The sequence below is a fragment of the Quercus suber genome, unplaced genomic scaffold (assembly GCF_002906115.3).
Source record: "Quercus suber isolate HL8 unplaced genomic scaffold, Cork oak 2.0 scaffold_415, whole genome shotgun sequence".
NCBI lineage: Eukaryota > Viridiplantae > Streptophyta > Magnoliopsida > Fagales > Fagaceae > Quercus > Quercus suber.
The window spans coordinates 223,203-295,291 of NW_027069866.1; the positions used below are offsets into that span (position 1 = coordinate 223,203).

A 72,089-nucleotide genomic window follows, 5' to 3' on the forward strand; every position below is an offset into this window, starting at 1 on the left:
TCTGTGTGCTAGCATTGTGCATAATGCATGTATATATATACCTGCTCGCCCCTCTCTGGTGTGATTGTCACAGTCCATGTCACCTAAGGCAGGTGATGCCTAGTTTCCATCGCGAAAGTAAAGGGACATGTCACCAAATTTTCATTGCGAAAATTTGGTACTCGGCTCAAATGCCATAGGAAAGCATAAACTGGGACCACACCCTTTCAACAGCCAAACCTCAAAGCCCCCCCCCCCCCCCCCCCCCCCCCCCACCCCCAAAACAAATGCATGCAAAGCCAATGTCAAAATCATGTTTTTACTGCCAATCTCCAAAAATTAAGGTTTTATCGAAACAGAGGACTATCCTTGGATAGGTGAAGGCATGGCGGAGGCGGTTTTTCTACTTAGCCAATCAAGGCCGGGCGTCGACAGACTGGTGACTCCCTTGGGGATCGATGAGAGTTTAGCCTTTAGAGCTTTTGATAAAACCGTAATCTTTGGACATTGGCTTTCAAAAACACAGAAATTGGCATTGGCCTCTTGGCTTTCCTTTTGAAAAGGACTTCTACTATATCCTAGTAGACCACTTTCAAAAGAGTGAAAAAATATTTTTTCCATAAAAGAAAATCATTTTCCAAAAGGGAGGCTTCAAGGTATTTTAAAAGGGGCCTTTATTGCTTTCCTCACATGCTATACCGCTTTCCTCACATCCTTAACCGCTTTCCTCACATGCTTTACAGCTTTCCTTCACATGCAAACATAGGGTAGCAAAATTTAATTTCTGCTACACCTTTATCCGCTTTCCATATATATATATATATATATATCTGCTGTGCTTTGAAAAAGTCTTTCCCCTTCATTAAGGATTGCATGACATATACACCCTTTTGAGCCAAACCCAGGCTCCGCACTACTGGCGTAGTCTTATCTCTTTTGGGGATTTCATTACCCCATCTATAGATGTATGGACCAAAACATCGACAGTGTTACCCATAGTTAGATTCGGGGCTGATGTTGTAGGCATTTCTAGGTCCATAGGTGGACAGGAGTTGTTGAAAAGGCCCCTTCGATCCATTCTGCCCCATAACTTTCATAAAGGGAGAGGTATGGTGATTGAGTACCCTAAGACAGGAACCACCTACCAGTTAAGCCTTTACATACAATTAGCCTAGTTATGTCAAACCTGTGAGGAATAGATCAAGCCCAAAGCCCATCAGGACTAGGTGAAACCTAAAGAGCGAACATCCAAGCCTAGGAAAGGATACCCTTATAGGGCTAGAGGTCAAGGAAAAGTGTCTTGTAACAGGTGCGCCTTGTTTGGTTATGCCAAAGAAATTGTGCTCTACTCCAGGTTCCTTCTATCCTACTTGCACAACATCCATAATTAAACCCCCTAGGAAAAGCAACCCCGTTGCTTGTACATGCTAGACCATACCTTATCCTTAAGGGTTTACAACCCTACAAGGGCACTCATGCATACACTGATTAATTCCATCACCTAATTGTGCAAAGATAAAATTTGTTGTAAATAACCGAAACTCCATTTAAAGGGGAGGTGCTGCTGAAAAACTGTCAGAGATCCAAAGGTCCAAGAGGTCCAAGTTGCCTAGATTGTCAAGGTGTCAAAATTGCCAAGAAGGCCTAAATGTCAAGAATCCAAGGGCTCCTCCAAGAGATCCAAATTACCAAGAGGCCCATGATGTCCAAATTGCCAAGGGATTTGAATTGCCAAGATGTTGAAATAGCCAAAAGTTCCTAGACGTCAAGAATCCAAAGGCTCCCCCAAGAGATCCAAAGGTCCAAGAGATTTATACTGTCCAAGTTACCAAGAGATCTAAATGTCCAAGAGCTCCCTCGAGAAGTCAGCATCATCAAAAGTCGAGCTTTTCCACTTAGTCGCATTTCTTGTATTGTAAAACGCCCACAATTGGAGCCGATGAACCTAACATTGTAAAAGCAAATATTGTACAAGCATGTAATCAAAAGAGGTTCTGTTGCCAAGCATATCATGAAAGTTTTGGTTACTTGACAATCTTGTGCATTAATTTTGCATCATAGTAGAAACTAACCATGATAAATACCCGATCAAGGGTGCAAGGCCAATTTTTGAAAATGGTAGGAGCATATCCTTAAGCATTTTGTTTGTAGGGTAGCAATTCTCTGATAAAGGTATGATCTTTACCTGCTTGCATAACATTGAGAAACCCTAGGAAAGACAATTACAAAACCGCCTGTGCATTAGAACCCACCTAAGTCCTAAGGGTCCCTGACCCTACAAGGGCATGCATGTATTTTCTGATATCTTCCACCTAATTGTATAGATAATAAATTGGGTGGCAAGCAACAAAATTTTTCCATAGAGATGTACAAGAGGCTAAGTTTTCTTCAAAATTGTCAAAAAGATCAGACTTTGTTTTCCTTATATCCAATGCCTTTGCATCAAAATTGGTTTCTTTGTCTAAGGACCTTTGTGAATAACATTACAAAAACTGTTGCCATATGAAGTGTGCCAAATTTTTCCTAAAAGGACAAGGTGTTGCACCTTAAAATTTTCATTTTGAAAAAGTGTCCAATCCAAGACTTTTCAAAACCTATGCTAATGCTCAGTTGCTTGCCACAATTCAGTCATGTTAAGATTTGCATCACTTTAGAAACTCATTCAATGACAAGAATTCCAAATCATGAAACATCTCCCTCATAATTGCAAATGAAACAGGGGCATGCTTAAAGCATTTGGACATAAGACTAACATGTGCTTTGATTTTTTTTTTCCCGCCATGAAAATATCCCAATCCACCTCGAGGTGTGAGAAGAAATGTGGGAAGTTCAAGATTCTTGTATCTCCCAGCTTATACAAAAGGACATGTGCAAGAACCAAGATTGCAAACCGAAGTCTCGGTTCATGTTAGCTAAGAATCTTCAAGAGGCTATTTAAATGGTCAAAGGACCAGAAAAATGCCATACTTGGGCAGAATTTTTCTCAATCCTTCTCCCATGAAAAAAGAGATGAAGCCAATCGCAGTAAAAGCATCATGAATCCCAGTGCAATTTTCATAGGGTTGTCTCCAACAGATCGGAGGGTCATCTATGTTCTTCCAATTCACCTCAGTCGAGGTCATGACAGAAGCTTGTGGAACAATTTCTAAATACACAAGCCCTGAATAGCTCATTCAAGAACTCACTCCAAGGAGTCAAAGATTGCAATAAACTGACTTCGGGTTATCTTATGGATGCAACATCTCCATCAATCAGTATGAGGCATCTATGTTGGGCATGAGAATAGACAATTAAAAGGATGCATAAGGCCATTCTATTGGAGGAGGGCCTGGGTATTGCCAATTTTTTCGGATCTTCTTAGGACCAAGATTCCCTACTAACTTTAGTCTTCTGAATTTCCTTTTTAGGAATTGGCTTCGGCCTATCAAGTATCCAGAGAGGCATAACCTGAGTTGCCAACTCCAATGAATTCTGACCAATTTCTTTCAAGGAAGCCACCAAGGGCCCTAAATTCCCTATCTCAAACATGAGCAACAACCAATTCTAGTGAAACATTAACAGCATGATTGGTGAGGTCAATGACCCACAAGACGTCCATATGGACCAGAAGAAGGCCAAGCCTTTAGGAGCTCTCAATATGATACTTGGGCAGATTTTTAGAGGTCTCATTACCATAAAACCACTAAAAATCCATCTTGTTCAACCTCTACATTATCAATGAAGACTGGCTACTGCAAGCTTAAGAGTAGAATTTTGCCAAAAATCAAAGTTGATCCGTACAATTTGCAAGCTCCTTTGTCAAGGCATCTCAAAAGGGTGAAAAGAACCCAACATCTCTCAAGCAAGGTTAAACAGCTCAAGTTTCATTAGCAATAGCTTGCCTCAATAGGCTTTTCCTTTAAGTCTTCCACAGAAAAATCTTTTTTTAGTCTTCCATAGAAAAATCTTCTTTTACCTTCGGGTGGTCTATGTGTTTCCTTCAAGTATTTCCCAAGAAAAATTTTCTCCCCTTTGGGTAGATTAGGGTGTCTCCCTCCAGTTCCCCTTAAGAAAAATATCTTCTTTTACCTTCTGATAGTCTAGGTGGTTCCCTCAGGTCTCCCTAAAAAAAAAGCTTTCTCTCACCTTCGAGTCTTCCTAAAAGAATCCCCTCTTTCTCCAAGTATTCTGGGATGTCTTTGGGTATCTTGATATGTGAATCCTCACACCCTTCAGTTGAAAATCTGCCCAAGTTGTGAAAGTGATCGAGAGACCATGGAAAATGCCACACTGGTGTAGCTTTTTTTCGCACGGTCTATCCCCTCTGAATGGACTTCTTTTCAATAGCCTCGACAACATCTTGTACATTAGCAAGGACCACAGTCACAATTTCTTTGCAAGGCCATCAGAAGATATTTTAGCTTCCTCGAAGCATTCCTTGGAAGCCTGACTTCCGCGTTGACAGTGAAAAATGGCAAAACAAGCCTACATTCAAGGAGAATCATGAACTATCTCCAATTTTATCGGATCTTGCCATGAGCAAAGCACTCATTTAACTTGGACCATTTCCTTCTTAGTAACATTCAAATAGTATTGAGACCACCTTAGTCATGGGGATTCATTTGAAAAATCTCAAATCCATGAGAAATTAGCTATGGCTATTTCAGCAATACAATGTCAAAATTTGCTTGTAATGAGTGCCCACATGTGAACGATGGAGGAAGAGTAAAGGGATTAAATTTGGTCGAATAAGAGCCAAAATGCTTCCAATTTTATCGGGTTTGTCATAGCCCGAACATGTCACTAACTCCCTTCAATCAATTTCCTTTTCAGGGACATGCGGAATTGCATTAACATCCCTTCTTGTTGTACTTATATTGCCTTTATTAGGTCTCTAATGTGGCACATTGCCTTGACAAGTCATTTCAACGTTTGACATGAAAATGAAGTCGCTACTTGTGCTTCACAAGAACCCTCACCACAGATTAGAAAATCTTCATCCCAAGAAGTATGCCAAGCGTGGAATCAATCACCTAAGGCTTCTTTACAAAGGGAAGACCTTCATCCCTTAAATGGATCTTTGTAAAAGCTTCTAGATATTGGGAATGCCATCCATTGGAAACATTGGAACCCAAGTTTAACACTGTCACTCATCCCGACATTATCTCAACAAAACCTTCTCCCATCTCGGTTGGCTTAGGTTTGTTGCAATCTTGTACACATTTTTCAAAAAAAAAAAGAAGAAGAGTTTTTACAAAATAAGAACAAAGAATAGATGTTCAAATCAAAACATCAAATCATGAAAACCTGTGTTTTAAAGCACATGCATCTTCTAAGAGCAGCAAGTCAATGCCAAAACCCCTTTTATGGGAAAAGAGTTATTTGAGTAAAGTGGTTGTCCCTTACCAGGGATAAGGGGCATGTGATCCCTAAACACTCACCTCATGATATCCCATCTCAACAACTCCATATTCCTGAAACATTCATCACTTTTGCAAAATGCATATTCTTTTCTTGACAATCACCCCCTCCCCCCGAGGAAGGTCCTACCCAAGATTGGTGTGGACCTTAAATCAGTGAATGACCACATGTTCAAGTTTCATTGATCAACTGATCGAATTTGAAATGATGGGGGCATTTGTTTCAACTATCCAAACAATTATATCCCTTGATAGCCCTTTGAAGACAAAAAGAAAATGTTTTTCAAAAATCACCCAAATTTATAATTTGGCCTAAGGCTAAGAAGTAAGCGTTCAAGATGATGGAGAGAGGCATTCATGTCACTACCGTCCCGCTTGCAAAGAAATATCCCTTGTTAGCCCAATTAAGCCTATTGAATTCTTTTCTTGTTTAACTCAGTCAAGGATTACCCCCCACACTGGGGCGAGTTAGATGGTTACAAGGACCTCATGCTAGGTGATTTCTAATATTTGAGTCCATCAAATGAGTCTCTAATTGAAAAAAAATGAGAAAAAAGCCCAAATCAAATGATAAAATTCATGGGCCAATCAAGTCTAAGGAAGCCCCAAGCAAAGAAAGGGTAAAAGAAAAATTTAGCCCAAAATAATCATGAAACACAGGCCAAAGAAAATTAAAATGAAGGCCCTAAAAATGAAATGGGCAAAATTCGAGAGATTTACTCAAATTGAGGATATAGTCAAGCATGAGAGGCAACCAAAATGCTTTTGATGAAGTGTAATCCTTGACTTTAGGAAACCCTTCAAAGAATTTCACTGCCAAAATATCCTCCCGTAAGCCTAGGAAACTCATATCTTTACATTACGATCCTGAGAAAGTCCTTCCTGATTGAGGTTGACTACTTAGTCTATAGAGCTTATGCCAAATAATCACCCACATATGAAAGTTTTGAGCCTAATATCCTTCATTTCAAGCACCCAATTAACCCCAAGGCCACGTTACAACCTAATGAAAGACCTCACTGATCACCAAGGATTGGTTGGTTGTGGCACATTGGACATTTGGTCAATCATTGATGACAGAATCATCTGCTTATGCCAAGGTGTCAGGCCTTAACAAGGGTAAGGTCCTCTCCCAACTCACTCGATGAGTTCAAAAGGCCAAACACATCATTCTTGTCTTCCCTACATAGCTTAAAAAGGGAAACCCATGCACTTGGTAAACGCAAGCACTTTGCTAAAAATCCTTGCTTGCAAGCATGTTCCCTATTCAGGGTAAATGATAGCCATTGAGCACATACACTCTTAAGCCACATAGGAAACATGGCCTTAGCAAGCCCTTCTTGTGGTATATGCATTTAAATAGATTTTCATGATCATGAATGAATTTCCAAAATTTTTGAACCAAGTTTTGAAAACCAATTGAAATAGAAGGGAAAAATAATAACCCTCACAGATTTCAAATCCTCCAAACTTTTCAAGTCCAAAGACAAATCCTTGAGGGTTATTCGTTTCTTCCCAAGGAATTTCTAGAAAAATGAAGTTTAAGATTGCAACAACTTATGCAAGCCTCTCTCAGTCATTACATGGAATCTCTAAAAAGACCTGAACCCCAAAAGATTCAAATGCTCAACCCCAGGTTTTAAATACCATCTGAGCATTGTTGCCCTAAACAATTTTTGAGCCTCTCGAACTCATCCCAACAAAGGATGCTTAAGACATTGTTCAGACATGACCCCCAATGCCCAAAGGTTGGCCCCAATCTCAATCCTGATACTAGGGCAGTTTTATTTTTGACATTTTCAAACCATAGATGGTATTCCCTTTATCCAGTGCAATTCAAGATATCCACTAGGAGAAGGAGGAATCTCTTCCCGTGAGAGCCTAAATAGGTGCCCAACATGCACAATACATCAAAATCGCACAGAACTCAGCATCAAGGCAGTTCTTGTCTAGCTATGACCAAGAGTGTCAGCATCTCCAAGAAGGGACTTTCCCCAAAATTCAAATCCAGAATTCAGCAAATCAAGGAACCCATTGTGGTATAATCATCCAATACGAGCTCAAACTTATGTCAAGTCGATCCGCCGACCTAGAACCCCACAAAATTCTACACTAAGGAAGTTTATTTTGTGCAGCTCCTTTCACTTTGCGCTAATCAGTATGCAAGAACATGCTCATCTCGGCAAGGACTTTTCATGTCATGTCAAGAACCGCCAAAACCTACACTAAGGCAGCTTTATTTTGTGCGGTCTTTCCCTTTTTCATCTCCCTCAGTGGATTGAACACTATCAAATTGAATTGGTAAACTCGTGAGGATATGGTGCGATGCAGGTGCTACCAATATCGCACGTCAACAACCCTTTTAAAGGTGATATCCAAAATTATACATGTAAGTCCTACTCAGAGACATTGTTTCTTGCACATATTAGCATCCCTTTTAAAGGCAACATCTAGAACTGTACATGTAAGTCCTACCTAGAGGCATTGTTTCTTACATATATCAGCAACCCTTGCAATGTTTCTTGCATATATCAGTAGCTCTTTTAAAGGCGATATCCAAAATTATACATGTAAGTCCTACCCAGAGGCATTATTTCTTACACATATCAACAACCCTTTTAAAGGCGACATCCAAAATTGTACATGTAAGTCCTACCTAGAGGCATTGTTTCTTGCATACATCAGCTGCCCTTTTAAAGGTGATTTCCATAATTGTACATGTAAGTCCTACCTAGAGGCATTGTTTCTTACATACATTAGCAGCCTTTTAAAGGCGATTTCCAGAATTGTAAATGTAAGTCCTACCTAAAGGCATTGTTTCTTGCACACATACAGTAGCAGACCTTTGAAAGGCGATTTCCAGAATTATACAACCCTTTCAAAGGCAGGTTCTAGAATCACACATCAGCAGCCCTCTCAAAGGCAGTTTCTAGAATTATATATCAACAACCCTCTTAAAGGTAACATCTCCACACTTCCATGGTGTAGGAACTTCTCCATGCTATCACGGTGTAGGAATCTCAGCAGCCCTCTCAAAGGCAACATCTCCACACTTCCATGGTGTAGGAATCATTATGGTGCTCAATACCCAACAACGGATCAACACAATCATCCATGCTACCACGGTGTAGGACCCTTTATGCACTTCCTCGATGTAGGAACTTCTCCACACTTCCACAGTGCAAGAATCATTATGGTGTGTGATATCCAACAACGGATCAACACAAACGTCCATACTTCCACGGTATAGGACCCTTTCTAGACTTCCACGGTGTAGGAACTTCTCCTCTCTTGCTCTAGGAGTCATTATGGTGCTTAATACCCAACAACAGATCAGCATAATCTTCTATGCTTCCACGGTATAACCCTTTCTGTACTTCCACAGTGTAGGAACTTCTTCACGCTTCCACGGTACAGGACTCATTATGGTGCACAATACCCAACAACGAATCAACACAATCATCCATGCTTCCACAATATAGGATCCTTTTATGCACTCCCATGGTGTAGGAACTTCTCCACACTTCCACGGTGCAAGAATCATTATGGGGCATGATACCCAACAACGAATCAGCACAATCATCCATGCTTCCACAGTATAGGACCCTTTCCACACTTCCACGATGTAAGAACTTCTCCTCTCTTGTTCCAAATGTCTATTATGGTGCTTGATACCTAACAACGGATTAGCACAATCTTCCATGCTTCCACGATATAGGACCCTTTCCACACCTCTACAGTGTAGGAACTTCTCCACGCTACCACGGCGTAGGAATCATTCATCAAGTGTGCTATTTAGATATCCTCTGTCCTCAACTAATCTTATTTTGTGGCTAACGAGCAGCGGTGTTGTATGTCTCATCACCCTACAATCAACAAGTTCCTAAAGAATCCTAAGTTTCCAATCACTAGGTAAGCCCCCTTACTTTGCCTAGCATTTTATTTTCTGCATCCAGCATTTGCATGTGTTTCCACCTACCCCCCCCCCAAAAAAATCTAGCACGCTTTCCTAGTTGCATTGCTACTAACATTTTGTAGAAAAAAGAAGAGAAGAAGAAAAATAGACACTGACCTCAAGTCCAGAAAGTGTTTCAGAGGCAACTGTAGTAGCCCGATTGCATCAAAAAAAAAAAAAAAAAAAGGCCTCAATCCATGAATAGCCTCTGCATGCAATTTAGGGGCAACAAAATACGAAATCATGTTCTTTATTCGACACCTCTCATTGCACTCAAGGAATCAGATAAAAAAGAGGCAGCTGTTGATACCGTATTTTGACCGCCCTCGATTTGCGTGCCAAACCCCAAAGAATCCAAAAATATCATTTTCTCTACATGGGGCCACGAGAACATATATAATGGCATGGGACAACCCGTTTGGACACCAGGGCGCTCAAAGTGCCTTTTTCGGCCAAATGACCAAAATGCCCCTAGTCAACCATGGGTTGGCCAAAGGTCAAACAAGGTCAAAATCCTCACAAAATAAAATTTTTCATGGTTTTATATCAAACCTGAGCTCCTCAAAGATTTTTAGCAACTTCAACCAAGGTTGATCAGGAGTTGACTCTCAATGGGCCCTAGAAATCCTAATTTTGATCCGGCCATCAGAACAAGATGAAACTAATGCCATTGCAAATATTATCAAATTCTTGTTCCGATGACTATTCATGGGTCAAAATCAGAGTTAAAACGGTTGATATATCAAAAACTGTGAAAACCACGTCTACGAACTTCATGGAGCCATAACTTTTAATTCGACTATTGGATCTTTTAGTTAAATACCTTTTTAGAAACTGAAAATGAAGATCTATCCAAGGGTTTTAAGATCAGACCGATGAAAGGTGGTTTGAGGCAAGCGAAAAATGCGCCCTGGGCTATAAATAGCCCCAGGCACCCATTAGACAGGAGGACAAACATTTTTTCTGAAATTTTCTCTCTGCCCAGTTCCTCTCTACGTTTTTCTCTCTTCCAAACACCAAAAAAACACCAAAAACACTCCAAAATACACATCAAAGTCTCTTGATTCTTCCCTTTTCACCAAGAACACAAGATATTGCTTTTGCACCCAATCTTCTTTTCCTTGGTTCTATTCTTAGGATTTGGGGTTTAGTGGTGTGGATGTAGCTTTTTTAGCTATCATCCACACCCCTAACCTTCTAGATCTCTTTTCTAGCATTTATCTTTCTTTTTACTAGAATAATATGTTTATTACTTTCTTTGACATGTTTCTTGCTTTATCTTGTTTCTAGCATGTTTTTAGCTTAGATCCGTGTTCTTTTATGCTTGTTCACATGTTTATTGTCCCGATATACATGCTTATGGTTTTTATGCCATGTTTTATGCTTAGATCTACATCCATTCATCTTTGCTTTGCGCTGATGTTAGGATTATGTGCGCACATGCTTGATATCATGTCTATGGTTAGGCTTTGCTTAGATCTATGTGTTTGTATGCTTTTTGCCACGTTTTATGCTTAGATCTGCATCCATACATGCTTATATGTTTGGATTCATGTTCTTCCATGTCTATGTGCTAGTTTTCACATTCCCACAAATGTGTTGCCATGCCTATGTCTAGATCAATGTTTATATGATTAGATCTATGTTTTCATATGCTTGTGTGCTAGGGTCTATGCTCTGCTTGTTTTATGCCATCTTCCATGTGCTTGTGCGCCCCATGCCATGTTTGTGTGCTTAGACCTAGGCTATGTTTGTCTTGCCATGTGCTATTGTAGCCTTTTTGTCACTTTACCTTTTTTTCTTGCATTTTGTCCTATTAGTTCGAACCCGATCTAGACCCTATGGCCTTTGTCATCATCCATACATCTTGGCCTATATCAAAGGGTTTGGATCACCCTTATTTTCCTGCTTGTGCTTGCTTGCTTCTATGGTTCATGCTTGTGTTAGCCTCTCTTGTTCTAAGCTTTGCCACATTTGACGCCCTTAGCAGGTATGTGGTTGTGTGGTTGCATCCGACGCATAGGAGGCCATGTCTAGATGTAACCACTTAGGAGGCATCTCCGGATGTCAAGTTTCTCCATGTGCACCCTTTCCTTTTCCGCTCCGCGTGATGATATGCTAGCTATGCTTGTTTGCGCCACCCGTTGGCTTTCTATGCATCTTTACACGCTTGCTTACATGTCCATGCATGAGTCTTTCTTGCTAGTGTGTCATCCATGCTTCAACACAATGAAGCTATGGACATCTGATTCAAACCTACATTTGTCCCTCGCAGACACACCTTTGTTTGTTTGCTATCTTGCTTTGTTTCCCTTTTTGCTCACATCTTGGTTTCTATGTTTGCCATGTCTATCATATTTATCTACATTATGCCTCTTTATTGTGCTCTTTGCATCTTTTCCTTCCATGGCTTGTTTATTGGTTTCTTGTCTTTGCCTTTGCATGTACGCACATTGAGTAAGGACACATGGAGCTAGGGCACGGTCTCCTAGGTGCAAGCAAAAAGGGCAAGGATGTGAGCATGCGGATATGAGCCAAGTGGCTGCATTCAGTAGGTTTAGGAGTTTAGCTTTTCTCTTCAGTTATGTACTCTTTTAAACCCCTCCTTCCTCCTCCATTTCTCCCTTAGATGATTTGTATTAGGTATATCATGTCTTGTACCATTCGACCTCATCTCTAGATTATGATGATCCTTGTTTACTTTTCTACACCTATATTTTGGGCCATGCTTTAGGGATGTAGGCATTTACTTTCATGCTTTGTGTGCTAGCATTATGCATAATGCATGTATATATATATACCTGCTCGCCCCCCTCTGGTGTGATTGTCACAGTCCGTGTCACCTAAGGCAAGTGATGCCTAGTTCCCACCGCAAAATTAAGGGGACGTGTCGCTGGATTTTCGCTGTGGAAATCTGGTACTCGGCTTGAATGCCATAGGAAAGCATAGACTAGGACCACACCCTTTCAAAAGCCAAACCTCAAAGCCCACCCTCCCCCTCAAGCATGGAAAGCCCCGAAAGCCAATGCCAAAATCATGTTTTTACTACCAATCTTCAAAAATTAAGGTTTTACCAAAACAAAATATTGTCCTTGGACACGCGTTGTGGGGTGCCTAACATCTTCTTCACACGTAACCAAACTTCCGGACATAAGAATCAAGATTTTTTTGCCATCCATATTAGATTAGGAAAAATGACCTTTTTGCTTAGCCTAGGATTGGTAATAAAATCAACAAGAAATAGGTGACCAATCACACCATAGAAAAACCCAATGATTGGTGGCGACTCTACTTACCTTTGGTAACCCCTTAAACGCCAAAGGTAGACCTACTTTCCTCCACTGAGAAAGAGAGCGTCCGAAGCTCCACGCGAAACACACACGCATACACATCGAGAGGGGCCCTCCAACGGGGCCCCACGCGAGCGGGTGTTGCCATGATGGGTGATCAAACAAAGGCACGGCAGCGGCAATTTTTATGCTTAGCTAATTGAGGCCGGGCGTCGATAGCTACAAGCATACTTTTTTTATTCAACCACTTCAATGTCATATTTTTGTTGAAGTGGGTCCTGAATTTGCTTAGCAAAAAAATAAATTTGATCATAGTAGTCGTTAAAAAGATTCAACTAGACAAATTTGTATAAAATCTAAAAGCTAAAGCATATCAAGTATTGTTGTTATGCTCCTATTGAACTACATCAGTGTAGTATTTCGGTCTATTTTGAATCATTTGGTCTATTTAATTAAACTGCTTTATTGACAATTATGTCACTTTCCTAGTATAACATTGATAGTTTATATATATATATATAACTACATTTTTTTATATTATTAAAATCTTGTATTTTTTTTTTCCTAATATTAGTTATGGATTTACTTATATTTGCTTACTCTTTAGGTCTTTCAAGACATATAGAGGATTCAACATTTGTAAGGAACATTAGAAACAAATTACAACTATACATTACATTATTTACAAAATATCTCATCTTATATAATTAATAATTGAATGTAAAATGCATTGTGTTTCCTTAAAATTTAAGACACTTACAAAAGTTATGACACTTTCAATAACAAATATAGAATACTCAATTTTGGGAATATAATATATTGGATCAACTATACTTTATTAAAGTAATCTCATCATTTTAAGAAGAATTTAGAACTAACCCTTACAAGTCTCATCTACTATTTCTATTTATTACTTAACAAGAAAATTTTCAAATTTTTCTTTGCATTGCATGAGTTTGTGTCTAGTGAGTACATAATTTATGTAATACTTGATTTTTTTTTCCCCACTTTTTTACCATATTTTCATGCTCTAATTTGTCTTCATCAATCATTCTTTCTATCCCTTTCTATGTTGGATCTCTTCAACTAAGATATAGGAAACATGGGTCTGGCTAACTTCCAGTACGTTTTTAACTGAACATGTCCTTTTGTTTTAAATATACAATGACAAGTGGTAATGAGTTTTAATGCCCACCTTTTATATTATTAGTAGATGATGTGGTAGTCATTCATTAAAACTATTAGGTTCTAAAGATTTAGGATTAAATATTTAGAATCATATTTAAAATGTGTTGGCAAACCAAGAACCAAACATGTCTAGTCTATGTGTTAGGCAATACTTAAAGGTGTTGGTTTCAAGCTTCAAGTTCGAGTTGATTGCAGTAAAAGGGAGTAACTTTCTGCCTTGCTCAACCGATCGAGAAATTAGACTCGACTGATCGAGAATTACAAAAATCTGATTCTGTAGAAGTTTTAAACAAAGCCCAAGCCCACGAAAACGTTTAGGGTTTCACTCTAGCTTCTCCATGTATAAAAGGGAAACCCTAGCTATGTTTTCCAGATTTTTTTTGGAAGACTTGTGTGTTACTCTTTGTGAGATTTGAGAGGTTTTGTACTTTCTAACTACACAAGAATCTATCAGAGCAAGATCTACAATCAAGCGTTGGTAGAACCTAGTTGCTGCAATAAGATCATTACTGAAGGTGATCTGAAACCTTTGAGTGGGATCTCAAAGTCACAAGCAAAGGGGCTTATGTTGGTGTAAATCTAAGGAGAGAAGAAGTCCATAGATTCAGAGCTTACACATAGTTGTGTCAGTAAGTTACTACATGAGGTAGAAATAGATTTAGGGTTAAATCTGATTGTAAAAATTTCAATTCTCTTATAGTGGATTTACTTTACCTTGAGGATAGCTAGGTCAAATCATCCCCAGGTTTTTACCTTGAAACGATTTGTTTCATCGGTTTTCTTGGGTCATCATATTGTGATGTTATTTACTTTTCTACTTTTGTACATGACATGATTTATTATAGTTTAACCTAGATCTAAATAATAAACCTAATAATCAACTTGGTTAATTAAGTAGGTTAAACAATTTGGTTTAAGGGGCCCAAACGAACAAACAAGTGGTATCAGAGCAGGTTAGCTCTTATTTATAGGTTTCTTAACCTAGAGATGATCCTTGACCCCTGCTATCATGGAACACGGTCACCCTCTTGTGATCCCCCCACACTTTGATGGGAATAACTATGCTTATTGGAAGGTTAGAATGAAAGTCTCCTTGAAATCTTTTAATGAGAGAGTATGGCTATCTGTTGAAAACAATTGGGAAAGACCAACCACTGCTATTGGTGAACGAACTATGGCCCAAAAGGAAGCAACAAGCTTTAATAGTAATAATATGAATACGATATTCAATGCTATTTCTATGGAAGAATTCAAGAGGATCTCAAATGTGGAGATTGCCCACACTGCTTGGAACATCTTACAAACAGTGCATGAAAGCACAAAGGTAGTAAAAATTAATAAACTGCAGCAGTTGACCTCTAAATTTGAAAGTATTAGAATGTCTAATGATGAGTCTTTTAATGAATTCTATGCTAAGTTGAATGATATTGTCAATTCTGCTTTTAATATGGGTGAAGTTTATGACAAAAATTGTTAGGAAAATTCTTAGATCATTAACTGAGAACTTTAGACCAAAAATGACTGTCATAACTGAAAGTAAAGATGTTAATTCTATTCCTGTAGATGAACTTGTAGGATCTCTTCAGTCCTATGAATCTGACTTACCAAAGACTAACAAATCCAAATCTAGGGCTTTGAAATCTGTTGATGATGTTGATGATTATGGATTTGATAATGAACTCTCATCTACTGAAATTGCTTATCTTACCAAGAACTTTAGAAATTTTCTGAGAAATAATAATAGAAGGGCAAGAAACAGAAACAATGTTGACCTTAAGAATGTGAAGAAGAATAAAACTACCAAAAATAACAATTAATAAAAATCAAAAGAAAAAGTAGGCCAGTCTCTTTAGGACAATAGTGTTATGGTTGTCAGGGTTACGGTCATCTAAACTCTGAGTGTCCAACATTTTTTAGATTTAAAGGTAAAGCTATGGCTGTTACTCTGAATGACGATAAAGTTTCTGACCATGAGTTTGAAAGTAATCAAGAAGGAAACTTTATGGCTTTCACTGCTACTGTTGTAGTAAGTGAAATTGAGACTGCTGATGAGAACTCTTTTGATGGGGAACTCTCTAAGAATGCTGACTTGCAAAAGGCTTATGACAAGCTGTGCAATATTGCAATCAAAGATGCTATAAGTGTAGAGTTAGGGATGATTATCACTAGAGATGACTCAGATTGCATCCTGGATTTCAAATAGTTTCTCAGTTAGAAATTCAAGATGAAGGATCTCGACGCTTGGTTATTTTCTTGGACTTAAGATCTCTTCTTCTCTAGTCTCTAGTTTGTAATTATTAGACACCAACCTAATATGCCTCATATCTTTTCTCTCATGTTGGACATGTTAAAAGCAAAATTTCTAACACTCTAATAGAGTCCAATGCTCATCTCATAACTTAAGATGGCGAGTCCCTTTATGACACCACTATCTACAGACTATAACATGCAGTTAGTTGGGAGCCATGTCTACTCTTTTTTTTTTTTAGAGTTTCAACCTATTAGAAATACTAAATAAATATATTGTATTTCTCAAGTAATAGAATATACATAAGTGCCTTTATATAGGAGGCAGAATGTGCAGTACAAGTAAGTATGATATACAAGTAAACAAGGTGGGCCTAAAGCCCACATACCCTAATATACATTAACAGTCCTCCTCAAACTCAAAGTGGATGTAAGACCAACTTGAGGTTTTCAACCAAAGTACGAAGACGTCCCTTAGGATGTGACTTGGTGAAGATATCTGCAAGTTGATCTTTAGAGGAGACTGAGATCAGCTTAAAAGCACCATGGACAAGATGATAACAGATAAAATGACAATCAATCTCGATGTGTTTAGTCTGTTCATGGAAGACATCATTGTGAGCAATATGAATGACACTTTGGTTGTCATAATAAAAAGGAGTAGCAGAGAATATGGACACACCTAAATCTCTAAGAAACCATCATAGTCAAAGGAGCTCAAATGTGGTATAAACAAGGATGTGATATTCTGCTTCAATACTAGAGCGGGCCATATGAGTTTATTTCTTACTTCGCCAAGAAATCAGAGAAGACCTAAGAAGAAAGCAATAAGTAGTGGTGGACCTGGGATTAATGGGATCTCCTGCCTAATCAGCATCAAAAAATGCATGGAGAATAAGAAGAGACTGAGTAAAGTAGAAAAGACCATGGAGAGAGTGCCCTTTAGGTATCGAAAAATGCGCAGAACAGCAGCATAGTGAGTCGATCGTGGAGCAAACAGATGCTGGCTCACCTGGTGAACATCATAGGAAATGTCTGGACAAGTGAGAGTGAGATAAACTAGGCTGCCAACCAAACGTCTCTAAAGAAAGGGATTAGATAATGGTTTCCCCCCTAACAGAGTCAGATGCGCATTAAGCTCAATTGGAGTGTCAACAGTTTTACTATCAGTGAATCTAGCTCGAGACAAGAGTTTAAAGGCATACTTGGCTTAAGTAATATAAAGTCCATCTGTAGAATGAGTGATTTCAAGATGCAAGAAGTAGCTGAGATGTCCAAGATCTTTCATCTCAAACTGCTAACTGAGAAAATACTTGAGTTCTTGAATGCCACTGAGGTTATCACCAGTTATAATCATATCATTTACATATAGGAGAAGTAAAATAGTGCCTTTGTCAATGTGACGAAGAAATAAGGCAGAATCATAATGACTGGCCATGTAACCTAAGCGAGAGATGGCAGAGCTGAATTTGAAAAACCAAGCTCGTGGAGCTTGTTTAAGGCCATAAAGTGCACATTGAAGGTGACAAACCTTATTTGATTCAACAGAGAGACCAGGAGGAGGTTTCATATAAACTTCTTCACTTAAATCCCTATTAAGGGATGCATTTTTGATATCCTTCTGAAAAATGTCCCATTTACTAGCCGCAGCAACAGCTAAGAAGGCATGAACAGATGAGATACGAGAAATCGGAGCAAAGGTTTCTTCATAATCAATCCCATACTCCTGTGTAAAACCTTTTGCAACAAGACGAGTTTTGTGGCGCTCAATAGACCCATCAGAGCGAGTTTTAATCTTGTAGATCCACTTACAACCAACCACAAATTTCTTGGGGGGGGGGGGAGAGTCACCAAATCCCAAGTATGGTTTTTAGATAATTCATCAAGTTCCTCTTTCACTACAATTTGCCATAAAGAGTCAGTGAAAGCCTCACAATAGGTGTAAGGCTCGTGCAGTGTAGCAAGGGCAGTCTAACAATGATAATAAAGTAAATGTGTTGGAATGGATCTTACCCAAGTTAAGTGACGAGGTGGAATGTCTTGTACAAGATTTTTAGGCAGAGCAGAAGCAGGGGACCTAAGCTCAGGGTTGGGTGGCTCGTCTTCAACCTGTGCATCTTCCACCTGTTCATTAAAGGGTGAATTAGGAAAGGGATTAAAGGTATCTGGTGGTTGGACAGAGAAGTTTATAGGAGAATCAGGAGCAACTATAGGAGGATCAGGAGCAGCTACAGAAGAAATATGTGCCTCATCTTGAAAAAGATCTAAAATAAAAGAGGAAGATAGGGAGGCACGAAAGTGAGAGAGCTCGACAAAGAAGCGATATTCCCAAAAGACAACATTGCGAAAGATACGAAGATGATGAGAGACAGGATCATAATACCGATACCCCTTTTGAGTTTCGCTATAGCCAAGAAAACAATAAAGCCTTGACCAAGGCTTAAGTTTGTTATGCTTATGTGGTTGAAGAAGATCGAAAGCAGAAAGGAGCGAAGGTGGTGATAGTCTGGAGGTGACCTAAAAAGGCGCTCATATGGAGTTTGATTTTGGATAATAGGACTTGGAATGTGATTAATAGCATGAACAGCATAAATAGCATGAAGAGCAGTTTCACCCCAAAAAGGAGCATGAACTTTGGCAGAGAGAAGGAGAGCATGAGCAGTTTCAAGAATATGCAGAAGTTTTCGTTCGACTCTACCATTTTGCTGAGAGGTACCTGGACAAGTTAGTTGATGAATAGTGCCATAGGAATGCAAAACAGCTTGGAAAGCATATTGAGTGTACTCAAGAGCATTATCAGATGAAAAAATTTTGTTATGTTTGGAAAATTGAGTTTCAACCATTTTTACAAAGTTAGAATATACTTGCAATAACTCAGAACAATGTTTCATATTAAAAATCCAGCTATAGCAAGAGTAATCATCAACAAAGGTAACAAAATATCGAGACCCACCAATACTAGAGACAAAGGAAGGCCCCCAAACATCAAAATGAATAAGGTCAAAGATATCAGTAGATATTGATTCACTAATATTGAAAGGCAAAGCTGATTATTTTCCTAACTGACATGAAATACAATCAAAATTTTATGTAGACACTAAATCTAACAAACCTTTAGAAGCCAATTGTAATACCCGAGAGGAAGATGCATGACTAAGTCGAGTATGCCAAAGTGCAAGGGAAGGAGTAGAAGAACTGCAACAACAGAAACAGGAGCAACAAGTGGAAAACGAAGGATATAGTGCAAGTTTAAGTTCAGAAAATAATGACGAGTGAGGAGTCATGTGATTGCAACAAGCAGAATCTATAAGCCAAGAGGAAGGAGACATACCAGATAAAGCTGAGAGAGAAGAGGAATAAGATGCATCACCAACCATACAAAAGCGAAAGCATAAAGTATAGAACATAATAACACATGAGAATTACGTGGTTCAGCCTAACGACCTACATCTACGGAGGAAACCCTAAAAGGCTACATCAAAAATATATTAGAGTGTAGTACAAATCCTGTATTACAATGAATCATAACATGTGTATATATAGTAGATTAAACCCTAAACTAATAGACTTCTAGTACAAGTAGGAAACTTGGCTTATACACAAAGTAAAATTAGGCTTGGCCCTATGCTAATGAGTTAATATATCTCTAACACCCACCTCTCAAACTCAAGATGGAAGCTTGATAAAATCTTGAGATTTGATAAGGTTAAGAAGATCCCTGAATGAAGTTTGGCTCTGTGTCGATAGTTTGAGGAAGGCAGTGGTCTTATAGTGTTGATGCGACTTCTAACGGTGGTATGACTATATCGAAGAGTTTTGAAGATACTAGTGGGAAGCCAAAGAAGATGAACATAGCAAAAAAACACCGAGGAAGATAAAGATTGCTCTTAAATATACCGTAAGGACAGAAAAGCATAGCTACAGGAAGGTGGCTCTGATACTATGTTAGAAATACTGAATAAGTGTATTATATTTCTCAAGTAATAGAATATACATGAGTGCCTTTATATAGGAAGCAGAGTGTGCAGTACAAGTAAGTGTGCTATACAAGTAAACAAGGTAGGCCTAAAGCCCACATACCCTAATACACGTTAACACAACCTATGACGTCCACTCTTGATGATAACTCTTTATCATCAGACCAAGACACCAATTAGTTTCTGGTATAGGCGGAGATTGAACCCTAGATCTCTTATTCAACTATCAAATACTTTAACAGTTGAGCTAACTGAAACCCACAAGAGCCATGTCTACTTAACAGTCGTTGATCATGATAATTCATACAATGCTCATCGAGTAAGTAAATTCATGGAAGCTCTGCGATGCACTGACTTTGCAGAAAGTTCTTCACATTTTTCATCATATTAGTATCACCATGCACCAAGATCTCCATTTTTGTTTAGAATCTTCCCTTTAGCTTTGAGCCTACTCTGCTCCTAAGTCTGACTAAGTAGGAATCCTTACGGATTATCACTCCACCATTGATTTTTACTTCTTACTTGGTGATTCCTTTATCACATGGGGCAACAAGAAATAAATTGGGGTTGCTCATTCTATTTATATATAGAGGCAAAGTATCAAGCCTTGGCTAATGGTTGTTGCAAGATATGGGGTCACTCTTTCTTCTGTTTCTCCAAACAATTGCGACAATCGCATGGTGATTTACATTGCACATTATGACTTTTTATGAGCGGACTAAACAAGCCGAAGTTGGCTGTCATTTTGTTTGTGATCATGTTCTTCGGGATTCTCTGCAACTTAAGTTAGTGTCAGCTTATCAAAAAAAAAAAAAAAAAAACGTTATGTCATCTACTCCACCATTGATTTTTACTTCTTACTTGGTGATTCCTTTATCACATGGGGCAACAAGAAATAAATTGGGGTTGCTCATTCTATTTATATATAGAGGCAAAGTATCAAGCCTTGGCTAATGGTTGTTGCAAGATATGGGGTCACTCTTTCTTCTGTTTCTCCAAACAATTGCGACAATCGCATGGTGATTTACATTGCACATTATGACTTTTTATGAGCGGACTAAACAAGCCGAAGTTGGCTGTCATTTTGTTTGTGATCATGTTCTTCGGGATTCTCTGCAACTTAAGTTAGTGTCAGCTTATCAAAAAAAAAAAAAAAAAAACGTTATGTCATCTCAGGACTAGCTTTACGGCATTTTTACTAGTCCCATTTGCCAAGATGCTTTAGTGCTTAGGTCTCCAAACTCAAATTTGTTTCCTATGGCCCATCTTGAGTTTGAGGGAGCTATTAAATTATGTTCTCATCAGTCCCCAAGCCTTGTACTCACTAATTGTATTTTACTGTACTTTATCTTTATGCTATACTTTTTATAGTATAGAACATCTCCAACAGAGTATGCATAGTCAAAATATTCCCCAAGCCTTGTACTCACTAATTGTATTTTACTGTACTTTATCTTTATGCTATACTTTTTATAGTATAGAACATCTCCAACAGAGTATGCATAGTCAAAATATAGAAAATATATGTTATTGGTCATACTCTATATGCTACTGTTCATGTTCCAACAGCTTCTTTATATCCGAATTTTTTTTTGCTAATGAACAGTAGCCCATCAAGTTTGATGGGCTACTATTCATTCCTCAAATCATTTTTTTCTATTATAATAATTTGGTGTTGAATAAAAAAATGTTGGAAGATGTGTAGTTGTTAAAAAAAGAATAAATAATGAATGAAGAAATAATATTTAAATGAGATAGAGAATGTGATAGAGAATCTGTTGGAAAGTGTATTTGAAAAAGTTTGTAGATAAAAGTAAAAATCAATGTTCATTCTCCAAATAGTACAAAAATTTGATGAATCTGCTAGAGATGCTCTAATAGTATTATGTACTCAGTAATACATTATCAGTTTCAACTTTCAACAAGGGTTTTTTTAATATACTTAAAAAAGGAAGAGAAATGAAAAAAAAATATATATATTATTATGTGATATATGCTTAATGTTTTCATTAAAGTTTGGTAGAACATTGATTTTTTTTTTTTTTTGGGTGCAAGGCGTCGTGAACCTCATGGGACTAGCTTTATTGAAAAAAAAAAAGTCTAAAAGGGGGAAAATCATGGAACTAAGGTTAAAGTGATTGAAGGTCTTTAATTTATTAAATTGAAATAGGAGACTATGATAAAGTTTGATAAATATAATTAGTTTCAACTTTTCAACATGGTTTATAAATATATACATATACATATATATATATATAATTTTTTTTTTTTTTTTTTTTTTTTGGTGCAAGGGGTCTTGAACCGCGTGGGACTAGCTTTATTGAACAAAAAGTCAAAAAGGAGGAAAATTATGGAACAAAAGTTGAAATGATTGAAGGTCTTTGGATTATTCACTGATAGGAGACTATGATAAAGTGTGATAAGTATATTGACAAGTTAAATTCCTTCTTTTGACGAAGTAAAACCCACACTTCACGTTTGATTAGAAGGAAAAAGAAAAGCAAGACGTATTTCGAGGATTAGCACAACATGACAATAAGGATATATATTGGGCATACAAATGTGAATGGGCTTCTCACATGAAAATAAAAAATAAAGAAATTAGAGAATTAATATAACAGAATTGAGCCCAAACTCATTTGCATAAGCTTTTAAACCAATTGGTGTCCTTATATGTTAACCCTTCATTTTGGAGTGTCCTCAAGCCATAACCTTCCCAAACTATTATCCCTCCAAATCCTTTGCTCCCTTAATTTCAATAACTTATTATTTTGAATGCATTTGATGTTCTATTGATAACTTATTGCAATTATATATTTGAGGGAGTGTTTGTGTAACTAACGGTAGATAAATATTAACCACAATTGGAGAAAGAAGCAAGAGAAGTAGGGGGATTATTAAATGGTGTTAAATGATGTTTGTGATTAGGGAGCAAATTGGATATTTTAAAAAAAAAATTTGTAGTGCCTAGTATTAGCCCAAACGTTCGAGATTATTTTTGTATTTTATCCTAAGAATGTATATTATATAGAGCAATATAGTTTCCGAATAACATCCTCAACAAATAATGCATTAAGCTAAACATCAACATAATAAATAAAATAAATAAAAAAATAAAAAGGAAGCAAAAGATCCTCCCCATGACCATTTTAACCACATAAATTACTAAATATATTTAAGATTGAATTTTTGTAAGATAATGCAATAGTTGTTGAGGGAAAGGGGGAAATGAACGCTAAAGATCTATATTGGAAACACCGGAAAATAACTTATGATAAAACATGAAAATTAGTTAGAAAGGGAAAATTTACAATAACTTTTTTTTCTTCTTTTGTTGGCTCCGCCCTTCGTTTTTGTGTCCTATACGTATTCAATTTGTTTTTTGTGATCTGCACTTCTGCAATATTATTATACAATATTAACTCTTTTTTTTTTTAATTATGAAATTATACAGTACAATTCATATTAATATTTTTGAGAAGCCATATATAAGATGTTGTCAATAGTGTGCAGCTAACCCACCAACTCACTAAAACCAACTCAACCCAATCCAACTCACCGAATTGGATCCATTTTTAGAGGTTGGTGAGTTGGGTTGGGTTGTGAAATTTTTTTTTAATAGTAGGTCAGGTTGGGTTTTGGTCATAATAATTACAAACTCACCTAACTGGACCCAACCCACCTATATATTTAAATTTAAATAATATATATTTACTATATATTATATAATTAATAATTTTTTATTTAATTTTTTCCTCTATTCAACCTTTTCCTATATAAAACTTAATTACCTCGAAACCCTAACAATCTTATTTCTCTCTCTACCACCTCCCATTCCCACTCTCCCACTCCATCTACTTTTATTTGTTTATAACTGAATTGGGATACTAGTTCATGTATATTTTGTTTATCAACTCAGTTGGATATATTTTGTTTATAATTGAGTTAGAATACTAGTTCATAAATATTTTGTTTATCAACTCAGGTGACAAGTGAAATATATATATATATATATATTGCTCAATTTAATAATAATAGTAAAGAAAAAAAGAACTTTCCAACCCATGGATTCAACCCAATCCAACCCGATCCATGTGAGTTGAGTTGGATTGAGTAGAAAAATTCCCTCAACCGGACCTATGCACACCCTTAGTTCCCACCACAAGCAATAATGTATCTATGTGAAAATGAAGACATTTATGTATCAATTGTAAATATTTGTGCGAAATGGTTTATATAAATGAGTGTGAAAGTATGCTCTAATTATCTTTTTGGTTTTTTTTAGAAACTATCTTTTTTGTTTTTTGGTTCTCAATTGATCCCACCAAACAGTGCATGATCACTAATCCTAATCTTTATAAAACTTTTTCAATTGACTAAAGAGAAAAATAAAGGAAAGTGAGCCATGTGAAACAAACGAAAAGACCCATTAACATCTTTCATGTTTTTAAAATCCAATCCTATACTCATTAATCATTTTATGTTTTTACCCCCTCCCGCTTGAAACAAGCTAAAAGACACAACAAAAGCATTTTGTTTTTACGTTTGGGAAATATCCACACTCTATTCACAGTTATTGTCCAGTGTGTATGAAGTGTGAACATTGGAAGTGTAGTCATTGACCTTTTAGTCTTTAGATAAAGACAACAAACAGTTAGTGTTTAGTCATCATCTTCTTTGTATAAATTAACATCTTTCAACCACGCTTGGTACAATAGCTAGCCTCACATCTCAACATAGTTACAGATAGAAACTCATGGAGATTCCTGCCTTTTCCTTACTTTTTGTGTTGTTGCTGTTGCACTATTTTATGGCTAGCTTAGCTGTGACAGTAAAAACCAACATCACCACAGACCAATCAGCTATCCTTGCTCTCAAAGCCCATATCACCGATGACCCTTACACTGGACCCGACCCACCTATATATTTAAATTTAATAATATATATTATATAATTAATAATTTTTTATTTAATTTTTTCCTGTATTCAACCTTTTCCTATATAAAACTCAATTACCTCGCAAGCCCTAACAATCTTATTTCTCTCTCTGCCACCTCCCATTCCCACTCTCCCACTCCATCTACTTTTATTTGTTTATAACTGAATTGGGATACTAGTTCATGTATATTTTGTTTATAATTGAGTTAGAATACTAGTTCATAAATATTTTGTTTATCAACTCAGGTGACAGGTGAAATATATATATATATATATATTGCTCAATTTAATAATAATAGTAAAGAAAAAAAGAACTTTCCAACCCATGGATTCAACCTAATCCAACCCGATCCATGTGGGTTGGGTTGGATTGAGTAGAAAAATTCCCTCAACCGGACCCATACACACCCTTAATTCCCACCACAAGCAATAATGTATCTATGTGAAAATGAAGACATTTATGTATCAATTGTAAATATTTGTGCGAAATGGTTTATAAAAATGAGTGTGAAAGTATGCTCTAATTATCTTTTTGGTTTTTTTTAGAAACTATCTTTTTTGTTTTTTGGTTCTCAATTGATTCCACCAAACAGTGCATGATCACTAATCCTAATCTTTATAAAACGTTTTCAATTGACTAAAGAGAAAAATAAAGGAAAGTGCATGTGAAACAAACGAAAAGACCCATTAACATCTTTCATGTCTTTAAAATCCAATCCTATACTCATTAGTCATTTTATGTTTTTACCCCCTCCCGCTTGAAACAAGCTAAAAGACACAACAAAAGCATCTTGTTTTTACGTTTGGGAAATATCCACACTCTATTCACAGTTATTGTCCAGTGTGTATGAAGTGTGAACATTGAAAGTGTAGTCATTGACCTTTTAGTCTTTAGATAAAGACAACAAACAGTTAGTGTTTAGTCATCATCTTCTTTGTATAAATTAACATCTTTCAACCACGCTTGGTACAATAGCTAGCCTCACATCTCAACATAGTTACAAATAGAAACTCATGGAGATTCCTGCCTTTTTCTTACTTTTTGTGTTGTTGCTGTTGCACTATTTTATGGCTAGCTTAGCTGTGACAGTAAAAACCAACATCACCACAGACCAATCAGCTATCCTTGCTCTCAAAGCCCATATCACCGATGACCCTTACAAAATCTTGGCAAGCAATTGGTCTTCCTCTACCTCTGTTTGCAACTGGATTGGGATCACTTGCGGTGCCAAACACCTTAGAGTCACTGCCTTGAACCTTTCTCACATGGGTCTTACAGGAACCATTGCTCCACAAGTGGGAAACCTATCATTCCTCTCCCATTTATCCTTCAGAAACAACAATTTTCATGGCTCTCTGCCCAACGAGTTGGCTTATTTGGCTCACTTGGAAGTTGTCAGCTTTGGATTGAACAACTTTTCTGGAATGTTACCATCATGGCTTGGGTTCTTACCTAAACTTCAAGTGTTGTATGCTTATACGAACAGTTTTGAAGGTAGTATTCCAGAATCTCTAGGCAACATATCGTCACTGAAAGTACTTCATCTCAGCGAAAACAAACTTTCAGGTTGGATGCCCTCCACTATTTTCAACAACTTTTTATCTTAAATTATTTTATTTAATTAATGTTTATCATTTTGTTATTTTTCTCTGAAAATATCTCATTTATTAGATATATGTATAATTCCTTTAATAGCATGTAAATATCATACGGTTATATGCCCAGTATCTTGTAATTCTTTTCATAGCGTGTAAATATCACACGGTTCACCCAAAAAAGAAAAAACTCGTTATAGACAAAATGCTTTGAAGGTTTGGAGGAAGAGGGTTCGAGCTAATGGGTTTAGCAACACATTCATGTATATATTTATAACTAAAAAAGAATCTCACATGATTATGAAACACACTACTAAGGATTTTTTTAATTATGTGAGAGTGAGACACACTATGAAACACACTATTAGTGCACTAGTGAGTACCAAATTATTGTTGTCTCTCTCCTATACCCTGTGCCTTAAATAATTCAGTCACTACTCAGTACTCACTGTTAGTGCACTACCCCCACCCACCTCTTGTCTCTATCCATGTGGTCCACGGAATGGAGAAAAGTAAGGATGGAAAAAGCACTGTCATCCTTTTTGCCTGTTTATTGGAGAAACAAATAAATCAGAAATAGCAACTTCCAACTGCTTCTTCAAGGAGTTTGTTTGTGCTTGTTTGGAAACAATATTTTCCTTCAACTTTGTAGAAAAAAAAAAAAAAAAAAGGATAGTTAGAGGTGACAGGTTTTAAACTTTAGATATCTCTGTCAAGAGTCCATTAAGACACGACCCTTAACAATTTTTTAGCTAATTTAGTTAAGTACAACTTTTGGTTTTCTTTATGTTCTTATTTCAGAGGACTTCAAAAAAAATTAAAAATTTTTTTTTAATAATGAATTTTGGGTCCAAAGAGGGAGGGTAGGCGAGATTCCAAATACTAACATCGTTTTTTTAAGGTCTAGTTCCTAGTTGATTGTTGCTACCGCTTGAGGTTTTAGAAAATTTCCTCTTAAACAAATTGAAAGAAACAAAATAAAAAATGTTTTAGAATTTATTTTATTTTCCTTAATTTTTTATAAGACAAGCATAAATGGATTGCAATTGCATTTGATTAAATAGAAAGTAGAGAGATGAGAAAGTAATGAGAAGAAACTAAAGGAAAGTGATTTCTCTATTTAAACAAGTTACATATTGTGTGCCTTTAAAAAATGTCAAGTTATCTAATAACTTTTTTTTTATTGAATTAATATTTTGAAAAGCATACCACTGGATTACTTCTCTATATTAAGATTTATGAATAAGTAAGCCAAATTTCATTTCAATCAACTGTTACTTACTTTTTCCCAAAAAAAAAAAACTATTATTTACTTTTGATCTATAAAATCATCTTTTATACATCTATATAATATTTAAAAATTGAAGCATATCAATTATTATTGATACACTTCTATTGAGTCACATTAGCAAAATATTTCAGTCCATTTGGTCCACTTCGTTCTATTTCAACCCATTTTGGTCCAATTCAATCCATTTTAGTCCTTTTTGGTCCACTTCAATTCATTTTGTCCACTTCAGTCCATTTACTTAAGTCTACTTCATTTTTAGGCCATTTAAGACATATAGAGAATGAACTATTTTTAAGGAGCACTAGAAACAAATTCCAACCACATATTACATTATTTATAAAATATTTCATCTTATATAATAATTGAATTGAAATTTCATTACGTTTCCTTGAATATAAAAAAATACAAAATTTAAACACTTTTAAATAACAAATATAGATAACTTAATTTAGAAAATCAAATACAATATTGTATTAACTATATTTTGTTAGAAAATAAGCACATCATTTTAAGAAGAGTTTGGAACTAACACTTATAATCATATCTACTATTTTTATTTTTCACTTAATAATAAAACAATTTGTCAAATTTTTTAGTGCATCATGCGGGTCTATGATTAATAATGCAAAAACTTCAAATGTGAATATTTAAAAAAAAAATTAATAATCCAATGATTTTTGGCATCTCCTAACATTCCCAATCATTATGTCAAGAGCCTATCTGTGATTAATAGTACAAATCATCTTTGAATTTTCTTGATAATAATCTTGTTGCTCGGACAACCTTGGATAAGGATTTGTCTCTCAAGTCTGAGCCCATCTCCTTCATACTAGGCTGGGTTCCCCCTACCCCATGGAAATGAATTGGGTTCAAGTTGCCTCTTATAGTCCCTTTCTTCTCAATATAACATATTTATAAAAAAAAAATATATATATATATATAAATTATTTTTTGCCCATCCATAACAACTTACTATTTAGGATTTGTTGTGAAACTTTTGTAAAAATGTTATGGAAGTAGTACTTCCCTTAAAGTTCACCAAGATTTCCACTTAAAATGGGTATCTTCCTTGAGGAAGGGTAGATACATGGGCTTCGGCGAATGAATGCATCAAGGGGATCATTTCTTTCATTCGTTCATTTTCTTTTATTTATTTTTAGGACACATTCATATATTTCAATAGTCCATTTTTTTAGAGAAGTATTATGTTCACAATATTTTCACAACATTTTTACAAAAAAATCATAGGTTGTAGGTTGTTATTACAACTTAAATTATTTTTTTGCCCACTCATAATAACCCACCACTTAAGATTTGTTGTGAAAATGTTATGGACAGCATTTCTCTTTTTTTTTTTCATGGGATAAAATCGATTGTTTTAGTTTCTAAATAAAAGCTCATAATCTATCACTAGTCAAACTAAGTCTACTAGCTCTTGATCACTTGTGTGATATATTTTGAAATTTTGTAGGAAGGATACCAAGAAGTTTGGGAAACTGTACTTCCCTTGAGATAATTCACTTGGATGATAACAACTTTACAGGTACCATGATAACCACTTCAATTTAAATATTACTTCCCTCTGCTCCAACTTCCATTAGGTTAAATTATTCTGTGTATTTGTTATATTATGCTCTCTTTAGACATAAAAGTGAGTTTCATCTGTAGGATCTGTAGGTCATGTACATGAGACTTTCTCTTTTGTTAAAAAAAGAAAAAATAAATAAAAGTATAGTAAACCAGGATTACAGAATAACTATGGTGAATTGTGTGTACACAAGCTACAATGGGTTTTAATAAAGACCACAGTTATTAGAAAAGTAACAATTTCCATGTTCATCACCTTTGTCCTTTTTTTTTTTCTTTTTCCTTTTTTTGTAAAGAGCAAATGCTCTATATTACATCATTACATGTCTCACTAATCACTATAAATTTCTTACAAACTAATATGTTTGTTTAAGGTGATTCCTATAAACAAGAATACTAGTGTAGAACAAGCTTGCACAACTTGCACAACGAATTGAATAAAGGCTTAACAAGCCTAAATTGATTTGTATCTTTCTATATTACAAGATGTACCCTTAACTTTTAGTTTTTGAACCTGTTAAAGGCACTTATTCGTTAATTGTTATTTTTTAAAGTAAATCCAAAAGTTATGATTTTTTTTTTTCAGTCAACGAGGATTCAATTTGTTTGACATATTGTGGCAGGTGAAGTACCCCTCGAGAATGAGAATCTTAAAAATCTAATGGAAGTAACTTTAGCCAATAACAGCTTAACTGGTATCATCCCAAATGCAATCTTCAATAGCTCAAGGATTGAAGTCATTAGTCTATACATGAACCAGCTCTCAGGCCATCTTCCATCAAGTATAGGCAATTGGCTTCCAAATCTTAAGGTACTTTACCTATGGGGTAATGAACTAGAGGGAATAATCCCCAGTTCTATCTCAAATGCTTCTATGCTCGCTGAACTTGAATTGGGTGCAAACTATTTATCTGGTTCTATTCCTAATACTTTGGGAAATTTAAGGCAGCTAGAGAGACTCAACTTAGTCAACAATTATTTGACTAGAGATTCATCAACTCTAGAATTAAGTTTTCTTTCATCTTTGGCAAACTGCAAAAATTTAACAACTATAGTGCTAGCAGAAAATCCATTGAATGGCACCCTTCCAATTTCCATGGGAAATTTCTCTACTTCTCTTGAAGAATTTGTAATGTTTAATTGCAACATAAAAGGCACCATTCCTACAGGGATTGCTAATTTAAGCAACTTGATGGCCTTACACTTAGAAGACAATGAATTGGTTGGACCTATTCCAACTACAGTTGGAGGAATGAGAAAGCTCCAAGGTTTGTATCTTCAACACAATAGATTGCAAGGATTCATCCCAAATGGTATTTGTCTTTTGAGAAACTTGGCAGAATTATTTTTAAATCATAATGAGTTTTTTGGACCAATACCAACATGTTGGGGAGATCTTTCTAAACTTCAAAAGTTGTATTTGGATTCCAACAAGTTGACTTCCATACCCTCATCTTTTTGGAGTCTTAAAGATATATTGCAAATAAACATGTCCTCAAATTCTTTAAGTGGTTATCTACCCTTAGAGGTCGGAAATTTGGAGCATGTAACAAATATAGACCTGTCATGGAATCTGCTGTCAGGTGACATCCCAACTATTAGAAGCCTAGAGTCTTTGGTAAACCTTTCCTTAGCACATAACAAATTCCAGGGTCCTATTCCTCAATCATTTGATAAGTTGATAAGCATAGAACACTTGGATCTATCTGATAACAACTTGTCTGGAGAAATTCCCAAGTCTCTAATGAAACTCAAATGCCTCAAATATTTCAATGTGTCCTTCAATAGATTACAAGGTGAAATTCCATATGAGGGTGTTATTGCTCAATTCTCAGCTCAATCATTCATGGGAAATGAAGCATTATGCGGTCCACCCAAACTGCAAGTTCCATCCTGCGAAAAAAGTAATGTTGGACAATCAAAGACAGCCACTACAGTTGTAGTAAGATATATTTTACCAGCAATGATAGCAACAATACTTGGATCAGTCCTCATATTTTTTCTGATGAGATCCCAAAAGAAACAAGTAAAACAAAAAGGTCAAGAAGAAATGTTACCTCCAGCAACTTGGAGAAGAATAACACACCTGGAACTTGAACGAGCAACAGCTGGATTTAGTGAAAGTAACTTAGTTGGGAAAGGGAATCTTGGCTCAGTGTACAAAGGGACACTTTCAGATGACACGTGTGTTGCAGTAAAGGTTTTTAATTTGCAAATAGAAGGAGGGTTTAAGAGTTTTGAAATTGAATGTGATGTATTGTGTAGAATTCACCACCAGAATCTTGTGAAAATCATTGGTAGCTGTAGTAGTACTAATTTCAAAGCTTTGGTACTAGAGTACATGCCTAAGGGGAGCCTTAAGAAGTGGTTGTATTCTCCTAACCACTTCTTGGATATGCTAGAAAGATTGAACATGATGATAGATGTTGCATCATCATTAGAGTATCTCCATCATGGTTGTCCTTTACCGGTTATTCATTGTGATTTGAAGCCTAGCAATATTCTCCTAAACAAAGATCTAGTTGCACATGTGAGTGATTTCGGCATTTCAAAATTGTTAGGAGATGAAGACTCAATGACCCAAACCATGACGTTGGCCACTATTGGTTATATGGCACCAGGTGATGTTGCTACTTTATAATTCAATTTTATGTTTATACACACACACACAAAGCGACCACACAAAAAAAAAAATATGAAGCATTTTTCTTTTTAGCATCAAGTAAAAGTATTGTATACTTTTTGACAATAAATTTTATCAAACTTGTAGAGTATGGATCACAAGGGATCATTTCTACACGCGGAGACGTGTATAGTTATGGCATTTTATTGATGGAAACATTCACAAGAAAGAATCCCACAAATGAAATGTTTGCTGGAGAAATGAACCTAAAACGTTGGGTAAAACAATCACTACCCCATTTAGTAATTACAGTTATAGATGCTAATTTGCTAAAGAGAGGTGAAGAGCATTTTAATGCTAAGCTGGATTGTATGTTGTCCATAATGCAATTGGCTATGGATTGCTCAACAGAGGCACCTGAAGAGAGGATAAACATGAGAGATGTCATAACAACACTCAAAAATATCAAATCGAAGTTTCTAAAGGACGTTGAAGAAGATTGACAGCAGGAAATTTTTCTAAAGTTTTTCTTTCTTTGTGCTTTTTGCTAATTATATTTTGTAGGTTATGCTACTCCCTCAAAAAAAAAAAAATTTGAGTAAAGTAGCTTAAAGCAATGTATGAGCATAGTAATAATGAAGAATGTAGGATTGTCTTATATGTTTAGGCATTAATTTACATAGTAATGATGGTAGATAATGCAATGACTCAAAGTTAGCTACAAAAGAGTCAAACTCAAATTTAGCATGTTAAATCACAATGGAAAAACAACAAGATGGTGTCTGTTATTCGTCAAAAACAAGTACAGTAGATTAAAAATCCATCATCCAACTTATGAGAGAAACTTTATTGCTAGATTAAGTAGAGTATATTAGATCTATTTTATCTTCTCTTCTTTCTTGGTCTGTTTTGCTTTTGCTTGTTTTTTCTTGAGGCCAATGTGCTAGCTCACTCTTCAGCTTCTTGCGATTCTAGATGTAACTTTGTGAGATCTAGCATCATATCCAATATCCCTCTTATTGTGCTAGACAGGGGAAGGATTCTCCTCCTTTTATTCTTTAATAATTTATTTTACATTTTTTAAATAAAAATCTGTAAATTAACACCAACAGGTTCATAAGAAAAATCATTTGAATGGCCAATTTTTATTTTTTTTTATTTTTTATTTTTTATTTTATTTTTACTTTTGTTTGAGTCTTAGTAATTTTATTTTATTTTATTTTTTTCATTTTTGACTTCTTGTAGAATATATGAATTTTTTCAAGATTCATAATTTAGTAACATTATATGTTCTCCTTTACAAGTAGAATTGAGATTTGAATTCTCCTTCTGATTATAGTAACTGTCAAAATTTTAAAAAAGAATTGGGCCAAAAGTAGAATCATAAAAGTTTAGTTTCCTATATTGGCTTTTTTTTTTTTTAATCAAAACATGAACAAGATTTTTATTAAAGTTATGCCAAATAAATAAAATTTTAGGAAGATCAAAATATATATATATATATATCTTTACGTTTTCACTTACAATTATTGAGTAAAAAAATTTATTAATTTAAAAAAAAAAAAAAAAAAAATCATATCTTCAAAACATATCTTACATGGTAGTGCCATGTCACAACACACAACTTCTAACAAAAAAAAATTTGGGAAAAGAAAACAAAAAGAAAAATAAAATGAGATTTAAAAACAATAGCATATTTTTGGGGAAGAGTGAAATAGAAGGGTTTTTGGAGAAGAAAGAACCACAGCAGTGCGGAGGTGAATCTTCTCTTTGTCACCAACAGTGCCATAGTCTTTCTCCATAGCCGTAGCCACTATCATTCGACTTCTTCTCAAAATTGCAATCAAAAGCTCAGTAATTCTAATAATGGCGTGACCCATTCTTACAATTAATGAGTAAAAAAAATTCATTAATTTAAAAATTAAAAAAAAAAAATCATATCCTACAAATTTCAAAAACATGGCAGTGCCACATCACAACACACAACTTATAACAAAAAAAAATTAGGAAAAGAAAACAAAAAACAAAATAAAATGAGATTTAAAAACAATAGCATATTTTTGGGAAAGAGTGAAACGAAAGGGCTTTTGGAGAAGAAAGAACCACACCGATACGGAGGTGAATTTTCTCTTTGTTGCCGACAGTGCCGTAGTCTTTCTCCATAGCCGTAGCCACTATCATTTGACTTCTTCTCAAAATTGCAATCAAAAGCTAAGTAATTCTAATAATGGCGTGACCCATTCTTCACAACCATGTTTCTCTCTTCGCCTCATTTCACTCCTTCTCAGTTTCATTTTGTTCTTTCTTTGCTGAATTTATTTGTGATTTAGTAACTGTCATTTTGTTTAAGAGTGTTCTGCTTTATGAAATGGGCAGTGCTTTTGTTTTTGTGTTTTATTTTGTTTTAGATTAAGTCGGTACAGTGTAAAACTTGGAAAACATTTGTTTGTTTATATTTAATGAACTAGGTGAGATACTATATCATGATATAAGCTCTATAAAAAAAACAAAAAAATACACAGTAGCAATGCTCTCTAACAAAAAAATCTTCCTATTGAACATCCTTGCGATTCTCTGAATCCATATATGATAGATACCCACTTGAGAACTTAATCCCCAGAACATGCTAATTGGTGAACTGACTAAAACGCATAGGATTGCTCCGTATTTTATGAGTGAAAAGAACACTCGAAGAACAAATGATCACGACACTGTATAAAGTTTCTATAGAACAAGAACATGATATCACCCTCATATCCCCGTTTAAGAAGCACTAGCCAACTTTTAAAAGCGTGTTTAGGAATACAAAGAGGTTGCCAAATCAATTTATCTCAATATCTCATGTTTAACTCAAATTTTATTCCAAACAAAAGAATATGAGAACATACTAGATTTAGAGAGAATCAAGTGAACAGAATCAACACCTGCTATTCTAACTTGTGAAAGACCAGCTTGAAAACTATCACCTCATCTGATCTAGCTGGGGGATAGATCAAGTTATCATCTTGAAGAATACTCAAGAATTTAGCACCATAACTACTCATTGCTTCATATACCAATCTGTGGCTACTTTCTTTCCAAGATACTGTACCTGCGGCAGCCCTTTAACTCTGAAAGCGAAGCACCTTTAGGATGCCAGTTACCATTCCAAATTACTGTTCTTACTCCATTACCAATAGAACAGCTAAACAAAGGTTTAACGATGTCTCTAAGCTTTAGTATCTTCCTCCAACCCCATGCGCAACTATTGGGTATGTGGACATACCAAAAGCTTTTGCCTTTTTAAGAGGTAGGTGTGCACCCATGCGACCCACAAGGAACTTGCCACCATAAAGAGATCCCATATATGCCAAGTAACATCAGCCCTATTCCAGTCCTGGAACTTTTTAAGCCCCAATCCTCCTGATCTAGGAGAGAAATCCACATCTCATGCAACTCTGACGTTAGGGACCATAGAACCAGCACCTGTCCATAAAAATCTGTTGAAGCACCTTTTGATCTCTTTGAAGACTTTAACTGGAAGAATGAAGATATTAGTCCATTAAACTTGTATACCACAGAGCATAGATTGTATGAGTTGTAACCTCCCTGCAGAAGAAAGTTTTCTGGCACACCAGGAATTTATTCTGGCTGAAATCTTTTAAATTCTAGGCTTGCAGTCACTACTAGACAGTTTTCCATATATCAAATGCAAGCCTAAATATCTAAGATGCAGTTGGGCTTCAATAAACCGCAAGCAAGATAATATCTAGTCCTTTGTACCTTCAAATTCCCCACTAAAGAAGACTTCACTCTTGCCAATATCAGATTGAAGACATGAAGGAATTTTGTACCTTCAAGGTATTTGTACCTTCAAATACCCCACAAGACTACCATTAAAGAAAACAGAGAACTTAAGTGAAGTGATGCAAACCTCAATTCAATGCACAAATATTTCAGGAATACCTCAGGCAAACAAGCACCTCAGAATAATTTTCCTGTCCACCAAGTCATTACCCTTCATTAGGTGTACTTTAATATCACATCTACCTGGTCCCTTTTTATGATAGCCATTCACCAATTCCTGAGCCTGCAAGAAAATGTCTCAGCCATGCTATGACCTGGAATAAAGACAGTCTGAACAGGACTAATGACACGTAATAAGCACAATTTTAATGTGTTAGCTAATATTGTTATACACTTGATAATGTTGCAGCAAGGGATCGGCATAAACTTCCCCATCCTTGAAGGATTTGGGACCTTAGGAACCATGGATATAGAGTGGAATCAACCTCACCTAATAGTTTACCTGAGGAAAAGGAGTTGACAGCATCGAGCATATCCTCTCTAATGACCTCCCCACGCATGCTTGAAAAAATGAGCAGAACAGCCATCTAGATCAAGGGCTTTGTCCTGTTTCATTGAAAATATAGACCACTTGATTTCATCAACAATAACATCCTTTTGAAGAACTTGTTTTTAATCCTCAGGAATACTGTCTGGTATGAGTTGTGAAAGGCTCTCCGATTTGCTTTCATCTGTCCTTGCAGGACACCCAAGCAGTATCTGGAAGAAACTATTAGCCAACTCTTGGACCAAGAGGATCCTCCACTCTCCTTCTTTTTTTGTCATATAAGCAACTAATTTGATTTTTTGCATTTCTAACATTCAGAATTTCACGGAAGTGAGCTATTTTGGGCCCAGCTTTACTTAAAGCAATGAAACAATGAAGCTTCTCCCTATCTTTCTGTAATAGTGACTGCTGACCTTGGAGAAGTCTTCTTTTTACATCCTCTAGATCCTCTCTAGCTTTTTGGACTTTTAATGGAAGACCACCAAAAATTCCTGGCTCAACTTCTTCAGCTCAACCTTAATCGACTTCATCTTCCTACACTATCTAAATATGGGAACACCATTAATTTCTTTGCTCCAAACAGCACTAGTTATCAGCATATGCTCCCTGTTCCCTACTCCCTCAGTTGCTGCTTGCTTTCTGGTGCGAGAAACTTAGGATGTTATGTCCAGAAATCGAAGAACTTGAATGGCTTGAGGCCATAACTGATGACATTATGGAAAGACATATTAGCAGCATAATCTGAAACACCTGGAAAAATGAATCCAACCCCAGTATGGGGAAGACAGTCAAACCAATAACAATTAAAGAAAGCCCTCTTTAACATCCTGTCTAGAAATTGATCATCCTTCCTCTTATTGGACCAAGCGTATAGTGCACCAATGTATGGATGATATCTAACACTTCTAGCTCCTGAAATCCTTGACAAATTTCATCCTCAAATAGAGATGATTTCTTACCCTAAATCTCTCCTCCGCACCCCTTACACAGTTTAAAATAACCACCAAGCACCCAAGGCTTCTTATCCACTTGACATAAGACATTTCAATAATGGAGAGCCTTTCACAGCTCATACCAGAAGATTTCCTCAGGAATACTATCAGCCCATAGTTGTCTTCTAGTATCTCCATTATTGTAACCATAAATGAAAGAAGCAGAAAAAGACTGCCCCATTAACCATAGTGATTTCACAAGATATAATGAATTACCGTATCAGAGCTATGGACAACTTTTACCTCAATAGCATCACAATTCCAAAAAAACCAGATCTGCCAAGCTCATGGCAATCATAACTTCTAATGAATCCCCAATTAGGTACAATGCAATCTTTAGTACATAAAGCCTTCTCAGTCTTAAACTTTGATTCAACTAGGCATAAAGCATTGAGATTATATCTTTTAACGTCATCTCTCACTTTTCTCTATTTATACAATTATGCTTTGGTACTTGAAGGATTTTAATTACACTTGTCTAATATTTGTTTGCTTCTTTAAGATTTGTTGTTGACTTTCTTAAAAAAGTTGTGAAAGTTTATTTAAAAATGATTTACATTTCTTTAAATATTTTTCAGTTATCATTGCTAGTACTGTAATATACAAATTTATTCTATTTATTTTTAGTTTATAATAAAATTAACTTCGTTATGATGTTGTCCCTGTTTGAATAACCTTTTTAGACTGGTTGTTTGGTCTGGTTTAAAAACATTGACAGCTAAGCCAGTGGAAGTAAAAGAAGTGGCATGTGAGTTTGTATAACATATAACAGAAAAAAACAACATGGTGACTCTACTAAGGTTACCTGAATGCCTGCAAATATGTCAGAGTCAAGTGCGCTTAAGCGCACCTAGTCTCCAAGAGGCTTATGTGCTTAAGTGTGCTCCAACTCAGTCGATATATAAAGATACAAAGGCTCTGCATGTTAATGGTTTGATATTTTGCCAAAGCAAGAGTTGGCCTAACATAGCATTTCAATAAGTGAACTCATGCAAGGAATTCTTATTATTTATTTGCACAAAGAATGCAATCATGCCCAGGGTTTGCTTTTGAGTTTTGGCTTGTTAATATATTATGTGTTCACGTAGATTAATAATATGTTGTTTAGTGCAAACTTATTTTCTTATATTTGAGGACTAATTGTTTCAATGATGTAGCAGATGTTGGAGCCTTGGAGGTACGGTGGAGTAGAAGTAGCAGTTGTTAAAACACCATGATTGTGAGATGGCCAAGACATTTGACACCAACACACCTTTCTCAAATTATACGGAACCAGAAAAACCGGAGGCCTGTTTGGTACTGTTGTTTAAATAACAGTTTTCAGTATTTAAACACCACATCATTGGAGTTTCTCTATCATGGTTGTCCTGTACCTATTGTTCATTGTGATTTGAAGCCCAACAATATTCTCATAGACAAAGATATGGTTGCACATGTGAGTGACTTTGGCATTTCAAAATTCTTATGCAACAAAGACTCTATGACGCAAGCTATGACATTGGCCACTATTGGTTACATGGCACCAGGTAATGTTTCTAGTTTACAATTCAATTTTATGTTTACAAACACACAAACTCAAATTTGTCTCAAAAAAGTATTGAGCATTTTTCTTTTTACTATCAAGTAACAATATTGGATACTTTCTAACAATAAATTTCAATCAAACTTATAGAGTATGGATCACAAGGGATCATTTCCACATGCAGGGACGTGTATAGTTATGGCATTTTGTTGATGGAAACATTCACAAGAAAGAATCCCACAAACGAAATGTTCGTTGGAGAAATGAGCCTAAAAGGTTGGGTAAAATAAGCACTGCCTGATTCAGAAATTGAAGTTATAGATGCTAATTTGCTAAAGAGAGGCAAAAAGAATTTTAATGCTAAGTTGGATTGTATGTTATCCATTATGAAATTGGCTATGGATTGCTCAACAGTGGCACCTGAAGAAAGGTTAAACATGAGAGTTGTTGTAACAACACTCAAAAATATCAAATTGAAGTTTTTGAAGGACATTGGAGCAGATTGATAATGGGAAATTAAGAAATTTGTCTACATTTTTTCCTTATTTGTGATTAGAGTAAAGCTGAAAGATGTATGATTGACTATATATATTGGAGGCATTAATTTACCCTATAATGGTAGTAGATAATTATTACAAACTTGTGGGTAGTACCCACCTTTGGCAATTGGCTTACAAGGGTAGGGTGTCCAAGAACTTATAAACATAGTTAAATTTATATTTAATCCATGTAAAATACTAGGATCATAACAATAGTGCAATGACACAAAATTAACCAAATGTTCTACTCTAGTTTAGTATGTTAAATCACATAGGAAAAAACGATAGGATGATGCTTTTTATTAATATGTAACAAGTACAGTAGATTAAAAATCCATTATATAGTTTCTCCAAAAATAAAATCATTATATATATATATATATATAAAAGAAGTTGAAATGGGAAGAGTGGGATGAATAGTGGTGGTTTAAATAAAGAGGACAAAATTAAGGTCTATTTGGGATCGGCTTATTTTGCTGAAACTGAAAATTTTTGCTGAAAGTACTATAGATAAAGGTAAAAGTTAGCTGAAATAGTACAGTAAGACCCATAAATAGTACTAAAAAGTGCAATGAGACTCATAAATAATAGAAAAATAAGCTGAATAGTAAAATAAGTTGGCAAGAAATAAGCTATCCAAACGCAACCTTAGATTCAAATCCAAACCTGGAAAATGAAAATAAGTATGAGTGACAAAATAGGTCAATCCAAACCTGACTTACTAATTTAACACGTTAGATTGATTCTCACCATTCTCACTTATTTTCGTTCATACTCTCAAAATTTTCTCTTTGATTCTTACATTCTCAGTTATTTTATTTTATTATTTATTTTTACTCTTCTTAATTTTTCTCTTTCTCCAAGCCAATAAGGGCTAATCTCCCTCATGTTTTCATATACAACTAGTCACTAACCCGTTCGATGCACGAGATAATTAAATTCAAAATCACATATATTTAAAAAATAAAAATAAATAAATAAATAAAAACAAATAGAGAGTCCTTTATGAAAAAACTATTAATTAAATGTTAATAGAAAAATTATTTTATAATTTAAAGTAATTTCCCATAGGTATTGTATAGGTATCAACCAAGTAAGATGCATATTTTAAATTTTAAAAAAGACCGTAATGATGGGCGATGGCTGCTTTTGTTTTATTATTTATCCACCAAAAAAAAAAAAAAAATGAAGAAGAACTTGATAGGATACGAACAAATAAATTGTAGTAGAATTTGAATAGTTTCCCATAGGTATTGTATAGGTATCAACAAAGTAGGATGCATATATTAAATAAAAAATAAAAATAAAAAACACAAAACTTTGTCTTCTAACTCTCACTTGCACCAACACTACACTACCACCATATGTATAGAGGTAATTACACACCCTTATTTAGTTTCTTATTGATGTGAATTGCCATTTTTAATATGAATAATACACCTCCTCACTTCATATTATTCAACTAATCAATCTGAGATTCCAAAATCAAGTAAAAAACATCTAAACCATTCCCATATGGACTACTTTTTTTTTAAATACCTATGGACTATATCACAACATTAATATAAAATTGATTATTGATGACAAGAAATTTATGGTTTTGATGGTTAGGAATAAGCACTTCTTCTTGTTATTGATGATTTTTTTTTTTAGAGTAATTTTTCTGAGATCATATGAGGGTTTTATATATAACATACATAGTAATACAAATTACACCAACGTTAGAGAAAATTTGATTGATGAAACTATTAATTATTAAATCAAAATTACAATTAAATCTAATGTTTTAATCATAAAAACAAATTTTTACAATTAAAATTTTTACATGTAGATCTTTCATACTAATAAACTCACTCACAAGTCACAACAATAACAATATTATGTAGTAATCATAGAGAGTTAGAGCATGAAAGATGGCAACATGTCCTTAACTCTGCATTTACTCTGAGCAACTCCATGGATACAATGTTACAAAGTGGTCTCATGAAGTCTCGTACCCTCTTTGCAAAATCTTCAATTTGCTGTGTGTGTTTTCTTTGTGAAAATTTGAGTGATTATGAAAGGTTTCGACCATGGCAGGGGTTTATATTTGTTGAAATTTTTGTTATAGAATTTTTGCTGAAGTAGAATTTTCAAGTTCTTGAAACATATATCTAATAAAGTTTTACTTAAACTAAACTATTGTAACATTTGATAAGATAATTACACATTGAAGAGAAATAATAAATATATAAGATATAAAACCTAAAATAAAAAGAATCTAAAATAAAAAGAAAAATAAAATAGTGGTGATGTGGAAAACTGTAAGAGCTCCAGAGGCTTCGATTATATATATATACTAGTCGCTAACCCGTGCTATGCACGAGATTAGTAAATAAAAATTAATTATGATTATTTTATTTGAAAGTACATTTATTTGAAAATGAATAAAATTAAGTAAAAATATAACTGTACACAAACTACTGAAAGAAGATAACAATATTTTGAATTTGTACCACTTCTTGAATCAAAACCATACAAAAATCTTTGCCTAGAAAGCAGCAACAATTTTAAGGAAATAGAGAAGTGGAGGCCTTTTGTGGAAGGTTTGGAGTTTGATCAGATTAAAGGGTTGGAGAGGGACTGGCTTCAACGAAGGTTTGAAAAGGAGGAGATTCTTCGTGTTAAAGAATTGGAAGGAAATAAAACTCCAAGTCCTGATGGTTTTTCTATGGCCTTCTATCACCATTGTTAGGGAGTTGTGGAAAAAAAGGTTTTAGCTATGTTTGAAGAGTTTTATCAACACAGTAAATTTGCAAAATCTCTTAATGCAACTTTAATAGCCCTAATTCCTAAGAGAATGGTGTCTCCAATATCCGAGATTTTAGACCTATTAGCTTGGCAGGGAGTGTATACAAGATCTTGGCTAAGGTTTTGGCAAACCACTTGAAAGAGGTTTTGGGTCAGCTAATATCTAAGTCTCAGAAAAACTTTATGGGTGGCAGATAGATACTTGATTCAGTTCTTATTGTTAATGAGTGTGTTGATAGTAGGGTGAAGAGTAAGATTTGGGGGGTTATTTGTAAACCGAAGATTGAGAAAGCCTTTGATCATGTAAATTGGGAGACTCTTCTAGATTTGTTGAAGAGAATGGGATTTGGGTTGAGGTGGTGTAGGTGGATCCGTACGTGTATATCTACAGTCCAGTTCTATGTTTTGGTTAATGGGTCTCCAGTTGACTTTTTTGGGAGTTCAAGGAGATTGAGAAAAGGGGACCCGCTATCTCCTATGTTGTTTCTAGTTATGATGGAGGTTTTCAGTAAGATGATGAAAAGAGTTGAAGGTGCTGGTTTACTTCAAGGTTTCAAGGCTGATGGTAGAAGGGGTGAAGAGGTATGTGTCTCACATCTTTTGTTTGCAGATGATATGATTCTATTTTGTGATGCAGATAAGGAGTAGATTCTACATGTTCGGATGCTCCTTCTTTGTTTCCAGGCTGTGACAGGATTAAAGGTTAATGCTTTGAATAGTGAGATGGTTTCAATTTGGGAGGTTCCTAATATTCATGTCTTGGCAAAGATCTTGGGTTGCCGGATTGGATCTTTGCCTATGACCTATCTTGGTATGCCACTGGGGGCGTCCCACAAGTCCCCTACTATTTGGAATCCTATATTGGAGAAAATTAAGCGTAAGTTAACTGATTGGAAGATGTATTTGTCAAAAAGTGGAAGACTGACATTGCTTAAAAGTACATTATCTAGTCTTCTGACTTACTTTTTATCTCTTTTTACTATCCCTACGCATGTCGTCAATAAAATTGAGAGGTTGCAAAGGGATTTTTTGTGGGGGGACTCCAAGACACATCTGGTGGGATGGGATAAGGTGTGTGCACCTTTGGAAAATGGTAAGTTAGGAGTAAGGAAATTAACTACTTTTAAAAAAGCCATACTGGGGAAATAGTTATGGCGGTTTGGGGTTAAGGAGACAAGGCTTTGGAGAAGGGTTGTAGTTCTAAAGTTTGGGGAAGATTTGGTGTTTTGGGAGGGGGGGGGGGTGGGGGGTGTACTTCCAAGCTATATAGAGGGGTATATGGGTGTGGTTTGTGGAGAAGCATCCAAATTGGCTGGGAAGTTTTTAGTAAAAATATTCGGTTTGAGGTAGGGGTGAGGGATAGAGTGAAGCTTTGGACACATCAATGGTGTGAAGATTCTCTACTTCAATTGACCTTTCTGGTTGTGTATGGGATTGCCTCCAATAAAGGGGCATCAGTGGCCTCTTCTCTTGAAGAGTTGGAGATAGAGGAACGGAGAAGCTGGGACGTTCATTTCATTCAGAAACCAAATGATTGGGAAATGAGTGGTGTGGATGAATTTCTCTGTACTTTGGGCTCTAATTTACCTCCAACTAAGAATGGAAATTGTATGCGAAGGAAATTGACGAAAAATGGGGATTTTGATATCCGATCATTTTATAATAACTTAAGAGGACCCTTGCTCATTATTTTTCTTTGGAAAGGTGTTTGGAAGTTTAGGGCCCTCAGTATGTTTCTTTCTTTGTGTGGACTGCTATATGGGATAAAATCCTTACAGGTGACAATTTGAGGGGTAGAGGGATGGACTTTGTTGACTAGTGCATTATGTGTCATTGTAACAGGAAGACGGTAGATCATTTGCTACTGCATTGTGGTAAGGCTTACCGGTTGTGGAGTTTGGTGTTTAGATCTTTTGGGATTTCTTGGTTTTGCCAAGATCAGTTGCGGATACTCTCTTTGGTTAGTGGAATTGGCTAGGAAAGCATTCACCTAGCATTTGGAATTTAGCTCTACTATGCTTAATGTGGTGTTTGTGGAGGGAGCGAAATTGGAGGACGTTTGAAGACATGAAAAGTTTCAATGACCAATTATTGGCTTCTTTCAGTGGCTCACTTTTTGATTGGTCTAGGGCTTGGAGACTCACCTCTAGTGATTCTCTCCCTATGTTTCTTAGCTCCCTTCTTTGTAATTAGTATCTTTTCTTTCTGTTTTTTATCTTCTTTTTCTGTAATTTTTATCTCTACCTTATGATATTCTACATGAGGAAGTTTTTTTTTAATATACATCTTTTTTACTTATCCAAAAAAAAAAAAAAAAAAAAGGAAAAGAAATATAACTATGCAATAATACATTTTTTGCATTTCGATCCAACGGGAAAAAAAATCCCTTGAAGATGCAAAGCCTTGGCATGTGATATGAAATCTATAAAATGAACTTGCTTGCAACTTCATGCAGAGCTGAAACACCAACATAGAGATCTGATATAGCCTCAATCTTCCATGGGTCAAATAATTTGATGAAACATTAGACACAATCACTTATTTAAGAAATTAGTACAAAAGATCATATCAGGTTGGACCATTTTATTAGTTGAAAAAATTTTCAACAAAGCCAAAGCTTATCTACAAAAATCAGTGAGTTCCAGATGGAATCAAAGGCAACACAAATAATGGTGATGTTTATTGCAATGGTAAATATCTCTATTGCACTTACAGTTCATAAAGGTAATTTTTATTTCCATAACTACTATTTGTTTAGTATGTATGTAAAGTTGACTTAATATGTATCCTTCTCAATTGCATTACACACGGTATGTACAATTTTGAAGCAAGTCTTATGGTTCAGTGAACCAAACGAAATCTAACTCAAATAAATATCTAAAACATAACCAAATCTAACCTTTATACCTTTATCTAATCCAAATGCCTAAATCATAATCTATCCCAAGAAAATACCCAAACCTAGATCATATTTGTTAAAGAAAATATATACTATATTTAACAATATTTGATGGACAAAATTTTAAATTAAAAAAAAAAAGAATAACAGAAAGAATATATGACCTTTAGTTTGGTTTCAATAGTGACATAATGAAAGCCAATCAATAGATTAACTAACCCCTATGACAAAGAAAGACAACTCAAATCAGTAATTTTATTTGGTAGAACAAAATAGTATATAATTGATGTTAAGATACGGTTGTTACTTAATGTCACCAATCACAACAATATAAAGAGAAGTATATAGGTTGCTAATCCAAGTTTACTCTGTTATCCATTAGAAACTGTTAGTAGAAATAGACACATCTATCATCAAAAGCATAGGTAACACACTAATGTCATAAAACTAACTGTCAAGCGTCAGTTTTAAAACCAACACAAAGTATGTAATAAACTAATAATTTAAAAAAAATGGTGTTCAAAGTAGGATATAAGCAAATAAAAGCAGCATTAAATAGGGACACAACTACTCAAATGGCTTTCACATCAATATCTAGAAATTCCTAAGGAAATAATATTCTCAAAAGTAACTACATGCCACTTTGACTCCAAGCAAAATTATGAAAAGATCAGGGTAAAAGTTCTAAAATTTTAAACCTCCTACTCAGATCAATGACCACTACATTTTTAAATCCTATCCATCATAAATAACCTAAAATTTACACATGCAAAACTACAAAAATTAGAGTAAAAGATTATCTGCATAGATATGACTGTGTCTCAAACCCAAGATTAAACTTCAATCTTAATTATTTCAACAGCGTACCATTTTAAATGTAAGTTTGCATCTGACAGAATTCAAGTAGCTAAATACATGCTAATCAAAATGAGCAATGTCCATTGAAGCAAAATTACTTAAAAAGGGAAACTTAAAAAGGTCAGTCATGTTGCATACCAGATCAACATTATCGATGACAGTAACATCTGCCTGTTTCAGTGCAATCAACTCAAAGGCTCCCTTAAAGGTCCAAGTGGGAGATTTGGCAGTTACCCCAGAGTGTTAACCCATTGACCATTACTATCTCTAGATTGTGCTACAAGCCCAGTGCTTTATCAATAATATATGCTATCAGTATAACACCTCACTGAGTAAAAATATGTGTGTTTCAAGACTTCATCAATAAAATTAAGATAGTATCAGCATTAACCAAAAAAAAAAAGAAGTCAATCACAATAACAACAAAAAATCTAAAGATTTTCTAAAACAAAACCCAATAACTATTTAGCATCAAATCAACCTAAAATTTTTATTGAACCCCATGAACAAAACTATCTGCAACAAACAGCCATATATATTAGTGAAAATTCTGAAACCACAATCTACATCAATATAAACTAATTTTTCAGCCAAATAAATTAATCACTAGGCTGACTCTTAGGCCTTTCAAAAACACACAAACAAACAAAAAAACCTATTAAATCGATACTATCTGCACTACAAAACCCATCCATATCCACAATATTTTCTTACAAAACCATAGAATTGGATTTTCTATGAGTGTTTCCTTGACTTCAACCAAAAAAAAAAAAAAAAGAGGAAAAAGGGTTAGGAATTGAAATCCATAAATTGATAGAAAACCTAATTGAAGACATATAATTAAAACTCAACTTCAAGGCTCTATGCTATGCCTAGATCAATGACCGCTACAGTGTTAAATCTTATCCATCATAAATAACCTAAAATTTGTATTACACAGACTAATTTATAGATGAATTGTATTTTTGTATGATGTAATGTAATTTTTTACGTCAAGGCAAAGTTAAATGATGATTCCAAAGAGCAACAACAAAAAGGTAGCAATGCGAAGGTCAATTGGCATATTAGAGACTTGTAGTAGAATTTAACTTGCCTTTTTCTTTATACCTAACATTATAAAACATGACTTAATATGAAAAGAAAACAAAAACTTGGAAAGAGAACAACTTTTTGATAAAATAGTATTAAAATGACTATAACATGAATCCACCCAAAAATTACGCCCATGACAAACTAAACACGTTACAATTGAACAAATACAGCATAGCCTCCTCTTATAATACTTTGCCACAAAACACCCTTGCATTTTTCTAAAACCAAATATGTTGCAATGAAGTGCTATATTAATAAAACTGAACTGCCTCAAGTGAAATCCTAAACCCACTGTCGCATGCTTATTGCAAATTGGGTCATGATCTATCAATTGTAGAAAAACCATGTAAACCAACTGACTTGCCACCTCCTCATTACAGTTAAGCTGCAACCAACTAAGGCTTGAGGACTAATTTGCACATGAGTTTTGACTTCTGACATGATTTATATCTATTTATTAAGAAAATTTCAACATTAGAATATAGCATAAAACCAAAAATGCACAATCCTAACATAAATCAAAAGGAGTGGGAATAAGCACATCAAATAGTCCAAACAATTAAATTTCCAGTATTCAAACCCAAGTCAGCACATCCCCAATCTGCATAAAGCAGAATGTAACAATGTCTAAAATATTAAACATAAATACAGAATTTAGTGGGTAATCCTCAAATAGTTTATGACAGTTCATCTATACTATTATCCCAACACATGTACAGGCTTTAAACTTACGTAAAATGCAAAAATGCCAAGTAATACCAGCTGCTCTTAGAGGAATTTTGTCGAACACCTAGTATAACCAAGAAATAGAACTTGGTGTTTATCAAAAAAAAAAGAAATAGAACTTGGTTAATCTACAGGTGTTGAAGATAGAAGGAACCATAATTTCCAGTATGACATATTTAGAATAATGGAATTCACAAATCAAAAACATATTGATACATCAAGTAAAATTTAAGGAACCAACATCAGACCACCTAAACCTCTTCCGAAAATTTTTTTAAAAACAAATCAGGTAATAAAAAAGATAACAAAAAAACTATACTTGGGTTAGACATTGGAGTCTAGTAGAAGAGGGCAGAGAGTAAAGCAAACATTTTCTTACAACCACACCCACATTTTCTTATTACATCACCTTTGCCTTGTTTTTCTTCATTAATTAGCAGTTTTTTCCTATATCAATATTCATAAACCAAAAAAAAAGAAAAAAGAAAAAAAAAAAATTGAAGTTTATATGATATCCCAAAGCATTAATAGAGAAACTAAAACAAATCCTTAACAAAAATCAAACAAAACAAAGAATCAACAAAACACAACAAAAAATCTATTTGGGTTTCTCATAATGATCCTAGAAACCAATGCTTACGACCAATCTTCAACCAACAATAATTCCCACAATTGAATTTTGAATAAGAAATACATACCCACTTGAAAAAGACAGCCCTTGGCTTCTGCTTAGGGGATTCTGTGGGAAGTTTTTTGGGACTATGTGAAATCAATCAAAAAGGAAAAAAATAGAAGCAAGAGATCCTTAAACTTAATACCTAATCTTCAAATCAGTGGTAAAACAAAACTAAATAAATTCAGAGAAAAGAGGAGGAGGAGGAGAAGAAATGTACCTAATAGCAAGCAATCTGGTAGACAAGGAAGCAATTGAATCATCAGATTTTCCTGTGTATCATGGGTCTTTAGTAGGTTTTCAGTTTGGGGCTAACAGAGACCACTTTTTTTTTTTTTTTTGATAGGTAAGAAAGAAAATATTATTAAAAAAGGAATAGCAGGAAAAATTCACAAGGGTTCACAATAGTGAACAAAGATTAACAAAGACAACTTGTAGTTGGATACTTGTGTAATACTTTGTAACCCTATGATTGATTGCCACCCTCTAGTCTAGATGGAAATCAATTTTCTTAGAAAAATTTCAGTATTACCAATCAATGTGGCAAATTATGCAGAGGAAAATCATTAAGGAATTATTACCTTTGCTTGTTTAAAATAGAATCAACCAAAGATATCTTTCTAGGATCAACATGAGCCACAATATCTATATTCCTTACGTCTCCTCATACCTGGCTCTTCTCTAATAGGCCACAACACATAAACCTTTATCAAAACGAAATCTAGGCTAGATACCTAAATCAAAACTTAGTCCATAACAACCAAACCTAAATCATATTTAATGCCAAAATATTTGTTTATAAGAAAATACCTTTACTATTGTGGTAGTGGTATTAGGGTGGCGGGATGCCGCCTGAAGGTGGTTGCCGGCTGGACAATGCTGGCAGCCCTCAGACTTATCTCTCTTTCTTTTTTATGTGCCTTACTAATGTTTTTCTTACTTTGGGGCTTTGCTTGCAAATAGGGTAAAACTTGTATGTAAAAATTGTTGTTGCAGGAAATAAAGTACAGAGAGTGGGGGAAGAAGGGGAATGTAGAGAAGAAAGAAGTTTGAGAAATCAAAATCAAGCAAGCCGAATTGAAAATTAAAATTTCAAACACAACCTCACTATAAAATTCTAACAGAATTCATATATCACTTAGTTTAAACAAAAGTAATATAACTAACCCCAATAAGTATCATTGTGGAAAATTCTTTTTAACAAATAAATTCAAGCAATCAAAATCAAGCAAATCCATCTTAAAATTACAATTTCAGATACAATTACACAAACCCACAATGAAGACATACGCTTTTATCAAACCATTTGATTAACAAAATTTGCATACAAAAGTAAAGCCAATAAAAGATGCCAATAAAGGAAAACCTGATAAAAACCGAGAGAGAATGGTCTAATATGGAGGCCGGGATGGAGACTGAAAACGTTGGTACCCATGGTGGACTTGCATGTCCTTGCAAGCTTTCTGCGAAATAACTTGGGTCTGCGTTTGAGAGAGGGGTAGAGGGTAGAGGTTCTATGCTTGACGGTGGACTGAAAGGGAAAAACAAAAAAAGACAATTTTACCGGCAGCGGTTCCGCTGTGTGACAGCGGCAGGCTAGTGGAGACAATCCTATATCCTATCTCTCTTCATAGAGTTTCTTCTCGCAGAGGCAAAATTGAAGTGAAGTTGAATATATAAAGACAGTTAAAGAAGTTACCCACTGCTCAACTGGTAAAGTCTATTGTACAAGAGATCTAGGTTCAATCTTTGTCTATACTAAAAATTGATTGGTATCTTAATTTGATAATAAAGTGTAATTATTAAAAGCGAACGTCATAGATTGAAACTCTCAAAAAAAAAAGTTACCCACTGAAATTGTGTGTTTTTTTTTTAAATGGGAGTAAAATTTTGGTGAATGTGTGTGAGTGTGAGGCTAAATATTAAAATGAGAAGTGACATATCTACAACATTTTTATAATATTTTTACAACAAATCTTAATTTTCCTGAAGTAAGTTGCCTTAGCTTGAACTCTATTACAAAACCAATGTTAAGGCACAAAACATGTATGTGTATATATAGAGCAAAGGCTAGTTTGTGCCATGGAGCATAATTACTGAATCCAAGTAGGACTCTTTTGATAAGCATCCAAGTAAGACTTGGATTGCTTAAGTAGACAAAAGATCCTTTTTTTTTTTTTTCTTTTACGTTTTTTTATCTCTCTTTTTTATTTAAATTCTATTTTATTGATTTTACGCTTTGTTGATAACATTTTAGATAGACACAACTGTTATATTTGTAAATCAAATACTACTTTCTTTCATTACTTGATTTGTTATATTTATCCAAAAAATATGTATATATCTGTTCTTAAAATCTAAAAATTTATTAAAATTTCTGCAATTTGGTGAAGCCACGTGGCGCAATCACAATGTCTAAACCCAACTTTTATTATATATAATATGATATGATATAATATAATATAATATAAATATTCAAGAATTTTCAAGCTCTTGAAACATATATCTAATAGAGTTTTACTTAAACTAAACTATTGTAACACTTGATAAAATAATTACATGTTTAAGAGAAATAATAAATATATAGGATATAAAACCTAAAATAAAAAGAAAAATAAAATAGTGGTGATTTAGAAAATTGTAGGAGTTCTAAAGGCTTCGGTTATATATATATATATATATATAGACTAGTCGTTAACACGTGATACACAGGAAAGATGTTGAGTATGAATTAGTATTTAATCTTTGTTTATTTACTACAATCATCATTTCATTATAGTTTAACATGAAAACTTAATATTGTAATTTGCTTCTGAATGAATGTTGCACATTAGGATTCTAACCTCAAATATCCCTATTCTCAATATGGAACATTCAATTACTAAATAGAAAGCATTGATTGATGGCTATTACATAAATCTCCATCATAAGAAATCTTCACTTCCTTTTAGGGATCCTTTTTTTTTTTTTTTTGGGGGGGGGGGGGGGGGGGGCACAAATACTACTTTCTTTCATTACTTGATTTGTTATATTTATCCAAAAAATATGTATATATCTGTTCTTAAAATCTAAAAATTTATTAAAATTTCTGCAATTTGGTGAAGCCATGTGGCACAATCACAATGTCTAAACCCAACTTTTATTATATATAATATAATATAATATAAATATTTGAGAATTTTCAAGCTCTTGAAACATATATCTAATAGAGTTTTACTTAAACTAAACTATTGTAACACTTGATAGAATAATTACACGTTGAAGAGAAATAATAAATATATAGGATATAAAACCTAAAATAAAAAGAAAAATAAAATAATGGCGATTTGGAAAATTGTAGGAGCTCTAAAGGTTTCGGTTTTATATATATATATATATATATAGACTAGTCGTTAACACATGTGATACACAGGAAAGATATTGAGTATGAATTAGTATTTAATCTTTGTTTATTTACTACAATCATCATTTCATTATAGTTTAACATGAAAACTTAATATTGTAATTTGCTTCTGAATGAATGTTGCACATTAGGATTCTAACCTCAAATATCCCTATTCTCACTCAATTACTAAATAGAAAGTAAATCACATAAATAGCATTGATTGATGGCTATTACATAAATCTCCATCATAAGAAATCTTCACTTCCTTTTAGGGATCCTTTTAGCTTCACATAAGAAGCTAAAAATTTTAACTAATAACCTAAAGCATCACCATTTTTCATTTTGGAAACATGGTCCTCCAACTAAACTACTTAAGCAAAGTGATTGATCAAAATTTAAAGGCAGCCAAAACAAAAGGAAAGGCAAAAAAAAAAAAAAAAAATCAAAACTCCATAGGTAAAGAAGGCAAATAGCCATTCCACATCCCCATCCACAAGAAGCATAAGAAAAATAGTTATTGCAGTTTTAAAACTAATATTCACAAACAAATTTCCTCACAAAAAATTTAGCTCTGGTAATTGATTTTTTTTTGGAATTAATAACATATATCTCCACAAAATCAAGTGCGAACACCGAGTCATCCAACCTCCGATTCCTGTAGTACTTCGTCAAGAAAACTTAGAACAGAAATGCAGCTTGGTGATGTTGTTGCTAACAGTAAAGAATCAGAAAAAGAACTTTATCTATTCAATTCTTAATATTATTTAATTAGCATCATAAGAGAAATCGGCTTCAATATGAAGGCATTGTTAAAATGACCATATTATCTTTATCATGCCATGCTATCAAATAGACATACTGAAATTTATTGGGCAGTTGAAGGGCTTGGTCATATTGATATTTTCAATTTTCTTGAAGTAATTGAACTTTAGGATTTATCAAACGTATTGCATGTCTTTCCAAACAAAAGATGGTGATATCGGCAGCCAATGAACTCCCAAAATTGTTCATATGCAAATAGGAACTTCGGTTTAGACCTTTCTTTAAAGCTTGAACCTAAAAGATAACCTATATATATATATATATATTTATATTTGAAAAGATGTATGTCTAATGTTTCTTCACCAATCTGAAAGGTAGGTTTCCTCATGCTATGATAGAGGCTAAGGTTTTCGACTTTCTTATTAAAGATTATAAAACTGGCCCCAGTTATTTTTAAGTCATTATAGCAGAGTTCAATTGTGAATCATATGTAATGTCAATAATTTAGCATCCTTGTGAAACATGTTCAGGCACTATAGATTTAACCTAACACGGTGGGCTTAGAGCACTCACAGCAGTGGTGCTATATTGCTATATAGCAATATTTTAGCTCCTCAAACACTAAAACCAAGCTGCAACAGTGGAGCTAAATCTATTTTTTTTAGCTCCATTTCTACAGTACACATCTATAAATAGATGTGCACTGTTCATGAGAGCTAAAAATAATAATAATTTTTTATTCCCTGCCCCCATTAAAATATTACCTCTCTCTCAACTCTGATCATCTCTCAACTCTCACCTTTCTCTCTCTCAACTCTCTCAGCTCTCTCTCAACTTCCTCTCACAGCTGCCGGCCCACCCCCACCCCCACGCCACCGGCTCACACCGCAGACCCGCCGCCGGCTTACACTGCAGACCCCGCCGCCGGCTTACACCGCAGACCTTGCCGTTGATCCACGCCACAGACCCCGCCCTCCGATCCACGCCGCAGACCTCGTCCTTACTTAGTTGTGTGTGTGTGTGTGTGTGTGTGTGTTTTTTTTTTTTTTTTTTTTTTTTTCTTTTTTGGGGGAGGAACAACCAGCTAGGAATTAGTTAAATGACCATTTTATTTTTTGAATGTTTGGGACAATAATCAATTTAGATGACCAGCTGACACTACTAAATCAATCATCTTTAGCATTCAAATTTACCGGTGTAGTTCATCCTTCCCAATCAAGTTATTAAAATAAAGGAGTGGAGACTGAAATAAAGCTACATTCATGAAGCATATATGGAAACTTTTGCTATGCCTAGTTCCATTTGAGTAGCATGGGTGCATGTTTATCTATTGAAGAATAGGAGTCGGTAGTAAAGGTTCCTTGCAATTCTTCTTGGACTTGTAGGAAAATCTTAAAGCTGAGAGATGTCAAGGAAACTCTTTGCTTTTATGGCATGATTCATTGCATCCAGATGTGCCTCCATTTTCTAAGGAAAATACTTAGATATTGTTTCCTAGATACCCCTCTTATATTTCAGCCACTCGTTTACCTAACCATCTCAGCAAACAGCGTTTAAAACATCTCTTTATGTTCTTTTTCTTTTTTCATGCTAGAAAACCAGTAAAGCCAACAATACTTTGTCTCTTCTCTCTGTTCCTCATTTTTCTCTTTTATCCCTTATCTTTCTTTTGAAATCCTGCGCTCCACCTTATGATATCAAGAACTTTTGTAAAGCAATGAATTTTCTTTTTTGGATTAATTTATCAATTTCAATTTTATCTAAGAAATTTGTTTCTTTTTCACATAATTCATCAGAGTACAACCAACTGCATATAGAACGGGCTCTACAACATGAAAATATTTTTTAGTTTGTTTGGTTCACAGATTGAACTAAGATCTTAAGAATCAAAGTAATCCAATTCAATGAGAGAGGAGAATATCATTACTGAACATGTTGATGACAGAATCGGGTGAGTCCTAGACCAAATTGGGGATCATGTTCTTCCCCTGCGGTGAACAATCATCATTGTTTGGATGGAGGAGACAAGGCGTTGTGCGGTGGAGAGAGAGGGGTAGAGTGAGTTGTCTCCATGAGTCCAGGCGGTGCTTCACGAGTTGCGAATTTGGGTTACACTTCCTTGGCCTCTCCTGTACTTAATATCCAAAATTTCTTAGATAAGTAAAGAAGAAATCATCGTTGAATATATGCTTTGGGTCATGTAAAGAAGAAATTATCTAAATCTTTCCCATTCTTAAATTTGGTCACAGATTAATCTAAGATGTTGCCAGCTCCTTTTGATGCAAAGATTTCCAGTGTTATTAAGGATGACCGATGGAGGTGGAAAGTGGAACCCAACTAGACCGGAGACTTGGTGCAGGTTCAGAGAACCATTCCAAGTAGAGGTAGAGAATTGCCTCCTTAGATTGAAAGCTGTCTAAATAGGCTAACTACTAGGGATAGGCTAACTACTAGGGAGTCTTTTGTAGAAACTATATGGACAATAGAGACAACATATTGTTTGAGCGTTCTTTTGCTAAAAGGATCTTGTGCAATTCAAAATTTGCACTTTGTGGATAATTTTGCCTGCTGACCATTCTTTAGTGGGGCATAAGGAATCTAAAGGATAACAGTTTCAGCCTTTGAGGGTTAATGTGGAAAGTTGCTTTAGCTACAATAATTTATCATATTTGGATTCAAACATGTGTTACGGTACATAATGTTGTTGTTAAATCTTGGGTTGAGTTTTGTAAGGGCATCAAGGACTTGCCATTGAATAGGCTTTAATGTTGTCAATAAGGGATGTCGAACTCTTTTTTTAGACTTTAGCCTAGTCTGTTCATTGTAGTTTTGGGTTGTAAATCTTATTTGGTTGGGCCACTGATTACAAAATAAGTTGCGCTTGCAACCCATCTTATATGATGACATTCTTTTCTCAATCCATCATCCTTTTGTTATCCAAATCATTTTGTAATCCCTATGGAGACAAATCAAGCATATATTTTCAACTATGGAGAACCATAGCATCCTTTTGCTATCCAAATCATTGGGTAAGTAAAACTTGACACTGGACTACAGACACCCACATGCTATGGTTCCAAATGCATATGAGAGTGATGTTACATATATCTGTAACACAACAATATACCACCTCCAACTTTAACAAAATTCCCTAGGGCACACAATTGTCACCCAAAAAATAAATTAAAAAGTAAAGAAAAAAGAAAAATCATTGGGACACACTGTTGGTGAGTCATATTTTACCTATTAAAGATCCATCCATGTAAAACAGTCAAATAGAATGCACCACAAATAACCAATCCCCTTGACTCAGAATGAAGAAAAACAAACAGCCAGCTATGAAAGAAAGGCACGAGAAGCAATTGAGGTGAATCTAGTTCTCGACAAGCTTCATTAGATTGTTAGAAGACCCAGGAAAAAGAGAACTTGAAATATGAATTTATTTTCTTTGATTCTTGTGCATACACATGTTCTTTACACATATTTTAAATTACATAAAATTTATAATCGAATGGCTCTTGACTGAACATGCAATTCACCTTCCAAAAACTCACTATCAGACACCCCACCTCCCTGCAAACCAAAGTTAATTATGTTAGTTAAGAGGATCAAAGGGATGTGCTTCTCTAGACTCTATGGGTCATAAAGCCCTCAATGGTTCAAAAGAGCACCGCATGAAAGCCACACCCTTTCTAAAAATTAAGTCATTAGATTTTAACACTAGTTATACTATACATTAAAGAGGCGTGTTATCATAAAGTCCATGAGGAGGTTGTTCACGAGACAACATATGTGGTAATGCATCAACAAGTCTCATATTTGGTAATGCTCTCAACTGCATTTTTAGGTCATACATTTTCTCCTTCAGATCAGTCACGCACGTATACAGTTGGTTTTGAGCTACAACCTCAACTCCGACCATGTTTTTCAAGGAAAGAATGTGCCATTTGAGCTAGAACTCATTAGCAGCATATTTTAATTTTAATTTTCTTCCAGAAATAATCTTTTATTCCAAATTCAACTCTTGTATATTATTGTGTCCCTTAAAATGCTATTAGTCATCAAAATGATAATAATTAATAAGCTCTGATCTAGACGAAATCGCTGACAGTCCACTCAGCTTTCAAGCCACTCAAACTTTAGAACTCTAGATTATGTCAGTATTATATTAGTCCCATTATTTTTATCATTTTACTTTGCAGCAATGAAAAACAGTAACAGTAAAAAAGTTGCGAGTAATCTCTTTTCTTTTCTTTTTTCAAAGGAGGGTAACTTGGGTAATGGGACGGACACGATAGTAAAACATACCATGGGATCCCTGAATTTTTTGTCAGGGAGCAATTGATTGAATGCACCATCATCATGAAGTATTTTTGCTCCACATCCAGGAGCAGCCATAGACCCAACAGCCTCTTCATCAACCAAAACTGCATTTATAGTATCATTTTCCAACCTGATGTCTGGAATCTATACATGAAATGAAAAAAAAAAAAATCCATCAGGGAGTTATAAATTGCCATAATAGACCTTCAAGCTTAAAGCTAACATTTATTTAAGGTCATATGGAGTAACAGAACAAATCAATCAGAGTACAAAGGCCTTTTCCCCCTAGACAGGTAAGTGACTAATTTCATTGAATTGGTTGCCGTTAGCTCCCCAACTCAGTGCCATTACAAGATTGTCACTAGTTGCATACAAATTATAAGGGCTAGGGTAGATACTAGGACCCTAGTATACCTCAAACATTGCTTCTGTAAGAATATTCTCTAATATGGCTCTTAAAACTCGGGCAGCAGTGTTCTTTGCCATTGCTTTCTTTGCAATCAATCTCAAAGCATTCTGAGTAAAATGTAAGTTTACCTGAAATTTTACAGAAGCAGTACCAATTGTACCGCATAGAGGGTTACCATTTCTGCATCAGATGCTTGAGACCATAAACCAGGTAGAAGAAAGAATAAAAAGCACTGACCACAGAAGAAATGGTTCAAAAGCTTACATTGTTCATGCTGAACATCTTCTTGTACTGTTTAGCAAGAGAATTTTTCAGTTCGGTGAGGACCCATCTTGCATAAATAAACCATAAACAAGTTACTACTTCCTTGTCAAAAGGGACAAACCAACATATTCCAGACTTCTAATTTCTAGAATTACAACCTGGTAGAAACCAAACTCACTAAAATTGGAAATCTTCCAACGAATTCAGGTATGAGGCCATATGTAATAAGATCACTACTTTCTACCTACAAGTTCATTAAAAACCCATAAGGCTAGATAATGAAGGGAATCAAAATATGCATTGCACATAAAATATATACGCAGAATGCAATCAATATGAATATCCAAAAATTCTGTAAACATATTGGGTGGATTCTCACAGATTCTAACAATGAGGATGTCACTACAGCATTGGTTGATCCACCAGTCCTCATGTTTGCACGAACTGCAGCTCCAAAGCCAATGGAAGAATCTTGTCATCTGGAAAAAGAATGTAAATAATTAGAACTCACAATTAGGGAGAAGCCAACAATAGTTAACATTTCTGTTTAACATCCAGCATAAGAAAAGGGTATTACCTCTCTGAAATCGTCTTCTCTAAATCAACGAATGCTCCACCACAAATGAAGAGTATATTTTTGGTATCCATCTGTGAATCATAATAGTTATAAGAGGCACAAGTAACAACTATAAGGAAACACAATTCATGAACTAACAAGCTGTCCAAGATTTTTAACTGTTTAAAATTCATATTCNACGGTCTGGTCCGGTTTTCAACTCTCTTTTTTTCTATTTATTATTAATGATTTTTTTTTTGGGGCTCATAATTGTATGTGAAACATAAAGATGTATTGATCTCCTAAATTTATAAATATATTTATGTAAAGCAGAAGTGACATTAGCGGTTTGTAACGAAACTCAATGAGTAACATATTATATAATCATATTTATATTTATATTTATATAATTAAAAAACTGAAACAATAGCAATTTTATTACTGCAAAGCTCCTGTTGCAAATTTATCACCACACATGGCCACATAATTATTAATTTTTTCTATTTATGTTTTAGTCCTATTTTCTTACAAAAATATAAATAGATTATTAACTTTAGCTTTCAATCTTGAGCGGTTTTACTTACATATATTTAATCTTTTCATATTCTCTACTTTAAAAAATAGAACTTTAAATTTTTATTCATTTTTAACAAAAACAATATAAAATAAATTATTTATTTTCACCTCATCATTCATCTTGGATTAGTTCAATTTTTTTTTGTTATTGATTTAAACAATTCATTTGAATTTTTATAAATATTTATTGTCCATAATTTTGTAAACAATTATATACTTAATTTATATATTTATATAAATATATGATCATTCAATCAACCAAACAGTATATTTTATCCACCAACATATTTAAACTACATCATCTCATTAAGTTTTTATCCTTACAAATAAATATTATACTTTACCATCATAGGAATTTAGTAACGTTACAAATAATTATTACAATTATTCTATATGAATTAAAAATATTTTTAACAAAAAAATAAAATAAATTATAAAGTTATCATTTACTGGATACTTTCATTATAAAATAGGTTATTGATATAATTCATGCTATTGGAATAATAACCAAAATTAATGTTACATATATCTATACTATATATATTAATAATGAAGTTGAAAATAAATTAATAAGTCTTTACACATATCTACATAATATTAAGAAGTTTTGTCTTATTTTTTATTTGTTCTTTTGCACTACATTTTTGATTTTTTTTTTATTTTTTTTTTTTTTTTTTTTTTTTTTTTTTTTTTTTTTTTTGCATTCTTATTGTTCAACTTTTCATCTTCTTCAACCATTGTCTTTTAAGTTCAATCTTTCATCCCTATAATAATTTTTTTTCCAATTTTTCATTTGATTTCTTTAGATTTTATTTTTTTATTTTTTTTTCTTTATATCTCTAATTCTACAGTTTTCACCTTGTTCAACCTTTCATCTACTTCCACCCTTCTTCTCTTCCATCTTAATTTTCATATAATTTCTCTCTTACTTCATTTCCACCTCTCTCCCCTATTCCTTCTAAGTTATCCATGAAATGCTAAAATGTATTGACCCCTTTGGTAAAACAATCAATTAATTAGTCAAGTGAATTAATTAGATTCAATTATATGCAATAGCGTGGTAGCACAAAACAAATCACAAAACAAAATGCAGCGGAAAATAAATTTAACACAGGTGATTTGTTATTGACATCTTTGTGTTTGTCCTCTATGTGTTGTTTAATTCCCCAGTGAATGATTTGATTTAGATTAACTTTTTTCTCCTCTCTGAATCTTGGGTTTTTCTTTTTTGGATTTAGGACTCAATTTTTGAATAAAATTTTGTTATTCAAATTTAATCTTCTCTACTTATGCAACACATAAATTCTCTCTAACCTCCACTACCAATTGAGTTTGGTCCTGTGCTATACTATTGCTTTAGTTTATGTTTTCATTGCTGCATTTGAATTTGGAACATGATATTATCAAGGAGAATGAAGTTGTAATGGGGTTGAAATAAGTTGTATATATTTTTAATCTGTACACGCATGGTATTTGTGGTTGAGTTGCATTGCCTTATGTGTGTTTGCTCTTCTTGCATATATGGCAGTTGACTTTTTTTTTTTTTTGAGAAGTTGGGAAAGAACTTGGTTCAAACAAAACATTTTTTCATATTCTAAAAGTGACATAACTTCTGTTTTCATGGATTTTTTAAAGATAAAATTTAGTTATATTTGCATTTATGGTACAGAGTGACATAAAAAAAATTTATAAAAAAAAAAAAAAAAAAACCCTTATTTTTTAGGTCCTACTCTATTTTTTGGATAAAGAGCTGCATGCTTAAGTGCATCAAATCCAGGTTTGTTAACAATTTCTGTAAATCTTTTAAAAAACAATTACTGTTGCATTTGTTTTCTACGTATTAGGAACATTTCTTTCTATTAAATAAAAGAGAAATGTTCTTTCCCAACTTTTGCTAATATTGTTGTTGGGTATTGTTAGGGCTACTTTTGTTAGGTTTTTGCTAATATAGTTGTTGGGTGTTGTTAATGCCACTTTCGTTAGGGTTTTTTTTTTTTTTTTTGATTTAATTTTGTGAATTATTATTTGGGCTCATGTGGCTACCACTTAGAAACTTGATTTTAGGGTATAGTTTCTCTTCTAGATATAAGTTCAAAATTCATAAGGAATTTAAATTCTAATTCTTTTTGGTTTCCATTTGGAATTTATAGGTTCTAATTTGAACCAAGATGGAACCACAATAGACTTAGAGATTGTATATTTAAACTTTTAGGGGAAACTGAACTTTGGGTTTGATTTTTTTTTATGATTCATTTTGTGGTGTGTTTGTGCATTGAGATTAGAGTTTGATATTGGTTTCTTTTGAATAGTGGATTTGGGTTTGATTTAGAGGTAGATCTATGAATATGAGGTCATATGTTAGATATTTTTACTGATTTAGTATTGAATTTGGACTTGGTCTTAACGTTTTGGTATTTAACTTTTGAAGACAATTTCAGGTTTTGCAAATGGGATAACTTTATAAAGTTGAAAGGAGATGAGTTGAATCACAATGGTCTTGAAAGTTTAACGGATATTGAGAAGCTTTGATTTTTTTAAGAATTTATTTCATGGTGGGTTTGTGCATTGAGATTAGAGTTTGGGGTATTCTCTACAAATTTGAAATTTATCTTTGAGTATATTGTGGGTTCAATGAATTTGGGTCTAATTTAAAAGTGCTCTTGGTCTTAGGCTCTGTCCAAAAAGAAAAGATTTATAGTAGACAACAGCAGTGGCTGCCACTACTACATAAGATTGGTTTACGAAACTAAGGGGGGCTTTGGAAGTTGTCACAGTTTTTAGTGCTGAAGCTCTCTGATTTTTAATGTAATTGATGTTTCGTTGTACATTCATATTGCTATACTCCTCCGAATAGAGATTGTAGTAATGCATGTCAATGACTACATGATTGAAGTTTCCAGCAAATGAGAGTAGCTCATTTGGATCAGGAATTCCCAACTGGTTTGAGAGGATCACATAAGCACTTGGTTTGTGCTTTCTCACAGCATCATATCTGGATTTATAATAGCTTTTAAGGTGTCTAGAGTGACTCCTGGTGCATGAGGTTCGTTCATTAACTCAATTGTTGCAAGACTTGGAATGTTGGCATACTTGCACAAAAACAAAGTCTAATTTAGGATTTAGGGAACATTCAAAGTTCATCAATTGCTCTTATTGAGTAGTCTATATTGCACACGTGGTCTGTCACTCTTAAAGAGCATTCTCAAACCATTTTATCAAAAATCTACATTAGTAGTAAATCAAACATATGGTACTTTATAGTAAGAATAAAAGTTTTTATTGAACCTTTTTGCTAGGAAGTTTATGACTACCATAGTATCCTTTATATTGGAATCTCCCCATTCCTAAAATCCATCTTTTGTCCCACTGACATTTCCATTCTATAATCCTTGAATGGCATGCAAGTCAGCAATTGCTTTCATCCATATTTCCTAAAAATTTTAGAGAAAACATCAATTTATATTAATTTGTTACGACCTTGTTCTTAATAATTTGTGCATCATGTATCTTAAAGAGCTTAATTGGGATCATAAATAAAACTGTCTTTTTAATATATATGGCAGGAAGTTAGAATATGGGAAAACTCATACTGCACCAAATAACGTAAGTGCTCCATGAGCATTAGCTGCTCCTAGATGATAAAATGTTTGAGGTGATATTTGGCGAATTTGGGATTGGAAATGAGATCACTCCAGGCCCTGCAAACACATTTTAATTGTAGAATACACTTGATAGGAAGTCTAGAAAATATCCCACTATGACATTTCAGCTAAAGCTGTGAGTAGTCGATTCTTTGATTTTTAAGCATCTATTTAAGTTATTAATAATGTAGAAAAATCTAAATCATCCATTTATCAATAAATGATTATGATTATAAGAATTTACAACGAAGTTATCCTAGAAACTCTAAATTAGTTTGCTAATTGATGCAATGAGAGGAAAGTGGGACTTGGCAAAGTTACAAGACCTGTTTGATGTAGCTTCAATCTCTGCCATTGTTAAAATTCCTCTATATAAGGAATACACTAGATAAGATTATGTGTGTAACAAACGCTCATTGCCCAGAAAATAATATAGAACATTATCCCATTGCTTTCAACGTTTTTCTCCTTCCTCCAATTCTAGAAAAATACTTTGACATATTTTACCAAATAAGTCCACGCATTACACCAGTATGGCACACTAAATGCATTGAATGTACTAACATTGTATTTGAAAGACAATTATTTAGCTATACATTATATCAAACATGTCAAAGTGCTTGCAAATATTTTCATTACAAAAAGAACGATGGCTTTGAAGGAAAATTATTTAGCTAAACATTATATCAAACATGATGTGCTGTGACGCGCTAAAAAGTACTTTGCTTTGTATTGGACACTAAATGTGTAGCCATAACTTATAATTTTTGCTTGAAATTTGATCCACAATATTTACCTATAAATAAGCTCAATCTTTACTATAGGAAAATAATTTCATCATTCTCAAGTGAAATATGTGGGGACAGTGTAGAATCAGTGACACATGAAATATGGGAGTGCTTAGAAGCGCTGGAAGTTTAGACCAACCATGATGTTTCCATAGGTATAGTGTTATTAGCAAAATGGGCATGTCATGGAGGTGGAGTTCATACTGAATATAGCCTGGCTGTTATGGTACAATCGGAACCAAAGGTGGGTGAGTGACGCTAGACAGCAATAAATTAGTGTAGACAGCTTCTAATCTTGATATGGAAATTTATGGAAGCTTAGAAAACTAATCAGACGAGTGGTTGTTGAAGAGTGTAGATAGAGACCTCTTGTAGGTACCAGGTATGTATTACAAGCTAATCAAGATCTAACATTTATATGGTTTTTTAGGATCATCAAGATCTATTATTGCTTAAATTTTATAAAATTTTTCTGCTATTAGATAATGCAATGGATCTGAATGATTGATAGGATGCTTTTAAACCCAAATATAATGGCTGCATGATAATGATTTTTAGTTATTAGAGTTCTGAAATTATCTAGAAGTTAATTTGTAATATCAACATGTTTAATGTTGGCGATGCTCTTTTATTTGTTAGAAAGGAATTGATATTACTATTTCAAGAATAATACTACATTCTTACATGAAAGCATCTATTAGTGGAGAAGGTTTTGAATTGACTACTTAATTCAGCTGAATGTACGCTGTATATTATGTTTGATAACATTCGTCATGAAAATATGAGGATTATCTGTTATTCATCCTCTCAACAAGTATGTAATCCTTAAAATAAGTGATTTTTGTTATGATAAGTAGAAAAGCTGGAAGCACTACTCTGATTTGGATACATTGTCATTGGCCTCGATTTTTTATTTTGTTGTTGGAAATGAATTTCTTGTCAAAGTTTGTGTGTACACTATACATTACATGTATTTTGTAAGACTAAGACTAAGACCACATGGAATTTTTGGTTCATATCATTTGTAACTTTTGGAATAATTCTATGCAATGTTTTCTTTCTTTCCCCAAATATTATAACTGTATTTTAATTAGCTTTATTATGGTACAGTGTCAGACCTTGGTACCATAACATGGTTTATGCTGTTTTGAAATATAGGGATTACTGGAATACTTTGCAGTAAATGTTTTTGTGATTTTGTGTTGATTGATCATAATTAATGATGAAGTCCTGAAGGCAAGATAACAAAATTAAATTTCAATGCTTTGACATTGATAGGTAATCTCCAATTTTGACTATTTATATTACCCATCCTTAGATATTGAAGAAAATATAGAGCTGCATGCATCTTCTGAAAATCCAAATAATTGTGTTGGTGAGAGAAATAAACTCAAAATGAAAGATATATAATTGACTTACCTAATATCTTCTTCTTCTTTTTCTTCCCCTCTCCCTTAATATAAATGGAAATCCATAAATATTTTTTCCTTCCTCTTTATTTTTAAAAAACAAACAAGCTCACTTTTATTCAACTACTAATAGTGGGGAAAAGTGCATAACTGCGCAAAAGCCAGAATATTGTCAGGCTTACAACTGCAATTGACATAAAAGTAAAGTAAATCTGTGACAAATTGGTTAGTAGGTAGTCTTGCTGAGTGAACTATGTATGTGTGTAGACATGCATATATGTACTTACTAATTTGATTGTGTTTCCGTAATAATCTCAGAGGGGTTTATGCACTTAGAGCATCCACAGTAGTGGAGCTAAAAATTTAGCTTTTTAGCTCCACCAAAAGTTACTTTATCTATTTTACCTACATACATGCTACAGCAGTGGATCTATTTTAGCTTTCAACACAATAAAATAATATAAACATCACAATAAAATAATATAATCACTACAATAAAATAATATATTCCACTACCAAAAAAACATCCACAGCCACAATCACCTCTACCATCAGCCACACCCACAACCACAACCACACCCACAACCACCACCAACACCACCACCACCACCACCGGTAGTAGTCCACAGCAGGCAAAAAAAAAAAAAAAAAAAAAACCCAAATCTCCAAGTCAGGTACCCAATATCCACGAGTAAGCACTCCGATCGACGGCGTGGGTCTAAGGTTGATCGGCGGCAACACCCACACCCACCACCACGAAACCCACCTGAGCCACCCACTAATGCCGACGAAACCAACCACAGCCCACTGATGCCGATGAACTCGGCCACCCACAGAAGGAAAAAAAAAAAAAAAAAAAAAAAAAAACACACACACACACACACACACACACACTAAGTAAGGACGAGGTCTGCGGCGTGGATCGGAGGGCGGGGTCTGTGGCGTGGATCAACGGCAAGGTCTGCGGTGTAAGCGGCGGCGGGGTCTGCAGTGTAAGCCGGCGGCGGGTCTGCGGTGTGAGCCGGTGGCGTGGGGGTGGGGTGGGCCGGCAGCGCCTATTCTCTTGAATCCACGCCGAGGACACCTTGTCCTCGGCCTGACAAGAGTGATTTCAGAGAGTGGCTAACCCCAAAGCAAGCTGTCACTCTCGCATTTAATGCACTCAACTAACCCCCCCTGGCCGCATTAATGGAGAGGTAACCCCTTGGCAGGATAACGTTGGTCAGAGTGAGCCACTTGAGTATTGATAAAGCCTCTGATGGGATGGACGACCAGAAAAAAAGGCGAATAGGCAATCAACAGATGGAAGCAAAAGATAGGAAGATTAAAACTATAAAAGAAGAGCTAGAAAAGCCAAAGAGAGGGGGGAAAAAGAGAAGGGCCTCCTCGGCCACAGGCCGAGGAGCATTCCCTCATTTGTAAGAAAACACTTAGCCATTTTTAAAAAAATAAGTTTGGGCATGGTGATCAACGGCCAGCACCTAAGCCTGTCAGCCCACTCTCTATAAATGTATTGTTTGGACTTGTTGGACTGAAAACCCAACACTCAATTCAAATTGAGTCCTTACATATATAAATATAAATATAGATTATATACATATTGATTACTCATTGAGTTTCGGTTACAACAGATAATGTCACTCTGCTTTACATAAATATATTTAATAAATTTTAGGAAGATCAATACATCTTTATGTTTTCACATACAATTATTCAGCCAAAAAAAAAATCATTAATTAATAAAAAAAAGAGAGTTGAAAACCGGACCAGACCATCCTCCTAAACTGGGTTCTTCACTAATAAATCACTAGCAAATTTGTAGAGGACCCGGAAATTTCCGGGTCGGATCATTATGTTTTTTCCGAATATTTAGTAAAAGAATCCAATACACAGTCTGAGACTTGGAGGCTGGTCTTACTGCAGTAACCCATTCTTCGCATTTCTCTCTCTGCCTCACTTCACTCCTTCACAGTTTCGGTAAGTTGTTATGCTCACTTTTTATTTATTTATTTGAATATGGTATGGTGCCTTTGATTTTTTGGGAACTTGGGTTTTGAAAACTATGGTTCATTCATTTTGTTCTTTGTTTTTGCTGAATTTATCTGTGATTTAGGAATATTCTGCGTTATGAATTGGGCAGTGCTTTTGTTTGTGTGTTTTAGGGTATGACTTGTGATTTCATCTTTTTATTTTGCTTCAGTTTAAGTTGGTACAGTGTGAATCTAGGAAAACTTTTGTTTGTTTGTATTTAATGAATCAAGTGAGATATTATATCATGATAAGCTCTATATAACAAAATACACAGTAGCAATTCTCTCTGACAAAAAAAATCTTCCAATTGAATGTCCTTGCAATTCTCTGAATACATTTATGGTAGATAGCAGCAGCCCACGCTTCAACTTATCAATACCCACTTGAGAACTTAATCCCAAGAACATGCTAATTGGTGAAACTGACACAAATGCATAAGATTGCTCTGAATTTTACGTGTGAAAAGAACTCTCGAAGAACAAATGGTCATGACTCTGTTTAAAGTTTCCATAGAAAAAGAATATGATATCACCCTCATATCCCTGTTTAAGAGTGTTTAGGATTACAAAGAGGGTGCCAAAATATCCCCATTTACTATCTCATGTTTAACTCGAGTCTTATTCTGAGCATAAGAACATGCGAACGTACTAGAGTTAGAGGGGATCCAGTGAACATAATCAACACATGCTATTCTAGCTCGGGGATAGATCAAGTTATCTTCTTGAAGAGTACTTGAGACTTTAGCATCAAAACTATACACTACTTCAAATACCGATCTGAATACAAACTTTGGAAATGAAGCACCTTTAGAATTCCAGTTACCGTGACAAATTACAGTTCTTACTCCATTACCAATAGAATGGCTGAATGAAGGTTTAACCATGTCTCTAAGCTTTAGTATCTTCCTCCAACCCCATGAGCAACTATTGGGTATTTGGACATACCAAAAGCTTTTGCCTTGTAAGAGGTAGGTGTGCACCCATGCGATCCACAGGGAACCTGCATCTATAAAGAGATCCCATATATGCTTAGTAACCTGGAGCTTTGTAAGCCCCAATCGTCCTGATCTAGGAGAGAAATCCACATCTCATGTTTCTCTGATTCTAGGGACCATAGAATGAGCATCTGTCCACAAAAATCTGTTGAAGCACCTTTTGATCTCTTTGAACACTTTAACTAGAAGAATGAAGATATTAGTCCATTAAACTCGTATATCTCCCTGCAAAAGAAAGTTTTCTGGCACACAAGGAATTTACTCTAGCTGAAATCTTTGCTATTATAGGCTTGCAGACCTCCAGTCACTACACGACAGTTTTCCAGATATCAAATGCTATCCTAAATATCTAAGATGCAGTTGGGCTTCAACAAACTGCAAGCAAACTTTGTACCTTCAAATTCCCCACTAAATAAGACTTCACTCTTGCCAGTATTGGCTTGAAGACATGAAAGAATTTTGAATTTGTCGAACACATTTTAAATGATGCTAACAGAGCCTAGGTCTGCACTAGTAAAGACGATCTTATTATCACCAAAACATAGAATGGTTAATTGGAGGCTTTTTAGCTTTTCACATCTAGGATGAAACTTGAAGCCTACTGCTTTTATAGCTCTAGACATCATGAGCTTCCTAAAGCCTCCATAGCAATAACAAAAAAATAGGTAGACAAGGGATCAGGCCGTCTCAATCCTTTGCCACCCTTGAAATACCACCCCACAAGACTATCATTAAAGACAATAGAGAACTTAGGTGAAGTGACGCAAACCTCAACTCAATGCACAAATTTTTCAGGAATAATGCAGGCAGGCAAGCACCTCAGAAAAAGGTTCCAGTCCACCCAGTCATCAGCCTTCATTAGGTTGACTTTCATAGCTCATCTACCTGGTCCCTCTTCTTTATGATAGCAGTTCACCAATTCCTGAGCCTGCAAGAGAATGTCTCTGCCATGCTATGACTGGAATAAAGGCTGTCTGAACAGGACTAACAGCATCTAATAAGCCAACTTTAATGTGTTAGCTAATATTTTTGTACACTTGTAGATGATGTTGCAGCAAGAGATGCGTGTAAACTTCCCCATTCTAGAAGGATTTGGGACCTTAGGGACCATGGATATAGTGTGGAATTAACCTCACATAATAGTTTACCTGAGGCAAAGGAGTTGACAGCAGCAAGCATATCCTCTCTATTGTTTTCCATGCATGCTTGAAAAAATGAGCAGAATAGCCATCTGGACTGAGGGCTTTGTCCCATTTCATTGAAAATATAGACCACTTGATTTCATCAACAGTAACATCCCTTTGAAGCACTTGCTTTTTATGCTCAGGAATACTATCTAGTATGAGCTGTGAAAGGCTCTCCAATTTTCTTTCATCTGTCCTTGCAGGATACTCAAGCAATTTGTGGTAGAAACTAATAGCCAACTCTTGAACTGTGAGGATCCTCCACTCTCATTCTTTTTTAGTCATATAAGCACCTAATTTGATTTTTTTTGCATTCCTAACTTTCAGAATTCCGTGGAAGTATGCTGTTTTGGGCCCAGCAGTACTTAAACCTATGAAACAATGAAGCTTCTTCTTTCTGTAATAGTGCCTGCTGACCTGGGAGGAGAAGTCTTCTTTGTACATCCTCTAGATCCTCTCTAGCTTTTTGGACTTTTAATGGAAGACCACCAAAAAATTTCTAGTTCAACTTCTTCAGCTCAACATTAAGAAACTTCATCTACCTGCACAATCTAAACTTGAGAACACCATTAATTTCTTTGCTCCAAACAGCTCTAGTTATTTTCTTATGCTCCCTATTCCTTACTCCCTTAGTTGATGCTTGCTTTCTGGTGCAAGAAACTTAGGATGATCTGTCCAGAAATCAAAGAACTTGATTGGCTTGGTGCCATAACTGATGACATTATAAGCAGAAGCATAGTCTGAAACAACTGGCAAAATGAATCCAACCCCGGTATGGGGAAGACAGTCAAACCAATAACAATTAAAAAACGCTCTGTTTAACATCCTGTCTAGAAATTGATCATCCTTCCTTTTTGGACCAAGTGTATAGTGCATCAATGTAAGGATGATATCTAACACTAGTAGCTCCTGAAATCCTTGACAAAACTCATCCTCAAACAAAGAAGATTTCTAACCCCAAATCTCTCCCCCGCACCCCTTACATAGTTTAAAATCACCACCAAGCACCCAGGGCTTCTTACACACAAGACATTTCAGGTTACATAAATCAGACCATAGTAGGCTTCTAGTATCTCCATTATTGGAATCATAAATGAAAGAAGCAGAAAAAGACTGCCCCTTAACCATGGTGATTTCACAATGAAATACTTGATGAGAGCTATGGACAAATTTTACCTCAATAGCATCACGATTCCAACAAAACCAGATCTGCCAAGCTCATGGAAATCATAATTGTTAATGAATCCCCAATTAGGAACAATGCAATCTTTAATACATAAAGCCTTCTCAACCTTAACCATTTCAACTGCGCAAAAAGCTAACAGAAGCTATCACTTCCTTCTGTTTATGCAATTATGCTTTGTACTTGAAGGATTAATTACACTTTCCTAATATTATTTTGCTTGTTTAAGATTTATTGATGACTATGCTTTTTATAAAAGTTGTTGAAGTTTGTTTGAAAATGATTTAAATTTCTAAAAATATTTTTAGTTATCATTGCTAGTAATACAAATTTATTTTATTTATTATTAATTTAATTAATCATTAACTTAGTTATGATGTCATCCCAGTTTAAATAACCTTTTTAGACTGGTTGTTTGGTCTGGTTTTAAAACATTGGCACCTGAGCCAAAGGAAGCAAAAGAAGTGGCATGTGAGTTTCTATAACATATAACAAAATAAAACAACATGGTAACTCTACTAAGGTTACCTGAATGCCTGCAATTATGTCAGAGTCAGGTGCGCTTAGGCTCCAAGAGGCTTATGTGCTTAAGTGCTCTCCAACGTGGCTGATATATAAAGACTTAAAGACTTCGCGTGTTATTGGTTCAATTTTTGCCAAAGCAAGAGTTGGCCTAACATAGCATTTCAATATAAATGAACTCATACAAGGAACTCTTATGATTTATTTACACAAAGAATGCAATCACAAGCCTACACACAGTATAGACCTGGGATTCACTTTTGAGTTTTGGCTTTTTTATATATTATGTGTTCATTGCTAACTTATTTGCTTATATTTGTGGATTAATTTTTTCAGTGATGTAGCAGATGTTGGAGGTATGATTGAGTAATCTGCTAAAAGTTAAAACACTATGACTGTGAGATGGCCAAGACTTTTGACGCCGACACACCTTTCTCAAATTATTCGGAACCAGAAAAACCCATTAACGGCACTTCAAATCTTCAAGGAAGCCAAATACAAGTACCCCAGTTACTGTCATAATGGTCCAGTCTATGCCACCATCATTGGCATCCTTGGAAATGCTGGTCAGATTTGTGAGATGAAAGAGGTAATTGATTGGATGAAAGAGGACTCATGTGAATGCAAGGATTCTGTCTTTGTTAATGCAATCAAAACCTATGCAAGAGCTGGATTGCTAGATGAAGCAATCTCTCTTTTTAAAAGAATTTCTCAGTTCAACTGTGTGAATAAGACAGAATCTTTCAATACCCTTTTGCAAATATTGGTCAATGAATCTAAGCTTGAAGCTGCTCATCGTTTGTTCTTAGAGAGTTCTTATGGGTGGGAAGTTAAGTCTCGAATTAGATCTCTGAACTTGCTCATGGATGCTCTGTGCCAGAGGGGTCGTTCTGATCTTGCATTGCAAATCTTCTTAGAGATGAATTATCAAGGTTGCTATCCAAATAAGGAAAGCTATCGGATTCTAATGAAAGGGTTGTGTACAGATGGGAGGATGAATGAGGCCACACATTTGTTATATTCAATGTTTTGGAGGATCTCTCAGAAGGGTAGTGGTGAGGATATTGTAGTCTATAGAACCTTGTTATATGCTTTATGTGATAATCGGCAAGTTGAAAAGGCTGTGGAAATTCTTGGTAAGATTTTAAGGAAGGGGCTGAAGGCTCCTAAGCGCTGTTTCCAGCATCTTGATCTCAGTCAGTGTAGTAGTGGTGAAGATATAGAAGGCACCAAGCGCTTGATTAATGAGGCTTTGATCAGAGGTGGGATTCCCAGTTTGGCTAGTTATAGTGCTATGGCTATTGATCTTTATAATGAAGGTAAGATTAGTGAAGCTAACAAAGTTATCATTCAAATGAAAGAAAGAGGATTTAGGCCAACAAACTTAATTTTTGAAGCCAAGGTTGCAGCATTGTGTAGGGGAGGGAATGTTGATGCAGCAGTGAAGGTAACTGAAGAGGAAATGGAGGGAAATTGTTTACCAAATGTTATGGCATATAATATTGTGCTGAAAGGATTGTGTAATGAGAGGAAATCAGTGCTTGCTGTTGGGTATTTGAAGAATATGG

The 72,089-nt window shown here is 34.9% G+C and overlaps 4 protein-coding genes and 1 long non-coding RNA gene across 8 annotated transcripts in view; 3 read left to right on the forward strand and 2 right to left on the reverse strand.

Annotated features, from left to right (window-relative positions):
- The first annotated feature begins 25,945 nt into the window (after nucleotides 1-25,945).
- LOC112039103 (probable LRR receptor-like serine/threonine-protein kinase At3g47570) lies at nucleotides 25,946-32,728 on the forward strand. Of its 2 annotated transcripts, XM_024071953.2 has the most exons (4): nucleotides 25,946-26,540; nucleotides 29,332-29,403; nucleotides 30,071-32,068; nucleotides 32,218-32,728. In XM_024071953.2, the coding sequence occupies exons 1-4, from the start codon at nucleotides 25,988-25,990 to the stop codon at nucleotides 32,571-32,573; spliced, it is 2,979 nt and encodes a 992-aa protein (XP_023927721.2). In that variant the 5' UTR covers nucleotides 25,946-25,987; the 3' UTR covers nucleotides 32,574-32,728. The 2 variants fall into 2 exon arrangements, with proteins under 2 accessions (XP_023927721.2, XP_065617563.1); XM_065761491.1 differs by lacking the exon at nucleotides 29,332-29,403.
- Nucleotides 32,729-42,585: 9,857 nt separating this feature from the next.
- LOC136062442 (uncharacterized) lies at nucleotides 42,586-44,065 on the forward strand. The gene is made up of 4 exons (XM_065761469.1): nucleotides 42,586-42,828; nucleotides 42,931-43,123; nucleotides 43,597-43,854; nucleotides 44,025-44,065. Exons 1-4 carry the CDS (start codon nucleotides 42,586-42,588, stop codon nucleotides 44,063-44,065), a joined length of 735 nt encoding a protein of 244 aa, XP_065617541.1.
- Nucleotides 44,066-56,101: 12,036 nt separating this feature from the next.
- Nucleotides 56,102-57,789, reverse strand: LOC136062446 (CLP protease regulatory subunit CLPX3, mitochondrial-like). The gene is made up of 4 exons (XM_065761483.1): nucleotides 57,638-57,789; nucleotides 57,379-57,501; nucleotides 56,950-57,108; nucleotides 56,102-56,214 (listed from the first exon to the last, which is right to left on the reverse strand). The coding sequence occupies exons 1-4, from the start codon at nucleotides 57,653-57,655 to the stop codon at nucleotides 56,143-56,145; spliced, it is 372 nt and encodes a 123-aa protein (XP_065617555.1). The 5' UTR covers nucleotides 57,656-57,789; the 3' UTR covers nucleotides 56,102-56,142.
- Nucleotides 57,790-57,801: 12 nt separating this feature from the next.
- LOC136061158 (uncharacterized) lies at nucleotides 57,802-58,288 on the reverse strand. Its single transcript, XR_010624179.1, has 3 exons — nucleotides 58,215-58,288; nucleotides 58,017-58,116; nucleotides 57,802-57,881 (listed from the first exon to the last, which is right to left on the reverse strand). It is a non-coding gene; the product is annotated as an uncharacterized LOC136061158 (long non-coding RNA).
- An 8,137-nt stretch (nucleotides 58,289-66,425) lies between these two features.
- The window catches only part of LOC111982951 (pentatricopeptide repeat-containing protein At1g05600), a 9,063-nt gene continuing 3,399 nt past the window's right edge, over nucleotides 66,426-72,089 (forward strand). Inside the window, exons 1-2 of one of the 3 annotated variants that reach the window (XM_065761486.1) lie at nucleotides 66,426-66,584; nucleotides 70,858-72,089. The exon at nucleotides 70,858-72,089 is cut by the window's right edge and continues 293 nt beyond it. In XM_065761486.1, coding sequence (XP_065617558.1) covers nucleotides 70,913-72,089 — 1,177 coding nt within the window. In that variant the 5' untranslated portion in view covers nucleotides 66,426-66,584; nucleotides 70,858-70,912. The remainder of the gene's footprint in view (nucleotides 66,585-70,857) is intronic. The other 2 variants (XM_065761487.1, XM_065761488.1) reach the window with 2 other exon arrangements.

Excerpts from the sequence above, each read along its gene's own strand:
- LOC136062446 (XM_065761483.1), bottom strand. Across the intron at positions 57,109-57,378 it reads TTACAGAAGCAATGTTTGAG|ATTCCAGACATCAGGTTGGA; the intron begins GTATACTAGGGT and ends TTTCATGTATAG. Across the intron at positions 56,215-56,949 it reads AAAAATTCAGGGATCCCATG|GGAGGTGGGGTGTCTGATAG; the intron begins GTATGTTTTACT and ends TTTGGTTTGCAG.
- LOC112039103 (XM_024071953.2), top strand. The coding sequence starts at position 25,988 with ATGGAGATTCCTGCCTTTTTCTTACTTTTTGTGTTGTTGCTGTTGCAC. Across the intron at positions 26,541-29,331 it reads CAGCGAAAACAAACTTTCAG|GAAGGATACCAAGAAGTTTG; the intron begins GTTGGATGCCCT and ends GAAATTTTGTAG. Across the intron at positions 32,069-32,217 it reads TATTGGTTATATGGCACCAG|AGTATGGATCACAAGGGATC; the intron begins GTGATGTTGCTA and ends TCAAACTTGTAG.
- LOC136062442 (XM_065761469.1), top strand. The coding sequence starts at position 42,586 with ATGGGATTTGGGTTGAGGTGGTGTAGGTGGATCCGTACGTGTATATCT. Across the intron at positions 42,829-42,930 it reads ATGGTAGAAGGGGTGAAGAG|GCTGTGACAGGATTAAAGGT; the intron begins GTATGTGTCTCA and ends CTTTGTTTCCAG. Across the intron at positions 43,855-44,024 it reads TCCAACTAAGAATGGAAATT|GTGACAATTTGAGGGGTAGA; the intron begins GTATGCGAAGGA and ends AAATCCTTACAG.